This window comes from Nelumbo lutea, chromosome 2 (genome assembly GCF_056320005.1).
Source record: "Nelumbo lutea isolate HS-2025 chromosome 2, American lotus-T2T, whole genome shotgun sequence".
NCBI classification, from domain to species: Eukaryota; Viridiplantae; Streptophyta; class Magnoliopsida; order Proteales; family Nelumbonaceae; genus Nelumbo; species Nelumbo lutea.
In genome coordinates, this window is record NC_142685.1 from 3,654,325 (window position 1) to 3,725,273 (window position 70,949).

At 36.8% G+C, this 70,949-nt stretch overlaps 5 protein-coding genes and 2 long non-coding RNA genes across 19 annotated transcripts; 4 read left to right on the forward strand and 3 right to left on the reverse strand.

The window, feature by feature from the left end:
* Nucleotides 1-3,595: 3,595 nt before the first annotated feature.
* Nucleotides 3,596-10,515, forward strand: LOC148868133 (short-chain dehydrogenase TIC 32 B, chloroplastic-like). The gene is made up of 8 exons (XM_088969396.1): nucleotides 3,596-4,287; nucleotides 4,985-5,216; nucleotides 5,307-5,386; nucleotides 5,551-5,704; nucleotides 5,790-5,868; nucleotides 9,434-9,518; nucleotides 9,614-9,660; nucleotides 10,075-10,515. The coding sequence occupies exons 1-8, from the start codon at nucleotides 4,170-4,172 to the stop codon at nucleotides 10,252-10,254; spliced, it is 975 nt and encodes a 324-aa protein (XP_088825522.1). The 5' UTR covers nucleotides 3,596-4,169; the 3' UTR covers nucleotides 10,255-10,515.
* Nucleotides 10,516-11,942: 1,427 nt separating this feature from the next.
* Nucleotides 11,943-13,863, forward strand: LOC148868134 (uncharacterized). 2 transcript variants are annotated; one of them, XR_016107156.1, is made up of 4 exons: nucleotides 11,943-12,253; nucleotides 12,397-12,483; nucleotides 12,648-12,838; nucleotides 13,513-13,863. It is a non-coding gene; the product is annotated as an uncharacterized LOC148868134 (long non-coding RNA). The 2 variants fall into 2 exon arrangements; XR_016107157.1 differs by lacking the exon at nucleotides 13,513-13,863 and having other exon boundaries at nucleotides 12,145-12,253; nucleotides 12,644-12,773.
* Nucleotides 13,864-17,937: 4,074 nt separating this feature from the next.
* On the reverse strand, nucleotides 17,938-35,091 carry LOC148868135 (Major facilitator superfamily protein). Of its 2 annotated transcripts, XM_088970409.1 has the most exons (10): nucleotides 34,534-35,091; nucleotides 34,278-34,441; nucleotides 31,465-31,528; nucleotides 31,255-31,368; nucleotides 31,065-31,109; nucleotides 27,174-27,424; nucleotides 26,982-27,072; nucleotides 21,015-21,127; nucleotides 20,764-20,887; nucleotides 17,938-18,291 (listed from the first exon to the last, which is right to left on the reverse strand). In XM_088970409.1, the coding sequence occupies exons 1-10, from the start codon at nucleotides 34,699-34,701 to the stop codon at nucleotides 18,106-18,108; spliced, it is 1,320 nt and encodes a 439-aa protein (XP_088826535.1). In that variant the 5' UTR covers nucleotides 34,702-35,091; the 3' UTR covers nucleotides 17,938-18,105. The 2 variants fall into 2 exon arrangements, with proteins under 2 accessions (XP_088826535.1, XP_088826536.1); XM_088970410.1 differs by lacking the exon at nucleotides 31,255-31,368 and having other exon boundaries at nucleotides 34,534-35,013.
* A 5,503-nt stretch (nucleotides 35,092-40,594) lies between these two features.
* Nucleotides 40,595-43,739, forward strand: LOC148868136 (Pentatricopeptide repeat (PPR) superfamily protein). The gene is made up of 2 exons (XM_088970634.1): nucleotides 40,595-43,542; nucleotides 43,663-43,739. The coding sequence occupies exon 1, from the start codon at nucleotides 40,702-40,704 to the stop codon at nucleotides 43,444-43,446; it is 2,745 nt and encodes a 914-aa protein (XP_088826760.1). The 5' UTR covers nucleotides 40,595-40,701; the 3' UTR covers nucleotides 43,447-43,542; nucleotides 43,663-43,739.
* Nucleotides 43,740-43,926: 187 nt separating this feature from the next.
* LOC148868137 (uncharacterized) lies at nucleotides 43,927-50,764 on the forward strand. Of its 2 annotated transcripts, none has more exons than XR_016107400.1 (5): nucleotides 43,927-44,029; nucleotides 44,511-44,557; nucleotides 46,116-46,287; nucleotides 46,409-46,521; nucleotides 50,353-50,764. It is a non-coding gene; the product is annotated as an uncharacterized LOC148868137 (long non-coding RNA). The 2 variants fall into 2 exon arrangements; XR_016107399.1 differs by lacking the exon at nucleotides 43,927-44,029 and adding an exon at nucleotides 44,078-44,201.
* Nucleotides 50,765-50,829: 65 nt separating this feature from the next.
* Nucleotides 50,830-56,562, reverse strand: LOC148868138 (uncharacterized). 10 transcript variants are annotated; one of them, XR_016107396.1, is made up of 6 exons: nucleotides 56,343-56,476; nucleotides 56,177-56,226; nucleotides 52,475-52,771; nucleotides 52,287-52,366; nucleotides 51,789-51,871; nucleotides 50,830-51,698 (listed from the first exon to the last, which is right to left on the reverse strand). XR_016107396.1 is itself a non-coding variant. In XM_088970637.1 (6 exons), the coding sequence occupies exons 4-6, from the start codon at nucleotides 52,323-52,325 to the stop codon at nucleotides 51,357-51,359; spliced, it is 510 nt and encodes a 169-aa protein (XP_088826763.1). In that variant the 5' UTR covers nucleotides 52,326-52,366; nucleotides 52,475-52,771; nucleotides 56,177-56,226; nucleotides 56,343-56,476; the 3' UTR covers nucleotides 50,830-51,356. The 10 variants fall into 10 exon arrangements, 6 of the variants coding, with proteins under 6 accessions (XP_088826763.1, XP_088826762.1, XP_088826764.1 ...); XR_016107398.1 differs by having other exon boundaries at nucleotides 52,475-52,616; nucleotides 56,347-56,466; XM_088970637.1 differs by having other exon boundaries at nucleotides 51,789-51,917.
* Nucleotides 56,563-63,712: 7,150 nt separating this feature from the next.
* LOC148868139 (actin-depolymerizing factor 2) lies at nucleotides 63,713-65,536 on the reverse strand. Its single transcript, XM_088970641.1, has 3 exons — nucleotides 65,396-65,536; nucleotides 64,317-64,582; nucleotides 63,713-64,189 (listed from the first exon to the last, which is right to left on the reverse strand). The coding sequence occupies exons 1-3, from the start codon at nucleotides 65,396-65,398 to the stop codon at nucleotides 64,039-64,041; spliced, it is 420 nt and encodes a 139-aa protein (XP_088826767.1). The 5' UTR covers nucleotides 65,399-65,536; the 3' UTR covers nucleotides 63,713-64,038.
* Between the last annotated feature and the right edge of the window lie 5,413 nt (nucleotides 65,537-70,949).

The following is a 70,949-nucleotide window of genomic DNA, read 5'->3' on the forward strand; positions in this document are numbered from 1 at the left end:
TCTAATAAATGACCTTTTAATATATAACACTTTTTGTAAAACATAACTTATGTTAATGTATATGTGGGATGGCTAATTTGTTGGTTGTAACCTCAATTATCCAAGTTTCAAATCTCGCCATTGATAGGTAACTTAGCTAATTGATTGATAGGCCATTTAGTCGATAGATTGCTAAAACTTGTTAAATCATCAAAACTCGTCTGATTACGGTTCTACTGGGTTTTGACCTATTCTACCAATTTTTTTAAAATTTCAAATCCATGGTTCTAATAAACAGGAATGGTCTTCGATTCCCAAATCTAATGGTTCGATCATCAAATCCGGTCCAGGTCTTAAAACATTGGTTTTGAGCGGTAAGAGTTCTTCGGATACCATGTCCTTCTACCACCATAGATTCCTTTGGATGAAGGGGATGGGGGATGGGCTACCCCTGTTGTGTAGCCCAAAAAAAGACACGATTTTAATATCTATAGTGAAAAGAGGATTTCCTTTTTTATGAGGGAGAAAGACCACATGAATTTATTTTAATCATTCTGACTTAGCCTAATTCCCCTTAGATGTTTTAATACCATAAACCCGAAACTGTTGTTATAGCATATAAGGACAACTTTTGAGGTTTAATATCAATAATATATTTACAAAATTTTCATAAATAAGTTAACTTTTTTAAAATAATATCAATAAAGGGTAAAACATTGTTCATGTTCTTCTTCTTGCCATTTGTTCACTAGAACCATTGTCCCCTGCCACCCACCATCGCTGTCTGCTGCTGCCTCCACCTAACTCTGCCTCCGCCTCCGGAAATGTTGCCAGAGGTGGCCGGAGGCAGAGGTAGTGGCGGCGGCGCTAGTGGTTTATCTGTCCAATACTGCCACCTCCGAACAACGTTGCCAGAGGCGGAAGTGGAAGTAGGCATAGGCGGCGGTGGGTGGCAGTAGACGATGGATCTGGTGAACAAATGGCAAAAAAAAAGATGAACAATGTTTTTGCCCTTTATTGGTATTATTTTTAAAAAGTTAACCTATTTTTGAATATTTTTTTTTTCAAGTTAGTCTTTTATGCTACAAAAGCAAGTTTTCCAAGGTATGCCCCCATGTTAAGTTATTCGATGCTTAAATCAATAAGAAAGGAATCACCATGACAAGTAAAAAAAATGGTTGACGAGGAAAATGTGGGAAGCTAAAGAGTATTGTGTATTGCATACCTGGAGGCCATACAAGAGAGATGTCATAATGCCAAGAAATTATAGTCCTACCGGGAGATGAGTACCAAGTTGGATAGACGGTCGGGTTAGTTTGGGTCATCAAGAGCTATTTGGCTCATTTCGGGACATGTGGCAGTACAGGCTTGGGCCGCACATATGAGGCTCATTAAAAATGATTCAAAGAAAACTAACATGATCCTTAATTATATGCTTGGTTTGAAGGAAAAGGTAAGGAAAATAAAGAAAATTTAGGAAACTTATACAAGATTTATAAAGGTTTTCCTACATTTTCCTTCTTTTCCCTATTTTTTTCTTCAAACCAAACACAGCTTAAAATGACAAGCACCAATACATGTTGGTTTGATAGAAAAAAAAAAAAGAAATAAATAATTAAGGGAAATTTTCAAACCGAACACAGCTTTAAACTATATTAATATTAATTCTTCCCCATGGGCGTCATATCATCAATTACCCAAGGGTGTAATGGAATCATGGGCCCAATTAATAGAAGCCCTCAAACGACTTCTCCACCCTAAAAAAAAAAAAAGAAAAATAATATTTTATTAGTTTAAGAAAATAAATATTTTATGAACTTCAAATGCCATTTATTCAAGTTTAAATAACATGGTTTGAAACCATAATATTGAAAGGTTAAAAGACTTGTTTTTTTTTTTTTTTTTGTTTTTTTGGTAATAAGACAGACTCACATGGTTGCATCCAATCCAATCATTCTCAACCTCAGCGATATTGTTCTTCCATCTTCAGTTTATCTAGATGTTTAGGTTATGTTTGGTTTGAAGGAAAAGGTAGGTAAAGGAAGGGATAGGTAGAAAAATCCTGAATTAAAGGTTTACCTTCCTTTAACTTATATTTTTATGGGACTCACAATTTTCACCTTCTTATTTCTCCAAAATAGAAAATGATGTATGCCTTTGGTGTAGCTTCTATTTATTAAATAAATTGACAACTAGGTGCCACATAGCAATTGAGTGATTGGGGAAGTGTTCAATTAAAGGGAGAATGATGGTTCAGCACAAGGTTAAAATTCATAAGCACAAAGTACAGTTGGGGTAGGTGCTAGCTTGGAATTGATGCCAATTAATGAATCGGCATTAGTGTATAGGGTGGGGATAATTGACCTTTTGAAATGTTATAGATATGCAATGAAAATTATAATTCTGTAATGGGCCTTGATGCAACACGATCTTACTACTCCTTGCTGGAGGATGATGTGGCTTCTAGTCGGGTGGCAAGCTAGGTGAATTTATAAGAAAGGATCAGAGAACCTAGGGTGGCTAACTCGGTAAAGTCACTCCGGTGCTTAAGTCAGTAAACTGATGCGAGCTGAAAAGCTTTGAGAGCTTAGACAGATAGAGAGATAGAGAGTAGAAAAATCACGCGTACCTTGCACCATTGGGGTTAGTGCTTTTATATACTGAAGTAGTCGTGGAGCTCGCGAAAGAGCTCCGGGATATCCGGGGTGTGGAGATAGAGTCTGTTCCGCTTCCGAAGGAGTAGTATACAGGTAAGGCTTGTCGTTTCACTTTCGACTCCGGCGGAGTCAGGATGAATCATCATCGTAATCTCGATAGATCCGGGATTCGTTGGAGAGACCTCTAGAGTTGGTTACACAGGAGTCAATTACGTGGCGATTCGAGTTGTTGGTCCCGAGCTGGCACTTCAAAATTTTAGTTCCGAACTGGATTGAATATCGAGGTGCCTCGATGATGAGGTGAGTCTTATGCCGAGGTGGCCCTACAACGAGGTGATCGAATACCCAAGCTGAGTTGTCACCTCTTAGTCAGGTCGTGTCCACGTGTCCCCTTTTCGCTAGTCGGGCCAATTCACCCTTCATCAACTTGTCCATATTTTTTCATAAATTAAAACCTTTTGTAAATACCAATGTGTAAGGATGAATATGATGAAAAAATATTGATTTGATGATGAACATAAAAAAACATCAACAAACAAAGCACACACATTATTATTATTATTATTATTATTATTATTATTATTATTATTATAAGGTTTTCAAATTATAGCAAGTAAAAGTAAGAAACTTTTTGAATAATTTTTAAAAAAAAATGAAGTCATTAAAAATACAAATGATGAATGAAAGGTATTAGTAAGTTTTAAAGTATCAATATGTATCGATCGATACGTATCATTCCGAGACCCCTCCAATATGCCCGTACAGTGGGTGTATAGATCGGGGGTCTGACCGATTCAGGGTGGAGGAAATCTAAACCAACTCCCCTGAACCGATTTTAGAAAAATAAATAAATAAAAACTAAAATAAACAGTATTGATTCGTTCGATACGCCCGTATCTATATTCAGTGTTACGAGCCAAGTAGCCAACTAACAGGCCCTTAGACCATGACCGACCCACTGCACCAACCAAACTCTTTGCAAAAAACGAAGAAAAAAAAATGTACAGCATTCAAATGATCAAGAACCGTGCTCCTTTTTCTTTCCAACCAAAGTGGGCACTTTCCATTTAATATGGACTAAGTGGCTACCAATAGAACTTCTTTCTCATCCGTCTTCAATGGTGAATCCGTACTGCTGCGCTTCATTTTCCTCGCCTGCCTACGCTGACGAAACAGCTGAAAATTGAACAGGTTCAAGTCAGAGTCGTTAAATATCTGAGGCAGCAGCACCGGCGTGCATTTAATTCTCGCCCAAACCAAACTATTAACTACGCTTCTGCAACAATAATCTCATTTATTGCTTTTTAATCTCTCCTATATCATGCATTTGTTTTACTTCATCCGTCAGTCTCCTGTGATCATCATATTTTTCTCCTCCTTTCTCTTCCGTTCTCCATTGAAAGTGGAGGACTGGAGGAGGAAAAGAAAAGTACAAGTATTCCCTCTTTTTTCAGGAGATAATTTTTCTGAGCTTTTATTTTTTTTCTTTTTATATATTTCCAATAGCTTTGTGTTTTCGAGGGGTTTGGAGAGATGGGTTTCTTTTCAGTGGTGACAGGGATACCTGGTCCAAGTGGGTACGGATCGGCTTCAACTGCTGAGCAGGTTACAGCGGGGATTGATGCAAGAAATCTCAGTGCTATAGTCACTGGTTAGAGTTTCTTTTCATCCCCACCCCCTGTTTTCCTCTGTGTAGTTTTTTTTTTTTTTTTTTTTAATTTGTTAGGGTAGAGGGGTATCGGCTTTCAGTAATTAATTAGTTTGTTACTGCTGGTTTTGTGTTCCTGTTTCAGTTCTAAAATGATTGCTTAGCCTCTGACATGAGTTTTTAGGTTTGCGCGCACGATTCGTTTCTTGTTCAGTTTCTACTGTGATTCTTTCCTTTTATGCGTTTCTGTGGTTTTTGGTTGCTGATTATGCACATAGATGTGTACGACTTCTTTCACATCCATCGCGTTTTTTTTACTGTTTTCAGTTTTCCTGCTTATCGAGGACTTCACAGTAGAGAAACCTCATTTGGACTTCTGTTAACCCTTGAGAATCCATGTTTTGATTCCTAATTTGTAATGGATAAGCGATCTCACCATCTCATTATTGGAGTCTAAGCACGGGATTTGCTACTTTAACTTTAATGTGTCATTATTCAGGGCTCTGGTAACAACTTTGTTGGGTATCCCATTTTGATTCCCCTGAAATTTGTTGTCATTACGTTGATTCGGTATCCCTTGAGGATTATAATTGTAGTTTGAGCATAAATTAAAGCCTTCGTGCCTTTATTTTCGTTTTCTAATTTAAGGGCTGCTTCTTATTTGTCTTTCCTCGTTTCAATTCGTCACAAATACAAAAAGGTGGAGCGAGTGGAATCGGTCTGGAGACAGCAAGAGTGTTGGCACTTCGTGGGGCTCATGTTATCATTGGTGCAAGAAATGTGGAAGCTGCAAAAGAAGCTAAAGAGCTAATTCTCAAAGATAATGCATCTGCTCGTGTGGAGGTCTTGCAACTCGATCTTTGCTCGATGAAATCAGTTAGAGCATTTGTAGATAGCTTCAACGCTCTCAATATTCCCCTCAATATCTTGATGTAATATCTCCCCAAATCATCTTCTTCCTCTGTATTAGAAATAGATGAGCTTTTCTAATTTTTAATGCATACTTTCCTTGATCATTTCAGAAACAACGCTGGCGTTATGTTCTCTCCTTACCAACCTTCGGAGGATGGGATAGAGATGCAGTTTGCAACAAATCATCTTGGTAAGTGAAGTGCGTATAGAATTAATTAGGATTGGATACTTGACATATATATAGCTCTCTCACTTCTCTCTCTGTTGCTCATTTGTACAGCCATCCCTCTTATCCGTGTTCTGCTTTAAGATTCATTTCTGGTGAGATTGATTGGTTTTCACTCTTCTTGCCAGGTCATTTCCTCTTAACCAATCTTCTCCTTGATAAAATGAAGACAACTGCAAGAGTTTCTGGGGTCGAAGGAAGGATTGTGAATTTGTCATCAATAGCACACGTCTACACTTACGAGGGGGGAATACGATTTGAGGGCATCAACGATGAATCTGGGTATGCTACTTCAGATGATTAGATGCATTCCTCTTTCTTATTCTTTTTGGTTTTTCCAAATCCTTTGACCTTTTGCTCAAATCAGATATTCTGATAAAAAGGCATATGGACAATCTAAACTGGCGAACATCTTACATGCCAAAGAGCTCTCTCGTCGCTTACAGGTAAATTACCAGCACTTCCTCTTTTTTGAATGTGGCGTTGCAAAATTTACAAAAAGATTATAATATTTTAAATAAGTATCATGGTTTTTTTAACCTATAAGAACTAAAGACGAGATCAAATCAGCCTCCCACAACGTTCCACAGCATATCCCCACATTCCCATTATATTGGGAATATCTGTTGATGATGATATCATCATTTCTGATATTATCATCGGGAGATGTGTATTATGTGCTGTAGGACATTATGAGGGGCTGATTTAAACTGACTAAAGACATGCAAACCATAGGAAGGGAATACCAAATAAAGAAAATAAATATTCCAACTTAATGTTGCGAGGGGATACAAGGGATACAATCTTAGAAAGTAAATCTATAAATCAAATTACTTATATTTTCCACATTTTCAATTATTCCTTGAAGCTTTAGTGTAATTTCTCTTGTTCACAGCCAAAACCCATCACATATCATGTGTTATTTTGGGGAAATAGGAGGGTGGAAGTTGTGGGTCTCACAAATATATTTTCTTTATGTATTATTTATCATTTTAACTTTTTCATTTGAAATATTTAAAAAATGACTATTTTAATAAAAAGGTCATTAAATTACTTATCTAAGAATCAAAAGAAGGCATGCAAGTGACAGAAAATAAGCGATATGTACTCACTTACCTAGGTAAAAAAAACCTAATGGGGCTTTAATTAAGCTGTGTTTTGGATTGATAAAAAATAAGTGAAAACCTTCCCTTAACCCACTTTGTTACTCTTACTTTTTTTGTCAAGCCAGACATATCCTTAGTTTCAAAAAGTTTCACAAATTGCTTTGGAAGAGTTTGAGGCACATTATTAATGTATGCTATAACTACACATGGCATGTCCCAGCCCTACAAGATGGGATCTTAAATTGAATGTCTTTGTCTGGGAATGGGCTAATAGGGACTATCTGGAAATTTGTGCATATGTGCTGCCACTTAGAAGTGCTTCCGGTTGCTGTGAGACCAAAAAGAATTAAAGCACTGTAAAGAAATGCTAATTGAGAAATGAAATAGCAATACTGCATGACCAAGGTTCTCTTAACATTGTGGTATTTGAACCGTTGTTGATCCAGATGGTCAGATTGTTTGGCCTGGGAATCGTCTAGGAAATTGATTTTATTTTACCCCAAATTTAGTTTTTGGCCAAAAATCGTTGAATCGGTCAATAAATTATTGACTTGGGTGGTTGAGCCATTGACTCGTTCAACGGTTTTTTATCATTTTATCATTTTAATTATTTTTTATTTTTTAAAATTATTTTGTCAGAACGAACTGTCTATTTGGACTAAACGATTGAACTATTGACCCAAAAACCAGTGGTCAGAACGATTCCGATTCTAAGTAATTTTTTAGAACATTGCTTAACATCAATATGAAATCTAATTGCAAGCGTTTCATCATACTAAGAGTCAAGGAAACCACATAATGGATTCTTGGGATATGCTTGTTGCTTCGCCTAAATGTAATGTTATGAAAACCTTTGGAAACTTTGATTAAATCAAATGGAAGTAAGAAAAAAAATGGACAAGTAGACTACACTCTGCCTCAGAATTTTGAATTCCACTGTAGATCTATGAAAATTCAAAATTTCAAACACCTTCACCTAAACATCAATATTTGTCTGTGTATGACATCAATTTCGAGCTAGCACCTACCCCAACTATATAGTGGAGCTAGGACTTGTGAAGGTGGACTGAACAGTAAAACCCCCAAAAAAAAGAAACTAAGGGTTCATTTGATTCACAATTGGAATTGGAATTGGAATGGTCCATTCCCATAATCTGTTTGGTTCAGACAGAATGGGAATGGAAATGAGAATGAACAGGAATGAGATTTCATTCCCAAAGGAGGGGCACAGAATGGCCATTCCCTCAAATGAGAGAATGTCATTCCATCAAGAATAAGAATGAAATTCTGATTCCATCCAATCAAACAGTTAGAAGTAAAAGGCTCTTCGATTCCAATTCCAAACCCCTATTCCCACGAACCAAACGGGCCTAAAACAAGACACTTATTCGAAAATTAATGCCACGTAACATGAAACAATGCCAACAGGCATTTCCTCCAACCACGACAATTGTAGAGACCTGTCATATTAACTGATTTTTTATTTCAACCATCGGTATTTGGTATCTAGTTGAGATCATATATGGCAGTTGGTTTTAGGAAATATTGAGTCAAACTATACCACAAATTAATCTATCAAAAAAAAAGTATACCATAGATTACAATCAATTCAACATTAAATGTCCCCAATGCAACAATGCATGCTCCTCTAGACAGAGTTCAGATCTGCTAAACAAAACAACTTTGGGCACATCAACATTTTATGCCATAGGTTTAGAAATATTTTATTGAAGGTTTTACACTTTTACATTGCACATATTTCATATTTGTATTTACACTCTTATCGCAAAATGAGAATTAAGTATTGAAAGGAAGGTTTTTAAAATCGGATTAGACGGGAAATCTTTTTGGGGTCTGGTTTTAGGGTTAAACGGTCTGATCATTCAGTCTGAATTGATAACTTGTTCTGGTAAAAATTTTAAAAAATACAAAAAACAGTCAAAAACTATTTTTGGGTTAAATGATTCAATGGTTCGACTGTCCGAGTAACAGTTTGTTGAGGCAAAAAACAATTTTAGGTAAAACCGAACCGATCAAATAACCAGTTCCCGGGTTTTTTTTATCTGACCGTCCGGTCCAATCTGTTTTCGAAAACATTATTGAAAGCAAGTGGTACAAAACTGCAATGTGTTAGCACTGTTCTTATTTGTTACTAGGATAACAAGTAACAACAATAGTAGTTTTCTTAACGACTAAATATACGGTTGTCGTTCAGTCGGCCAATGTAGGAAAACAGATGAATAAGGCTTTGGAAGTAGAAACTTTTTTGATTGATTTTTTTTTTTATTATTATTATTATGGAGCTACACATCCGGGGTAGCCCATCAGCCTCCCTTAACCCCCAAACTGGTAACGGGATTTGATATCAGGTCTCTATTTGGACAAGTGATAGATCCTACCATGATCACTGTCAATTAAGTAGACCTCTTGGCTTGCTTGGTCTGACCCGTTCTTTGTCAGGTCTGAGTGTATTTTGAGACATGTGGGTTTGGGCTCGGGGTCCATTTGACCAAATAGAGCCATAACACAACGAACCAGTTCGCCATTGGTGTTTTGAATTTGAAATAAGTTGGTAGCAGTTGATGCGAATTCTATCTTCAATTTCTACATCATCTATTTACACAGATCAATGTCATATATAAATCTGTCTTATTGATTTGCCTGGTGTAGTTAAAATTTGAATGGGCTACTCAACAACATAACATAGATGATTTCTGAATCAATTAGTGAGACAACCCAATGAGCCTTACCCTATACTTTGCGTCAGCATTTCTTATACCATAGCCTTTTACTTTCATACTATTATTACACATTTAACATTTTTTTTATTATACAGCTTCTATCCTATGTTTATACCTCATCTGTATATTCGTTTATTGAACATGTTTTGTCATTTGGAAAACAGGAAGAGGGTATAAACATTACAGTGAATTCTCTTCACCCTGGGATAATAATGACAAGCTTGATGAGGCACTCTGCTCTTCTGATGAGTATGTTTTCTTTAACTTCTGAAATAGGAATACCAATCAATTAAACTACGGAGAAATGAAATAATATCATCAATTCTAATTTTCTATTCTTGCAGAGGTTTTAAGATTATTTACATTTTACTTCTGGAAGAACATACAGCAGGTAACCAACCATTTCTTTTTTCTCTGTCAAGAGTTTGTATGTATGCCTAGATTCCAACAAGTTTAGGGAATTGACGAAATAGCTTATCACTATACTAATTCCTTAAGATGTCATTTTTATGTCAAATAATATCCTACTTCCTAGTTCCTACATACACTAGAGTCTACAGAAATTGACTCTAAGTTTGTCCATTTATAGTTTTATTCTTCTCCGAATTCCAATAACAGAAGTTTTGGTAGCCAACAGGATACAGAGAACAACATGAATTAATGGGGATGTCTCTAAATTTACAAGGGGTGGGATTTGTATATCAACATTATTCTATCTATAACATGAATGGATGTATTAAGTAGGGAACATGAAAAACACCTTTCAACAATGAGGGATGGGTACTAATTCTTACTGATCGCGCAGGGAGCAGCCACTACATGCTATGTTGCGCTCCACCCAAGTGTAAAAGGAGTAACAGGAAAGTACTTTCTGGACTGCAACGAGGTCAAACCAAGCACGTTGGCTGCAGACTGTGAGCTGGCAAAGAAACTGTGGGATTTCAGTGAAAAGTTGATTAGCTCTTCTCAAAAGAGTGGAAATTAGTGCTACTGTCGAGACATACCGATGAGACTAATATATATCGTTTTTATCCAGAAATATAATATGGAAGTAGTATATAGAGTAGGGTTTGGTATTTAATTTGTTGCTGGTCCCTCGATCCTGGTCTATAACAGTATTCTGCCTCTGCGTGGTTCTTCGTTCACTCTTATTGTAATCCATGGATTTCAAAAAGAGTTGGCTGGGTGTGAGATTTAATTAGTTTGATTAATAATTAATCTATCGGAGATATAAAATCATTTGAAAGAGAGCCTTCTTATTCGCCTTATTGCATGGCTCCTCAGTTACATATGTTCCTCTAATCTGTAACCAGGCTGCGCATGCTTTTAGCCCAGACATGCTCTTTCCCGTAATTCTTCTCAAACCTGGTCTCGTGCTCCAGAGTTTCTCTCCTCACTCTGAGCAAAAGATGTAACTGAGATTTCTTAGTTGAATGAATTTGCCTGCGGGCTTTCAAAAGAAAACCAGGTACAGCTTACAACCTCTGATGATGAAGAAGGGCGACAAATAGGGGTGTCAATGGACGGGCTTGGGATGGACTCTGTCTGAATTTAAAACAATTTGAATTGGTTGGATGGTCCAATAATATATATTGAATTGGAGCAGTCCAGACTTAATACTCTAAAGTATTTCTGGGATTGGATTGAATCTGGTCCATCTTTAATAGATTTATATTAGATTGGATCGATCGAATTGAACCAACATCTGGTCCATTGACATTATGAATACTGGTGTCAATGGACTAAATTTGAATTAGACGCAATCTGATTTAAAACTAGTATGAGCAGGTTGGACGAATTAGACCAGTCAAGGCAAAATATTCAACGGATTGGCTTGAACCTGGTCCATTACACGTAATGGACTCATATTGAACTGGATTAGGTTGGACGGATATCTGTCCATTGACAGCCCTAGCATTCTAGCAACAACAAACAAGAGTAGTCGATTAGGTTGTTGAGAAGGATTTCGACATGCATGGCTGTTATGTCAAGAAACACTTGAAATTCGTTCATTAGGCTCAGTGTGGACGAATGTATATAAGGGTGGCGAGTGGAGTGTTTCATGAGTTATATATATATATATATATATATATATATATATATATATATATATATATATATATATAGAGAGAGAGAGAGAGAGAGAGAGAGAGAGAGAGAGAGAGAGAGAGAGAGAGAGAGAGGTGGCGAATGGAGATTTTGATGAGTTATTTAAGTTTGATTTGGTTTGGTATATAATTCGAGTGAGTTTCCAGTCAAAATCGAATTCGATAAACAGACTCGTTTGTTAATCGAATCAGCTCAAGCCCAATAAAACTTGATTCATAAGACTCGCGAGACTAATATCATATATAAATTATTCAGCCTCTAACCAGCAACCTAGACTAATATGAATATTAAAAAATAACAAAAACAGTGCACTTGGCAATATTTATTGGAAATACAAAATCAGGTTTTGTGGACGATACTATTAGCGGTGTTTTGTTTCCTATTCTCAGTTTTCTAAATGGTGTCATACTCATTGATATAGATAGAAATAATAGTTTGGTTGGTGCACCTCAGTCCCCACGAGGACGCATGTGATCTGTTGAATTAAGCTCATAAGCCTGGACTCCACCGGAACCAGTCTCGTCTTCCCACAAGCCCATGGCTCGAACCACACACGCCGAACTAGCAACAACAACGGCGGCGAAGATAGGTGGAACGAAGAAATCTATCTTAGACCTTTTGAAGAAGTGAGCCGGCAAGCACAACACCTCTCCCGGTACATCTAGCGGAACCCTAACGGTGCCCTGTTCCGACTTGCACGCACGAGAAAACCGAGACGATGGAGATATGGCCGACACGAAGGCGATCTCCGGAGAGAAAGAAGCCAGCACGACGGTTACCGCCAATGTAACTGTCCAAGCGGTGGTATAGAGTAGCAGCGGCCGCCGCGTCGTCATCTGCCGGAGGATAGATTGAACGACGAAAGGAAGAGACATGTATGTACTGTACTATTCCAAGGGGTGTCTCTTTTATTTAGGATCTTCTCTATCGCTTGTTATCTATATATAATATAGATGATCGAAAAGAGAAAATAAGGGGAGGAGCAGATGAGAATCTAATCTCAATTTCTTCTTGATAGAACGATAGTTGCAATTGAATGATGATGGAAGAGGAGAGAGAGAGAGAGAGAGAGAGAGAGGGAGAAGAAAACACGACGTTTGATCTGGTATGATATGTATGATTTACTCAACGTTTATTTTGTGTGATGGGTTCAGGGGTGATGATGGCTTTTATGTGTTATATCATCAAATCAGAAGAAAACATTTATCTTGTTTCTGTTTTTGCTTTGTCTTTCTTCTCGCGTTCGCCATTGTGGTTCGGATCAGGTAGGCACGACGCCGTAAGCACGTAAAACCGGCTGCCCGTTTTACGGTTTTTCCGGTCCACTTCTGAAAGATTTGAACATCGATCTTCTTCAATTATAAATTTACAACACGCCCAGGTGGAGGTGGATGCGACACGCGTCCTGGCGATTTCGGTTTGAATGATAGTTAACACGGATATGCTACAGTGTTACCCAGGTAAGCAAAATTCATCGTTACATATAATCATGAGTAGTGGAAGAAAAAGAAGATAAAAGATATATGCATCTAGTGATTTAAATTTAAGGTTTTATCAGAATTTATAAAATTAATATGTAAAAGTTAAAGAGGGGTAGCTGCTTCTGCTTGTAAAAAACCGATGCACATGTTCGTTTGAGAATTGAGATAAGCAGTTGGACGCTGATGATCAAATTAATGTGATTAGGTATGAATAAGTGACATGAATCGTTGACGAAGTAGATAAATATCAATTTCCCTGGGCTCAAAGTATGCGATATTATCGGCATTAATAGATGGGATTTGGGATTCTTCCAAATACCCATTTTATCTCGTGTATTGGTGAGGCTAAGAGCAGCAGTGAAAGTTGGGGTTTGGGATTCTTCGACTACTCTGCAAGGAATGGAAACTCTGTTTAGGAGAGCAACCTGAGTAATAAGTGATCTTGCTGTCACTCATATCAAGGAAGACGTTATGAATGACGAGCTTCACATGTTTATGAGAAGTATATACAAATCTGGTCTCATTGTTCGATTAGATGTCACACTTATCTTCCCTTCTTCCACCTTAGCTTCCTATTTGGCATTTCTTCGATTTTTTTCTTCTATAATTTGGGAAAAAAATGAATCGTTCTTGAAGTTCATCTGTCGTTGCAGAGACAAACGCATAATCATGGTACTTGAGGTTCCCGGAGTGTTGGATGTTGGGATAAGTGTAAATCTGCTAGGAAGTTGGAGGTGAACCAGGCGAAGACTGTCATATCATCGGAGGCAAATCACAATGGAACTTCTGTAGTAAAATGGAGAAAGAAAAAGTTCATCAAACATGATAAAGAAGCAAGAGGGAGTGCTATGGCCAGACTTGAAGGAATGGAAAGGCGGTATAGCATGGAATAACCATAGAGCTTTGGTATTTGTAGAAATTCATTGACAAATATTTACAGAGAAGTAGATACTTGCTAAAGATCAATTGCTTCGGTTATCAGAAGAGGAGGAGAAACCTGTGCTTGGGCTTGGTAAAAAATATTGGAGGCAATTATTAATAGCAACGCTATAGTGATTGTGAGAGATAATAATAAAATTTGTGGTTTTAATATAACCTAATTTGTGAAATCGGATAGGAAGGAGAAGAAGGTGGGAGAGCCATGGAGGTGGTAAGTATTAGTTTTAGACCATACACGTGGATGAGTGCCGTCAGTCTGTAACTCCGAAGGACCCAATGCAGAAAAACGCTCTGACATTAATAGAGGTAATTTTGTAATTTTCATAATTTTCTATCGGAAGTTTTATTATTGTCAGAAACTTCAGGTGAGGTGTTGCACTGCACCCCCTACTTTGTTAGGTAACGGTTTCTTTTTCCGACAAAAAAGAAGATCCCTTCAACGTATTTATGTCTTGTTTCCTTCTAAAATCTCGGTATTGCACGAATGGGATGTCTCGAAGATATCAATAATTAAGTTGCACCCATCAGAAGTTCTTTCATTTTTTTTCCAAGGAAAATTTCCCATTACTATCCTGTACTTTAGGTTTATTGTAACTTTGGTCCTTAAATTTTAAAATGCCATGATTCAGCACCCAAATTTTTAAAACATGTTAATCTAGTACTTGTAATTAACCATCTCATTAAACAATCATTAAGTGTCTTTGAGTGTCATCTAATTTTCTTTATCAACCATTCAAACGTTGATGAAAAATGAAGAGCTCCAAATCCTTGTCTCTTCCATTCAAGAAAGTTGGAATCACATCTCAGTGGGTTATGTGATGGATCCAACTTTTTTGAATAGAAGAGGCAAGGATTTGAGATTGTTCAATTTTTACCAAAGTTTTTTATCATTTCTGATAACTTTAGCAGTAATTGATCTTAAACAATGATCTACCAACAACCAATCCTCTAAAGTCTAAAACCATAATTAAGTTGATGAAAAAATAGAAGGAAAAAAAGTAATATCCAGAACAATTGGTTACTCATGCTTGTCTGAACATATATACCAATTGGTGGTAGTTCAGTTAGTAGGATCTCTAACTGGTAGCAGATACCTGGGATCAAATCCCGCCACCAATATGGTTGTGGGGTTAAAGGGATGGAGAATGGGCTAAAAACCAAATTTGCTCCTCACAGAGAACACTTCACACCAATCTCACAGCACTTACAAGTACACATCTAGATGTTATTCATAGAAAGATATTCCCAATGCACAGCTGCAACATGTTGTAAGATTGGTGTCAGTTGTGCTCTATGAGGAGCAAATCCGGGATTGTCCTGTGACTAAATGCAATCTCAGTTTCAACCATCTGTCTCAAGCCTAAAGTACCACTCAGTGTACTTAGAAGAAATATCAACTCCTAGTAATCCTCCACAATAACCAAATATCAAGGCAATATCCCCGTCCCCGCCTGCTCCATTGGCCATTGCCAGTCCTATGTCCCTCCCATAATGGAGGTGCTGAAATTGGTATTTATCAAAATTTATGGGTGAATTCTGATTGGTCAAAGTTTCAGTACCATGTCTTTCCATTATCATAAAATTTTCCTTTAATAAAATTCAACTAGAAATGTTGCTCATTGTTAATATGGGTCACATCATTTGAAGAGATTAAATCAAATTTTATTTATTCATTTTTATTTCAATAAGTTTTTGGTAGATATATTTTAATAAAACTCAACTAGAAATGTTGCTCATTGTTAATATGGGTCACATCATTTGAAGTGAGTAATTTTTTATAATGAAGATAATTGTTCCCTTTTTAAAGAATAAAAATAACCACTTCCTAAAATCATTTTAAGTTAGATTTTATATTTAATTTAAGAGATTAAATCAGGTTGTATTTATAAAATATTATTTCAAATTTTCAATAATTTTTTTGGTAGATATATTTTAATTAAATTCAACTAGAAATGTTGCCCATTGTTAATATGGGTCACACCATTTCACACCATTTGAAGTGAGTAGTTTTTGAGAGTGAAAGTAGTGGCGGAGACAGGAATTTCCTTTTGGGGGACCAAGTTAAACAAGAAATGGGGCAAGAAGGTTTGGGTCTATTATAGATAAGATAAACATTTTTTTTTTATTTTAGGAGTTGGAGAACATTAGAGAGTGATCCTTAACATTTCAGTTCAAGTTTTGGGGGGCCAAGGACCCACTTTACTAGTTTTTGACCCCCTCCACTTACTTAAACAAGGACCCCCACTAGAGGTGTAAATTGGGTCTGCACGGCACGGCCCGCAGGTGGCCCATGGGCCATCCCGGGCCATGCCACCCTTCCCTGGGATAACTTGGGGGGTCGGCCTGGCATGGCCCAAGCCCGTGCGGGCCCGTGTCGTTCTACGGGCCTGGCTGGTCCATGGGCCAAGCCTTGTGCCAGGATAGGCCATGGATTGGGAGAAAGCTATTTATTTAAAAATTTTGAAAAAAACTTAAAATTTTAATTTTATATTAATTTTGATGTATACAATTGCTTATATATACAATAATTAAATAAATTAATATAATAAATTTGAAAACAATTGCTTATTTTATTAATATATTATATACTATATTATATTTTATATATATATATATATATATATATATATATATATATATATAATATATGGATCGTGTCAACACGCGGGCTGCGGGCGGCACGACCAAGCAGGTCATGCCGCCCGTGGACCTAAAACCCCAGGCCCAGCACAGCCCACACAATCATGTCAGGCCTGGCACGGCCTACGTGCCATTGTGCCAAGCCATGCTAAGCCGGTCCAAAGTTGGGTCGGGTCATGTCGGGCTGCGGGCAACATGGCCCGATTTACACCACTAACCCCACCAATATACTTGGCTCCGCCCCTGATTGAAAGTAAATGGTCCTTTTTTTTAATAGAAGTAACTATTTCCTAGAACTATTTTTCTTGAGAAATGAACAAGACTAAAAGGCTTATATTTGAGAGTGAAAGAAACCACTCTGTAGATGTATGGATAGCATAGGCTGAGAGCTGATGCCAAAAATGCCTATATATTATATAGGAGTGATTACATTTAGTTTTCTAATAAAAAGGAAAGTGAAACTAAACTAGGTGTGGAGTTTAGATAGCCCATGGTTTTTTTTTGAAAATTTCAAAAAAAAAACCACAAAATTTAAGGGATAAGGAAAGCAATATGAGAGAGAATAAACTGAAGTATAGGACTGCATTTTAAGCATATACTATAAACGATAAAGACTCGTTAGGTGTGCAAATGGATCGGATCATGATTCAATCCTATTTGGTTGAATTCGAATCACCCTTGTTTGGATTTTTTAGATCGGATTCGGGTCATCCTTATCTGATCTGATACATATTATATTTATAAATATAAATATATACATGTTATTTATTTATTTATAAGTATATTTTTATAAATTTATTATACTATTTATTTTTTTATAAAAAAAACATGTATATATATAATGAAAATAATTAAAAAAATACTCATATTTTTTGTTTTTACTTTATTTAAATTAGTATACTTTATTTTTTTAATAATTAATTAATTTTTAAAGAAAACAATTTGAATCAAATCAGATCCAAAGATCTGACTTACCGATAGGATTCGAATTCAAACCGAACCCTGTCAAATCCGATTGAATCTTGGATCGAATTGAATCCGACATAAACAATATCAGATAATATATCCGTTTGCATCCCTACTCCTCCTCTATGGGAACATTTTAGCCTATGTATGGACAGAAGAATATGACTTTTTTTGTAGGCCCCATGAGTATATGGTCTTGCTTGGGAGGTCTAAGCTGAAGATTCGGCTAAGCTGGTTCAGCTGCTTTGAATTGTTTTGGATAAAGCTATTCAAAGAGGCTAAAACAAACAGCCCTTCAAATGACTGATGGACAGTCAATTTAGACTTCAGATTTTTCACCAAGCATGGCTTATAGGCTGTCCGTGAATAACCCAACTTGAAAAGCCAGAAGCCGCTGCGCTTTAGCCTTCGTAATGGGATTGCAATAGCAGTTAAGACGCCTTCCACAATTGCAATTTCCTTCAAAATACTCTCTTGGCTGTGTTTGTATGCACGTAAACAAAGGAACTATTTCTCTAAAAAATGATATCAAATAGGAAAAACGAATATTTGCCTATTATGATTAATCTTGGGTTGGAAAGCATTGGGTAATGACCCCTTTTTTATGATTCTGATTATACAGTGGGTTGGATAACAACATGGTGCATCAATGCAAGCGGGATAAAAATATTCAGTAACAATTGTCATGTGAAGTCACTGTATTACCCAGAGCCAGAAGAAAATGTCCTTTCCACCCAGAGTGTCAGAAATAAAAACCCGCACACTGAAAGACAGAGGGCGATAAGCATCAGCACCAACATTGCCTTTAATGTGATGTGCGGGCTCAGAAAGAATACAACTGCTATTGATGCACTTTGCCACACCTTAAGCTGTGCGAATGCCCCTTCCTGTCACCAAAAGAAACCAGACATTTATTTTACAATCACAAAGATCAAGAGGTGCAGCATAGAAAGAATAACCAGGATGAACATAGATACAGTCATTAAATCAATGCAATAAAAATTGTGATCATATTATAAATAGTAGGGAAGGTTGAACTGAATAAAATAGTAAATTGTATCATAAATCATAACATTGCTATTTGCTTCTGCTTTTTAGAAATCTATCAAAACATGTACAATAAAATCTTAAATATATGAAGAAAAGTGATTTTGCTCAATTTTTAATCCATATTACCATGTATTTAATAATAGAGTTTACCGCTTCTACATGAAAAGTATAAGATAATATAATTAAGCTCGACTTAAAATCAACTAAACACACATGGATAACATTTTTAATGTACATGTCATGGAAAATAAGCTGTCAGATTTCTTAATAGGTCTTTAATAACCTAAACAAATCATATTCTAATAAGGGTTTTGATACAAATGCCCCTTCAAAAAAATTAAAAGAAACAAAGAATAGCAAAGTAGAGAACCATGTCTAGACTTATCCCAACTATATGGGGCCAACAATCATAAGAATCTTCTAAGGGAAAAAAAAAAAAAAAAAAACATGACCCTTGAGATCATATTAAGCCTGCAACCCGTTTCCAAGATCATGACACATGTAAGAGTCTTCAATGGATCCTTGTGACCTTGTATTTTCTGATGCCAAGGTATAAACTCTTATATGCAGTAAGTTGGACTAAATTGAAAATCTTCAACTAAACTACTTTTAAATCAAAAGTTGTAAGCAGAAACTCCTGTGAAAGCAAGAAGATGTTCCAAGAGGACAGAGACAATTATGAAGATCATATTGGATTGGACCAACTATTCTGGACTTCGTTCTAAAAATTCCTTGTAGACCAAGAGTTGACGCATTGGATAGAGATCATTGGGGATAAAACCCCCCTTGCAAGAGAGTTTCACTAAGGCCTTTATGCAAAGGATTTAAGGTATTTCAAGTTTCATCATTCTGCATAGTTAAAAAGACGTGTAAACACGAAATTTACTACACTATGACGGGCAAAAGATATCTCAAAGCTTTTTATGTTATAAAATACAAATAAAATCCTAGCCACAAGGTTAATAATGGTATCAGGATATATCTGTTTCACATCTCCAGAGGACAATTGTTTAAAAGAGATGTTAAATCAGTTTTTGACTCCTGATCATGAAAGAACATCTCATTTCAACAATTAGTAGTTAAATAGGAGTCCGGATCTGCTGACCACAACACATTGCTGGCCACATTCATCCAGCCGTACAATAGGGACATCAGCTATATATAGTACAAGAGATGTTCCCAATGCCAGCTGGATGAACGTGGCCAGATATGTGTTGTTGTCAGCAAATCTGAAGCTCCAAAATGGAGAAAATGGAAGAACTATGCAATGATGCGTTCTCTTTGGTTCATCATCAATGGACCATTGCCACTCTTCAAAAGCTCCAGAATGGTTCAACAAGGAGAGTCATCCACCCTTTTGTTTGTATATCGCGGAAACTCTTGGCATGGTCAGTCTATAGGCAGTGAAAGAAGGGGCATTTTTACCAATTTGGTGAATAAGCTACTTTCTATGCCAAAGTTGGCCAATATTTTTTTGAGAAAGGTAACCCATTTGCAGTTTTATAGCATGTATTATGTTCTTGTGATTACACGTGGTATAGGCACTAAATATCATCCTTTTGGTAAGTGAGACCTGCAGCAAAGAGGCCTAATGTTTCAAAGCTTTCAAGGCTCTATGTGGGTCACTTTCTAAATATTTGGTCTACTTTGAGAATTTGAGGGTCATATAGATCGTGTCTTTTGGAACCATGGATGGAATGATCTGAAAAAAAATCAAGGCTGACAAGTGTGAGATTATGGGCTATATACATCAGGGGAAAAAACTGTGCAAAAATGGGCTCAAGTCTGAGAACGGCCACTTCATGCTAAAAATGCAGGATGTTAAGGCAATGGCCTTTTTTCTTTTATTGATAGATATCTGAAAAGACATTAGTATCTCGGAACAGTGTGTACTTGAAAATGGGTAAAGCTGGTCTCCTGAACTGCATCAAGATAGACCTAAACTGGGCAAGATTTTTTTGGAAAGGTACAGAAGACAAGAAACATCGCATGATGCATGCAAGCCCAAGAAGGGTCCTCTAAAATTGATGAGTTGGGTGCATCATGGCAAATGCTAAAGATTCAGCCAAGAGCCTAATAATCTAAAAATGAGAGTTACATTTGGGAATATAGATGGAGAAACCAGTAACCATATTCTCCCTGCGGATTCATCATAAAGAGTGTTGGTTTGCAGCTTTTGCCCTCTTGTAGGTTCAGTAAATCACCCAAAGACCATGTTGTGGGTTGGCATGTTTGGTCACGACAAAAGAACCAAAACAATTACTTTCTAGAATTTCAGTAGAAATAAATGTGAGAAAACTAAATATTACCATGTCATGCCTGAAAAGAATTCCAAGCAAAGCATTGAGCTGTGTATTGAATATCCCATTTCCAATACCCAACATAGCAGCCATGAGAAGTGGGTATAAAGATCCAATCAATCCGCTAGTTAATCTGCTAAAATAGAATAAACCACAAAAGTTTCCAAATATTATAGCAGCTTCAGCTTGGACATTATGTCAAAAAATGAGTTAAAAGGGAGTAATGCATAATCACTAGATTTGATCTACCAGAAGTGCACCTGTATTTCAGAAAAAGCCATAGCAGCACAATAACCTGAATAAGAGCTCCACCAGGAACTATCATAGTAATTGATGAGAGACCTGAGGTAAACTTCCCAGCAGCCAATGAACACTGAAACAAGCAATCCATTAACAACTTTAGACTAGCAAAGCAAAACGATATGTCAAAGTTACACTTGCTTCTTCAAGTTTTCTGTTCCTTAGTAATCCTGATGGATTAAAGCATTCACTTCCTATGGATCATCAAGGCCAAATATTCAGGAATTATTTCCAGGATTATAACACCAAAGCATATCAAAAAGACTTATCCCAACCATGTGGTCAGCTACAATGACAACAACAGTCCAGCAATACAACATTGTTATAAAAGTTTGGTTCTTGTAGAGAAGATGGGCCGAATGGCCCATAGGTTGTTTATTCTTCTTGTTATTTTGGGCCCATCCTGTCAATATTAAGTTTTTTTAAGTTCTTTGTAAATTCTTGCCCAACTAAGGGCCTCCTTGTAATTACTCAAATATATCTAATAAAACAGTGTTAGAGGGCTGAGATAGAGAGTGTTCGAAATCCTCTTCTCAGAACCCTCATTGCAGAACACTCAACTCTCCTCTCCTCTCTTCAGTTTCAACATGGTATCAGAGCGTATCTGAACTTGAACATCCTAGGGCTGGAGGCTTAGTCACGTACCACCTGATTCTTGGAGGTCATTGGACGAGCTCAAGACTAGAATCTCTTGGAGAAGGGGTTCGGTGACCAGGAAGAATCAGAGAAGAAGAAGAAAAAACGGGGAAGGGGAACAGCTCGGTTCTTTTTTTGAAGCTCGACTGTGTTTGGACTGTTGAAGCTCGAACTGTAAGTTGTGCTCAGTTTTCTGGTTCTGTTTTGTATTACCTTCGACTGTGTTTGGACTGTTGAAGTGTCCGAAAATCCTAGCTGTTTTGTACTACCTTCAACTGCATTAAATCTGGTTTAACCCAGAAACTTCTGGGCTGTTTTTTCTCTTCTTCTTGGACTGTTAAAACCTGCCGAAACATCCTTGTAACAAGGCTGTGTATTGTTACTCTTGTTCGGCTGTTTTAGGGGGCTGTACGAACTGTTTTTGTGGTCTTTTCTCTTCCTTGACAATGGGGTTGTCTCTATTGCCCACACTGTGTTTGTGAAAAGGCCTATTCAGCAATACCGATTGGTACTTACTCTTCTTGGCTGAGTGTACAACCTTGAAAAGGTACTTCGGCTGAGTGCACAGTGCCTAGGAGTTTCTGATTACTTCTTGAAGCCTGAACTCAGTGAATTGTCTTCTTGTGGTCGGCTGAACTCAGTGTGTTGCCTCCTTGTGGTAGGATGAACTTAGTGTGTTGCCTCCTTGTGGTCGGCTGAACTCAGTTATTGCTTGTCCTTATTCAGTATACTTGTAGAAGTCACCTGAAATCATATTTGGAGTGTTTACATGATGTACTCCTCAGAGTTTGAAAACAAAAGTTGTGCTGAATATGGACTGGGTCAGGGGACTCCAAGTGATTCCTTATTGACTGTGACCACAGTTAAACTAGATGGAACTAATTATCTGGCATGGTCACAATCAGTAAAGATTCATGTATGTAGTAGAGGAAAGTGGGGGTTCATTTCCGGGAGTAAGAAGGCTTCCCCAGAAGATTATCCATCCTACGAAAAGTGGATGCAAGAAAATTACACTGTCATTTGGTGGCTTGTGAACTCAATGCAGCCACAAATCAGTCAACACTACCTATGGATGAATTCAGCAAAAGAAATTTGGGACAGTGTTGCAGAAACCTATTCCCAAAAACTCAATGTGGCCCGGGCATATAAATTGAGAAGTGATGTAAAGAATTTAAGGCAAGGAGAGAAACCTCTTGCTGTATATTTCTCAACCCTGAAATCCCTATGGCAAGAGATTGACCTAATAGAAGCTGTAACTTGGGACACCACTGATGATCAGAGACCTACAAAAAATTGGTTGAAAGGAACAGGGTTTTTGAGTTCTTAACTGGACTGAACCCAGAATATGATATCACAAAACAAAATATTCTTTCCAAGGAGTGTGTCTCTTTGTCACAAGCTTATGCATTGGTGAGTAGTGAAGAGAGCAGAAGGGCTGTCCAGGTTCAAGGGGCTGATATTAATGATCACTTTGCCAATATGGGGATTAAACCTAAAAGGAATGTTGGAACTTCTAGTGGCACAGGAAAGAAAGAAGTTGTATGTGAGTACTGCAAGAAGCCGAAGCACATCAAATACAAGTGCTGGAAGTTACATCCTAATCTTGTTCCCATTCGGTTTCAGAAAAAATATGATAGTAAAAGATTAGGAAGTGCAAATGTAGCTACCAGGCCAGATAGTGAAGAGATGTCTGCTTCTGCACAGTTGGCAGCCATGAGAGCAGAATATGAAAAGTTTGGGAAGATGATCAGTCAGCTGAGTGATGTGACCTCTGCTTCCGACCCTTCAGGAAATTCTACTACTTCAGCATTTGCTCATTCAGGTATAAGGGCTTCTGCTAATCATGCTACCTCTTCAGGTAATCTCAAGATCCCTTGGGTTATTGATTCAGGTGCTTCTGACCATATGACCAATCTGTCTACCTTGTTTGTTTCATATGACTTACTTCCTGGACGTGATAAAATCACTTTAACTGATGGTTCACTTGCCCCTATCTCTGGTAAGGGAACCATCAAGGCTACAGATTCCTTGTACCTACCTTCTGCCCTTCATGTACCTAAACTAAATACAAATTTATTGTCTGTGAGCAGTTTAACCAAGTCACTAAACTGTTATGTAACATTTTTTCCTTCCTACTGTGTTTTTCAGGATCTGGAGTCTCAGAAGGTGATTGGGAGTGGCCATGAGGCGAACGGAATATACATGCTTGATACTTCGGGACAATGCACTGATCATCTTGGGAATGTTGCTCTTGGATCTGTCTCTTCAGAGTCTGTTAGTCGGATTATGTTGTGTCATTGTCGTTTTGGTCATCTGTCTTTTTCGGCCTTGAGTCATCTATTCCCTGAACTGTTTAAGGGAATTAGTCTGTCTAGTCTTCATTGTGAGTCTTGTGAATTGTCAAAGCATTGTAGAAGCAAGTATCCTTTGAGAAATAAAAGATCTTCTGTTCCTTTTAATATTGTGCATTCCGATGTGTGGGGGCCTTACCACTTACCCTCCATGGGTGGCTACAAATATTTTATCCTATTTATTGATAACTTTTCACGATTCACTTGGATATTCCTGATGAAATCCCGTGATGAAGTTCCAAGACTTGTAAAACAATTCCATGAATTTGTTCTAACCCAATTTGATACCAGGATTAAAATCTTCAGATCGAACAATGCAAAAGAATACCTTGAGAAAAACCTATCCTACTATCTTTCTAACATGGAGGTTATTCATCAAAGCTCATGTGCTAGGACCCCAGAACAGAATGGGGTTGCTGAGAGGAAAAACAGTCATATTGTTGAGGTTGCAAGAAGTATCTTATTTGCCTCACATGTTCCTACCAGGTTTTGGGGTGATGTTATACTTACTGCTACCTATCTTATAAACCGCATGCCATCCAGGGTTTTGGGGTTTAAGTCTCCCTTCACTCTTCTTCATCCGGACAAAGACCTTTTTCCTGTTCCTATTCGTGTCTTTGGCTGCACCTGTTATATACATGTTCCAAGTGTCCAAAGGCATAAGTTTGAACCCAAAGCCCAAAAGTGTATCTTCCTTGGTTATTCCCCCAAACAGAAGGGTTATTGCTGTTTTGATCCAAAGTCTGTCAATCGGTATGTCTCAATGGATGTCACCTTTGATGAGTTTTCCCCTTTTTATGGTTCCTCTCCAGAAGGACATTGTCCACAGGGGGAGGATTTGACACAGGTGTTTGCTCTTCCTCTTCCTGTCCCTGTTGAGTCCCTTGATGTGTCTGCCTCTCCCTCAAATGAATCAAGGTTGGATCAGTCATTCCATTCTCCTTGTCCCGGTACCCTACCTCCTCGTCCTATCCTCAATCCCAAGGTGTATCAAAGACAAAGATCCAGAAATGTGCAGGTTGTTTCTCCTACAACACATGAGCCTCCTATACTTCCAGTCACAAAAGAGACAACAGGTACTGGTTCAGCACCTTTGGATGGGCCACTAAACCCATCTGTGCAGCAGAAACAGAGCAGAATGTGTAGGGAAGCTCCCAACTTGACCTGGATAAGGAATTTTTTTCAAGGTGATGATTACTTCATTGAAACAGCCAAAAATGTATATGAGAGGATGTACAAAATAAGCAAAAAAGATATCAAGTGGGCATAAGAGTTACTACCATACATGAACACCCTCCAACGCCCATTTTAGCTAGACCATCAATGATAGAGTTCAGCTCCATAGGGATCCATCTAAGATAAACTGGAAATGAGGATAGAATGTTTCTAATATCATTTAGGGGGGACCATGCCCACCTTCCTTGGTTCCATTCCACCAAGGCCTCGTCCATCGCTAACATCCAAGAGTTAAGGAGAAATTAGATTCTTCACTTGAAAGCTTCAAGCAAGGATTTCTTTAATTGAAGACCCAATTGTTCCTGTCTTCCCAAATACCCCATAAAACTGCATGTGTGCCTGTCTTCCAGTATAATCAACCCTTTGCCCCTAAAACCCTGAGTTTTCTAACATAAAAGCATGTCTATAATGTTTCTGGAAGTCACCAACTCAAGCCCCATAATAAAACCCAGGAAAAAATGTCACAATTTCCTCATGTCTAAGCAGTGGACAAGAACTTGGTTTGCAGATTCAGTACCTCAGAAGCACGTGACATTGGCATAGGATAAAAAAATACGGCACCTTTAGCCACTTCTCCTACAAGATGTTATGTGTTGATCTTGGCAAGCATTGTTTCTCAAATAAAAACGCATACATTACAAGGAAAACGAGACAACCAGAGTCTTTTTTCCAGGAATGCTTGGTTAGTGGTGTTAGTAACAAATGACCCCAAAAAGGACTTACTAATTTGGTGAAGGAACCAGATGGATTTAGAGCTCAAATATGGATATCCAGGATGGAGGAAGAGATGTAAACCTCTTAGAGAAAACCAAAGAGTGGTACTATTTCCTCAAACACAGTATTCCTATTGAGGTTTACATAAGCATAAATTCCATGGAAAATCATTCACACCAGGTGGAAGGATGTTTGTGTTATGGATGCCTTCCTCGGGAAGACGTACCATCGCCGCCAACAGCAACAGGCACCTGACCCACCGCCAGCAGTAGCAATGATTCAGTGATACTCATCCTACCCAGTTCGGCAACAACAGCCTTATCTAGATTAGATTAGCTCATTTGCTTGTTCTTATCTTATTGTTCTTATCTCTTATCTTATCTTGTTAGTAGCTTATCAGATTAGGATTAACTTATCTTATCCTTAGCAAGATAGCACTGGAAGTCTCCCTATTCAGCAAGGAGACTCCCTTGATTAGGACTATTGTAATCTCCTATTTAAGGAGACCCCATTATTGAATGAGATATCGAATATTCAGTTTAAGGAGTGAGTTAGGAGAGTTGGTGATCTCTTGAACAAATCACCAGAGGCGCCAAGATAGGTTCATCAAGAGCAGGAAGAAACAAGGGAAAACAGGAGGTTTTCCCCGTGGACCGACCCGTGACGAGATCCTATTCCCGGGCCCTCAACAGTTTGACACCAAAGCATTTACAATTCTAAGCACATTTTGCACTAGGAAAAAATAGGAACTAAGCAGATAGATGAAAAAGACCTGGTACTTGGTTTCTTTTAAAGCAAGTAAAGGTTGGTAAGGCAATAAAGCCAGAGGTTCATTTTCCCCCTCAGGACTAAAAAATAGAAAAAAGAACATCTGAACCTCCCAAACCAATTCTTGTGATATGAATATAATTCACCAAGAATATTGGTTATGAGAGATGCCAATGTTAAATGACTTACCAACGATGAGTATATGTATATGCTCATACTTACTAGTGCATCAAAAGCCCCATAAACCGCCATTGCACCACCCACCCCCGACACACCAAGCGCCGGTGTAACAATATACTTAGTAAATTCAGCCCTGGTACATAAGAGGCATTTTTAAGCATAAATAAGAAATGGAAAATCAAAACTTGCCAGTTATCAACTTGGTGTACAATACTATATAGATAGGGTACTTACCACACGAATGCTTGCTGCAAGCCAGAATATGCAATGAGAGGAATGATCAATAGCATTCGTATATCAAATAAGGGAGCAGTGACCAACTTCAAGAGAGATACCACAAAAGAGTATAAATTGGTATAAGATTTTGGTGGTCCCTCCTCTGCTTTATTATCTGTTTTACGCAAGAAGCACATAAGCATGGTACCCAAGGTCATGCTTCCAAGAAAGACAATAAATAATAAGGTTGTGCCACTGGTAGCCCCTTCCTGCAGTGGTAATGTCAAATCACTTAGTAAACAAAAAAAATAAAAAAATAAAAAAAAATAATTATTGCATAGGAAGTGCATCCAGTTTCACTTTTGATATCATTGCCATTAATACCTGAATATATGTGCATATTAAAAATGTCAAGGAAAAGAATGGACAAGCCACACAGCTACATGTTCTCATTGTCTCCCATGTTGAAAATGGCATGAAACAGCTGTTGTGTAATCACCACAAAATCTTGCTCACTGGGTATTATAATCTGAATAAAACTCACTTTATGAACTCATGTAGCACCAAATGTATGGAGGTTTGCAGAGCTGAAAGGCAACTGTTCAATCGCCAAAATATCCCTCTCACTAGGTGTATTAATCTGGACAAAACCCAATTTCTGAACTTATGTAGCACCAGATATATGGTGGTTTGTAGAGATGAAAAGGCAACTACTCCACTCCTCTTCAACCACCCAAACTGATGAATAACATATTTCATGTCACAAAAAATATTAGATTGTATCCTTTTCCATAAATTATGTAAGGAGACAATGCCCACGTGACTCAGATTGAAGCCTATTATCCTACCTACCCTACCTAAGAGATTTCCTAGTCAAAAATCAACTTAACAAACATTTTTTATCAGTAAATACAACTCTAAAATTAAATAATAATTCAAAGAAGGACTGAATGGACCAGTCCATTCCATGGACAATCATGAAAATTATATAACATTGCAAGAAGAAACACCACAAGCTATGTTGCACAGGTTCTTTAGACAATGGATGCTAAAGCTAACCTGATGCAAATCCTCACACACTTATCTCCTGCCCATCTAACCACGTTATTAGTTTACCTTAAAATAATGCTGCCTCAGGAAATTTTAATTGGTCAAACAGCCAGAGGCACATTTTGGACATACCAAGGTACAAACTAAAGTTATAACTTTTGTGCTTATCTTCTCTGTTTACATGCATGGTGTATATGATTCCATGATAAAAAAGGGCAGCCCAGTGCACGAGGATCCCGCCAATGCAGGGTCTTGGGAGGGACATGATGTGTATGTTAATATCAATTATATTACTTTTATCAAGTATTACTTCTGGAAATGTAACACCAACTCTAGTGAATAAAGTCAAAGAAATGATGAAATTGTAATGAATTAAAATATTATATTTTGACATGAAACTACAGAATATTTAGAAAGACAATCTATTTTACCTTCTGAAAAGTACTTTGTTTCTATCAACTTTTGATTTTTATGTTCTATTTATTTCCTTGATTATTAGTACCACCACAGTGCTTTATATGCATTTACTCTGTATAAGGTAAAAGAAAGCTCATGATTGCTGTTGAGATAGTAATGGCTTAAGTTTAGCCTTGGTAGAAATTAATCTGTACATCAAATTAGGCAAATAAAATTACATAAATTAATGGTTTAAGGGATGCAATTTGGAGAGAAAAATAATTTCTGAAGTGAAAACTCGAAAGTGGTGATATCAGAGGTTAAACAATGTTGCCAATGGGTATAAAGTGATGGTGATGGGAGTTACAATTAGGAAAGAACAAGAAAACCAAAAATGAGTTGGCTGGTCTGAGGAACATGACTGCAGAATAGTATTCATAAAGAATAGGGAGAGAATAAAAAGAACAGGGTTAGTAAAGCATAAGCTTATTGGAGTCAGCACCAGAAAGGGTCTCTGGATTCGTTGGAATCTCTCCAAATAGCAGTTAAGAAAAACATTTCCACCATATCATGCTTGGGTTCTCAGGCCAGGCCCCTCTAAAATTTGACAAAGTTTCAACCCAGGCCTGTCCATGTTGCACACCTAAAATGAATATAAAATAATAACCCTAAACACCTCCACGGTAAGAGAATTTAAATGATGCCTAAGCATGCAAGTCAGATACCCAATTTGATGAATTTACACTGCATAAGACCTGTTCAGGCCAAGCCCACTGAAATTTTAACAACTTCCCAACCCAAACCCACCGAAGTTACATCCCTATTCCAGACATTGTATCTATGTCGCATTTGTTTGTACCAACCCATTTAGGGTTGTGATATCATCCTACAACCACATTAGGAAACTCCATTATGATTCTAGGCAATCAAGCCCAAGCACATACCATGACAAGGACCTGTTCTATTTAATTTATGATATCCCAAATGCCCCACATTATGGTCTGACCACAGGTACCCTTTTTAAAATTAATCATACATGTTTAAGTTGTTGCTTGCCATTTCTCTGAAACATGGTGAGATTTCCCCCATTTCCCCAAGTTTAGATAAACCACCTTGAATATAAAAGTTCTGAATTATATCTTAACTGTGCTGTTTATGTATTCAGTCCCCTTATTCGGTTATTCCACAGTATTAGGAATTAAGAGATTCCTACTGTCATTTTAATAAGATGGATGATCATTATGCATTTGTTCCAGAACAGCCTTGGCATTTGCCCAATATAACAACATATATATCAACAAAGTTCTCAATTGGCTGTGTAAACAATTCAAGGGTCATTGCTTGGTGCAATGATTATGCCAGGCTGATGAGTGTGAGAACATGGTTTCAAGTCTGAGAGAGGCCACTTTGTGCAAAATATGGCAAAGGTTAGGTCTGTATCCAGTCCACCCTTCTCGGAAATATCTGTCATTTCACCAAAATAAGCAAAACCACATTCTTACAAAAAGTTAAGAAATATAGAAGTTTAGTTGCTGGTTCTAGACCTTGGACTGACCACACAATATTGATATTTTAGAAATAGAATCACAATTATGACTTTAGTTAAATAACTAGTTGGTACCCATGCGATGCACAGGCTTTGTTAAGCAAAACTGAAGTAGAAAGAGCTTTATGATATTTCCAAATGTGACATTATTATTTTTAATTAATTTTTACTATTTTTATTACTTTTATTACTTTTAATAATTTACTTTTTATTAATTAATTTTAATTTCCTTATTAACATTAGTTATTTTTAAATGGAACTCAAACGTATTTTAATTTTAAATTTATAGTAATTTATTAATTTCTTAAGTGTTTTATTAATTATTGGATAAAAATTTGTTAATTTTGGTATTTTTTATTAACTTGAGTAGTTTTTATTAATTTTAGTTCATTGTTGGATAAAATGGATTTAAAATTGTAATTTTATGACAACTAACAAATTGCTTTTTATTAATTTAAATAAAATAAATGGACTTTATTATATTTATCTAATTTTTATTATTTTTAAATGGAATTTGAATGGTTGTAGCATGACGAGATCCTATTCTCGGGCCCATAACAATGTATATATTAGATTACAAATAATTTATTTTTTACAACGATTATATATCAACAAACTATAACTATTTAGAGAGTTATTTAGCTTTGTATAAGCTGTCAAAATAATATCAACTAAGCCAGTTCTTTTGTTGAAAATAATACTTAATTCTCCAAGATTGAAATTGAACATTTTTTATATTGAGAAACAAAAAAAAAAAAAAAGGCATGAATACCCAAAAGTTAATTCCATTGAGAATCCTATAGAAATGGGAAGCATCATCTTTTTAGCAAAATATAGATAACGAGCAGGGAGTAAAGTGGCAAGAATTGAACCTTAACAGCCACAAGCCAGGAAAAAAAAAAGTAGTCAAAACACACCTTTCCATCTCCCAAGAGAGCAAGTGTAATCAAATTGCCAATGAACTGCAAAATTGAAAAAAAAAATGTAAAATTACAGGTTAAGAATCATCATCTCATTAGTGAATTGGAATCAAATAATAAATATTCTTTTATTATCAGTCAATAAGAAATATTCTATCAAGGGCAAATAATAGACAAATAGGTGAACCTGGTGACTTGCAAAAATTCCCCAAAACTCTCCATTGAAGCTACCTATAACTGTTCCTTCATGCAAATAACAATCTTTTGCATGGTTGCGTGCAGTGGAAGTGAGATATGTTCCCTAACGGATAAGAGTAAAGGCAGAGCTGGATTTATTTATTGTATCAGCTTCTTGGAAAATAAAGAGATGCAAGATAATTTAAGCATGCATGTTTACCTGCCCAACCCAGATGATTGAAGCAGCAAAGCCAAGGTATATAGAAGCAGGAACCATTGTATACCTAGAGAAAGTAGTTAAAATCACAATATATTGCTTCACAGGTATACATGATATAGAAGTTCTACATCATTTATGCAAAATCCTAATTTATGTTAATAGTAAGCCACTGTCTTGAAAAATATTAGCAATTAAAGGAGAAACTTCTTAAGATCAAACCATCAACTGGCATGAAGTTATCCAAACTTGGTTAGGGTTTGAGTAGATTGGTTTGAAGGAATAACTCTATGTTGGGAAAATAGCTGTGTGGAGATTCCCTTTGGAAACTGATGAGCCATCTCATTCTCATGCAGTAATCAAAATCATTCATGGATTAGAGGCCAGTTGTTGGGATGCTGGTTTGGCTGCAAGAGCCTCATTGGCCTCTCAATCAACCAAATGCTTGCTCAGGAAACAGAACTAGATTCTGGGAAGATCTGTGGTATAGACTGCAACATTAGGGAAGTGACTCACCAACGACAACCTAATTGAAAGAGTGCCATTAGACCATGAAAACAGAAAAGCTCATATGTCACAGTTTTACCGGTTTACTTTCTGATTAGATTATTCATCCCATAAGAACCAATGACAACCTAATTGAAAGAGTGCTATTAAACCATGAAAAATGGAAAATCCCATATTGTCACAGTTTTACTGATTTAATTGCTGATTAGATTATTCATTCCATAAGAACCATCAAGTAACCAAGACTCAGTTCAACCACCTAGTCCAATCTGACTACATTGATTAAAAATTTAGCTCTAAAGGTGGCAAGGTGATAGTAAGCCTAAGAGATTAGGCAAATGGCTAGAAACCACAAAAGCACCGGTCTATGACTAATAAGACCTATAATTTATCAGATATGATCCGTTTTGACAGAGCCATATTTTCAATTTCTTATTATTTTGAGCTGAAAATACAAAAACAAAGCCAACAATAAGGAATTTTTCATGTCAAGACATATTATACCATTAATTTCACAAGGCAAAAATTTTGGTATCATATACAACAATTTCATCAATTCCATTCAGCAAAGCAACAAGGCATATTCAAAATCATGAATTTTCATGTGGAAATAATCCAAAGAAATAAGCAAAGCAAGAAGTCGATAGAAGGATTATGGGTTTAAGAAAAGTCAAATTGCATTGTTTGCTTACATGTTGGTCCAAGTAAACATGTATTACAACACTATATATATCCAAATAAATAAGAAATTGAATCCAAGAAAGGCAATATTGCACCAAGAATCCAAGCAAAAGAAGTAATGAATGGCCTGGACATCACCTAAGCTTCTCTTTGATAACTATGATTAGAAGGATTATGGGTTCAGGAAAGTCAAATTGCTTTGTATGCTTACATGTCTCTGAAACCACCAATCATCAGCTCTTGCATTATTGAAAGCATTTAGCCCTTTGAGTTTGATGGTGTTTTCATGATTCCAATCATCAATGCATGCACTGGATGGAATGTGAAGGGTCCTAGTAAGCATTGCAAAGCATTGTACAGTACTTTTCATATTTGCAATATTTTGGTCAACATGGAGAGAAAGGAATGCTTCCCTTAATTGAAAACTGACATGTGTGACTAGGTATCATGTTTGACAGGGATTATCAGTCTGATTTTCTCATTGTTAACAGTGCAAAATGACTTCAGGGATGTGACTTGTTCTTCTTCGTTTGATTTTGATTCATTGTATACAAATAGATGATCAATAGATTCTTCTTGGAAAGTGAAGGGTCCTAGTAAGCATTGCAAAGCATTTGTACAGTGCTTTTCATATTTGCAGTATTTTGGTCAACATGGAGAGAAAGGAATGCTTCCCTTAATTGAAAACTGACATGTGTGACTAGGTATCATGTTTGACAGGGATTATCAGTCTGATTTTCTCATTGTTAACAGTGCAAAATGACTTCAGGGATGTGACTTGTTCTTCTTCGTTTGATTTTGATTCATTGTATACAAATAGATGATCAATAGATTCTTCTTGAAAAGTGAAGGGTCCTAGTAAGCATTGCAAAGCATTGTACAGTGCTTTTCATATTTGCAGTATTTTGGTCAACATGGAGAGAAAGGAATGCTTCCCTTAATTGAAAACTGACATGTGTGACTAGGTATCATGTTTGACAGGGATTATCAGTCTGATTTTCTCATTGTTAACAGTGCAAAATGACTTCAGGGATGTGACTTGTTCTTCTTCGTTTGATTTTGATTCATTGTATATAAATAGATGATCAATAGATTCTTCTTGTAAAGCTTTCCAGGTAATCCTTTTATTGGAGTATTCTAGCATTGGAAGGACATTGTGTACAACCAGTTTAAATGGTAGAGAGGCCCTTGTAGAGATATCTGGCATTCAACTTGATTTCAATGTATGCATAGCATTTGGTATTCACTTAATTCACAGTATAATTCAGAAAGCATGCTCCTTATTTGTGAATGTGCTAGACCATCAGATCAGGATCCAAGCCAATCCATGTAAATAGGGTATGGGTGTTGCTGTTGCATCGTTCAAAATTGAAGAATGACAAACAAAAACGTTCATATGGTGGAATGTTTCTCTGAAACAGTTTCCTAGTAAAAGTCAATATGCTGGAAGGATAGATATAGCATGAGACAAGTTTATTGGTATAATTTTCTGTGTATTGCTTACCCGAAGTAAGGCCCCATAAACTGACAGAGTAGATAAACTAAAAGGGGCAAAACTTGTAAACCAAAAACACCTCTCAATTATGTATGACGATTCAACTACAGCTTTGAAAGAGAAACTAGCATACCAAGATGGCTTCAAATTTGCAGCCACGAACAACCAATAGCCAGTGGTGCCAAGCACCAGAGCGTTCTTTGGGCCCAATATCCGAACCACGGGAGACGAGACTAGGGAGAATATGGTGAAGGAAAGGTACAATATCCCGAGAGAAGTAGTACCTATATTCTCCTCCTAAACAGGTATTGCAACTCACAGAATCAACCAAACCATTGCAGAACGGCATAAAGGGGAAACCTAGGCAAATTGTGTAAACAGGGACTCACCGTATTCACCGTGCTCTCCAAATTCTGAGCAGCTCCATAAGCCAGAAATACCAGAAGAAACGCAGAGCTCAAGATATGAACATCTCTGGCATGGCTTTTGGGGGCTTCGTATGACGAATCCCCTTCAACCAGAGGCGCATCTTCCGGTTGAGAAACTACAGAATCCATGGCGTCGAACTCTCCCCCCCAATCAATCCCAATTAGGAAACCAAGAACCCCAAAACTCTAGATAACTAACACATCCCATCTGTTAGAAAACAAAACTAAAAGAAGAGACCGCCGGCCAGATTGCCTCGAAAAACATAAGCAAAAAAGCTACAGATACAATCAACGTAATTTCTTGCCTCCCGTCGTTTGTTTGATGTGTTCGCTCGACAGAATCCGACCCTCGTCGAAGAGGTCTATTAATCAGTTAACAGGATAATATCAAATGAACGGCAGGCGTTTGACTCCATTAACGAAGAGCGCTACGAGCTATATTTTAAAGGTTAAAATATTTATACCTCCTCTTTTACCGCAATGCTAGCATGTTAGCGAAAAAAAACGGAATTAAGACGTAAATCTTTTCTTTTCTTTTCTTTTCTTTTTTTAATTAAGATAGAAGTACACATCAAAGACTTCGAAGCCAATTAAGACAGGAGTAGATATTTTATCAAGAAATACCCTATAGTATCCAATGCAGGATTATTAATTCCATGCCTCTATTACAAGTTTACAACTAACCAACATTTTCGTCCATGTTCATTTGTTAGGTGAAGTGGTGCAAGCAACGATTTAAAGAATTTACACATGGTTTTCAAAACCACCGGACCAGACGGTCAGACCGGAAAAAGGGAATCGGTCAGGTGATCGGTTCTGATTTTCCCCAAAATTAGATTTTTGCCAAAAAAAACATTAATTTGGTCAGTAAACCGCTGATTCAGGTGGTTGAATCATTCAATATTTTTGGTTATTTTTTATTTTTTTTATTTTTTTGTCTGAACGGGCCCTTCATTTGGTTTGAACGGTCAGACCGTTCAATCCGGGAACCGGACCCTGACTAGTTCGTTGTCCGAACCAGTTTTAAAATCCTTGAATTTACATAGCATTAGGCCTAAAAGCCCAAGTCCATTCAATTTTTAATTATGTGTGCTAGGGAAAATGGGAGCTTCTAATGGTCCTCTTGCTCGGGGTGATATCATGATTGAATTCAAGTCGAGTCAAGCCGAGTTAGTCATATTGAATATCTTTATATTTGAGTTCCGCTCGCTAAAATAGTATTAGGTTCAAGTTTGATTTGAATTAGAGATTTAAGCTTGAATTCGGTTTGGCTCAAAAGTTCGTAAATTCAAGTTCAGTTCAGCTCAAATTTAACTATAAGTTGAGTTTTCAATAAAAAATAAAAATTATATATATATATATATATATATATATATATATATATTATTTTTTATTGTACACAAGGTTTTTAAAATCAACCTGGGCAACGAATCGGTCAGGGGCCTACTTCATGGGTCGAATGGTTCAATCGTTCGAACCGAATGGAGGGCTTGTTCTAACAAAAAAATTAAAAAATAATAATAATAATGGTCAAAACCATTGAATGGTTCAACTGCTCGGGTCAATGATTTGTTGACCAAATCAACGCTTTTTTTTTTTGCAAAAATCCGGTTTTAAGGAAAACTGGAATAGGTCACCCAGTTCCTAGTTTTTTTAGTCCGACCGTCCAATTCAGTCCAATTTTGAAAACCACGGTTTTACATATAAAAATAAAAATTATAAGAATTATTTATTATTATATATAAAAGTAAAAATATTTATATATAAAAAATATTATCCTACATATAATAAAAATTATGTATGTATGTATTAAGCTCGGCTATGCTTAATAGCATGATGAACGAACCTGTATATCAGACTTAACTCGACTGAAAGACCGATTTAAATTAAACGGAAACGAACTTTTCACAAGCTAAACTTGAATAGCTGGTGAAATGAGAAGGACGGGATCAATTGCCTAAAAAGAGTGTTGCCCACAGGCGCATGGACTGTGGGGCGCACTTTTGTGGGTAGCGGTCCATCATGGTACGGGATGACAATTGACAAGGATGATTTAGTTGGTAGAGAAAAACACACACACTCATCTTATGAGGAATGGAACTACTTTCTTCAAAGGAGTCAAGCTAGCACAATCTCCCAACATGAGGAGACTCGATAATAGTTTTACTCAAGCCTTATTGAATGTTGGAGTCTAACCCAGTTTTCTCATGGATACAAGTAACCACCAAGGACAAAAGGACTCAAAAACAACTAAAAGCCTCAACACAGAAACAATAAATTATGATCAGTAGACGGGTTGGGTTCAGCATGGGTTTGCCTCAACCCCAATCTAAGACTCCTATGTCTCAACTTGACCAGTAGCACTTCAGTTATATTTTATTTAACATATTTTTAAAATCTAAAATATAGTTATAAATTTGTTTTATAGATTATAAGGTGTAACTCCATTAAAAAATAGGAAACCAAAATACAACATATAAAAATTAGTAAACTTTAAGACCATGGAATTAGAAGTCCAAAGGTTAGAAGAATAGTATGTATATATAGAGGGGTATCATAACCCCGTGGGTGGGTCATGGTATGTATATATTAGAGGATATGATAACCCCGTGGGTGGGTCAGCCAAAAACCAAAAACCAGAACCCAGCCAAAGTAGAAGAATCAAAACCTCAACCTGACTCTAAAGTTGAATTTGCATGACCCTAACCCTATCCATTAACATCCATTAAAGCAACAAATGACCAGTACTAGAAGATAGCTAGGTATTCTTCAAATCAAGCTTCGCCTAAATTTTTTGGCAATGGGATCCGCTTTAAGTAAAAACATCCAATTACATATTTAGAACATCTTCCCATGAATTTAACATATATAGGAATGGCAATGGGGCGGGTTCAGGGCGGTAATCATATTCCTCGTTTCCGAGTCCAATTCTGAAATTAACCCCCATCCCGGTCTTCGATCCCTGCTGGAGATAATATTTGTCCTCTATTCTCAATCCCCAATGGGGATGGGTTCCCTGCAAGACCCGAATCCCTATAATATTTTTAGATAATGGTATTTTTTAAATAAACTTGCTTAAAATAAATAAAAAAATAAATTATAAATAATATTATAAATATGTTTTAATATATAAAAATAGTATAATAATATATATTTAATATAAATAAATTTTAATATATATATAATCGAGGTCGAGGCGGAGTGGGGACCTCAATCCCCATCTCCGATCCCAACCCCAATTGGAGATTCCTATTAATCATCGTCCCCGTCCCCGTCCCGTCTTATCAAAACAATTCATATCTCCGACCCGATGGGGTCAAAAAGTCAAGTCCCTATTAGGGATGGGGAAAATTGCCATCCCTAAATATACATATATGTATCCAAAGAGATATTCTCAATTTGTGATTGGGTGCTATATGTGCAAAGTTTTTGTTTATAGTAAATATGGGCTCGGTGCTTTAAGACATATCCCTGACATATACAATCATAAAAATGAACAGTACGTCTGTACAACGGGCTAACCCTTTTCCAAACCAAATAACCCCTAAAGAGGGCTGCAAATTAGATCGAATATGGATCCACCCTATCTTATATGATGATATCCATTTAGATTCACTTTAAATATATATGTTCATAAGTATTTAAATTTTATGTTGTGTGCAATGTTTAAAAAAATGACCCGGAAACAGAATCGTTTTAAATGAATGGTCCATTTTGACAATAAAAATAAATAGAATGGCTAAAACTATTGAACGGGTCAATATACCAATGGTTCGATTGCTCAAGTCAATAAGTCATTGACCGATTCAACAATTTTTTGCTAGAGACTGGGTTTGGGGTAAAACGAAACCGATTGCCTAGACAATTTTCGGGTCGAACAATCCAACTGTCTGAATGAATGGCAGTTCGAAAACCATGGTTGTGTGTACCAATAAAGTTGGTTTAAATATTGTATTTTGTTAAATTATCACATGCTTAAGTTTCATACAAGTTATTTTCAATTAATTTTATTAAAGTAAAACATTTTGTAAAGTGAATTTTAGTTATTCAAAAAAAAAAAAATAGTTCACTATACTAAAGACTTTTACGAAAACAGGGTTTAATTAATTGACAAAAAATGGGTGATGTTTTCAATAAAATGTTCAAATCGGTTGGCACAAAAAGTAAAAGATTTTTTTTTTCGGACAAAATGGTCCCTTTCTTTTTGTGCACTGAAAAGTTGGCGCCAGCCACGCGCCATCAATCCATCACCGGAGATTTCCGGATCATACTCATTACCAACACCGGGAACTAGAGCTTAAAAAACACCCTCCATGATTTCATCTTTTTTAATTTTTATTTTCTTTCTTATGCATGGACGCCTCATGGTTTCTACCACAAAAATTCAATGCTTGCATCCTTGTAGACCTGTTCATGGGCCGGGTGCCCTGATGGGCCGGTCCGGCCCATTTTCCAAACGGGTTTGAACATGTTTATAGGCCCGCGGGCTTAAATTCGGGCCAAAAAGCCCGTCCTGCAATAAATTCGAGTCAGATTCAGGTTTTGTCAAAATAGTCCGGCCCGGGCCGACCTAAAATTAGATTTAAAATGGGTTATGTGATTATGTCCATTTGAATAAATTTTTTGATTTAAGAATTTAAAACTGTTTTAAAACGTAAAAAAAAAGAGAAAAAAACTATCTTATAGACTCATTGTTCATTTAAATAGGAAAAAAAACCATATGAATTTTTAATTATAATTTGAATAGAAAAAATTGTAATTTTTTTTATTAGGTCGGGCTCGGGCCTAGCATATTTCCATTAATGATGAGTAAAAACCCAATCCGAGCCCAACCCATGAACAGGTCTACATCCTTGTGCCTTTCCAGGATTTTAATCTTCTCCATTGCCTTATTTCTCTAGATTTATTCATCATTTCTCATATTTCCCTTCCCAAGCTTGGATTAGAAACTAGAGGGTCTTTTAAAGGAACTAGAGAGAAAACCAGATTAAATAAGGCCTTAAACCAGATTAATTTATTTCTTTGCCGTCAAATCACAAAACCAGATTCACGCTCATCACTGGGCACTGGATCCCAAGATTCGGTTGAACACCAGAAACAATAGATCTCTTGATGGGTTTTTTCTTTGGTGCATTCCAAAGTTATTGGGTATTGACGTCTTCGATTTTGAACCTTAGGCTGTGATTAGCTGTAATGCAAATAAATTTGGATTGATACAAAACTATAATAGTACAAATGATTTAAGTGTAAATTTTGATTTATTTTTGTTTCAAATTTTAGTTTATTTTATTTAATTGCAATATAAATGAAATAAATTAAGACACGAAACAAAATAAAGTAAAGCACAAAACAAAATTAAATAAGAATTTATATATTTTTTTCATTTGCACTCCCATATATTTATACTAATGCAAATAAAAGTGCACTTCAAATGCATTTTACAAAGAATTAATTAGCATGATCTCAACTCACCTCAATGCTCTTCGAAGGTCGACTCCTGCTGTTCTTAGCGGGTTCACTCGCTCGCTCCTAAGTCCTGCTCTTTATGTTTGTTTCTCTCGCTCTCACTCACTGTTGTTCTCGCCATCGCAGTTCTACTGTTCTAGTTTTCAGCAACGCCGTGTACATATCATATCAGCCCGAGTAAAGAGGCAGGGAGGGTAATCCTAGCTGACCTCACTGGGTGGGCTCATCACAATTCAGTTCAGATCTTGTGCTCTCGGAGTTCAGATATGCTCATAGGCGCTTCACACGCACATCCTTATGTATTGAGAACAACTCTCGTATTTATTGATTATTATTTACGGGAGATGTTCTCACGGTGGATGTGCCTGTGAGGCGCGAATTTGTGAGGAGCAGATCCCGTCTCGGTCCCAATCCCATACGATATCGGATTTGCTCCTCGAACGCGCCTGATACCAACCTCCACCACATCTTGCCGTGTATTGAGGACATCTTGCCATTAATGACAAAATAGAGAACGGGAGGTGTTCTCAATGCACGGCTGAAAGGGCTTGAGATAGGTCTGAGGCGCCGTCTCCATCCCTGATTCCACCTCCACTTCCAGGTTGATCAATTTCGGTGTGGGGAACGAGAACCATTTGCATGGAACAAAACAATATCATTTGAATGCCAATGAAGCTTCTTCGTTCTTCTCGTCATACACAAAACCATATCATTCGGTGGAAAATCAGAAGCATCTGCAACATACCCGACTGGAAATCTGCCGGAGACGACGAGAGGGAAGAAGAAAGGTTTGTAAGCCTGCTCAAAGATATCGTCATGCGAGGAAAAGAGAGCTGGAAAGCCTCCCTGAACAACGCTTTCATCTCACAGAGATTAAAGCCTCGACATGTAGAGAAGGTACTGATGCAGACACTTGATGATACGAGGTTAGCCTTGAGATTTTTCAATTTTCTCGGCTTACATACAAATTTCGTTCACTCAACGTTCTCTTTCTGCATTCTGATTCATGCTCTAGCTCAATCTAATCTCTTCTGGCCCGCTTCTTCTGTCCTGCAAACCCTCCTTCTCCGCGGCTTGAGTCCCCGGGAAGTTTTTGATTACTTGATGAATGCTTATGAACAATGTCGATTTTCGTCGACTATGGGTTTTGATCTTTTGATCCAAACGTATGTCCAAAATAAGAGGATATTAGATGCTGTTGAAATAATTAAGCTCATGAAGCAGCGGAGCTTGCTACCTGAGGTTAGAACTTTCAGTGCTATATTGAATGGGTTGAATAGAATCAGGCATTTTAAGTTGGTCTTGAATATTTTTGATCAGATGGTAATCTCTGGCCTTCGTCCCGATGAGTATATTTGCAGCGCTGTGGTTCGTAGCTTATGTGAGTTGAAGGATCTTGTTAGGGCTAAGGAAATGATTCGTCAGATGGAGACGAATGGTGTTTCTTTGAGCATAGTAACCTACAATATATTGATCCATGGTCTCTGCAAGAACCAGAGAGTCTGGGAGGCAATAGAGTTTAAGAATTTTCTAGGGCTTAAGGGATTGAAAGCTGATGCGATTACATACTGTATATTGGTACATGGCCTCTGCAAAGTGGGAAGATTAAATATTGCCGTGGATTTGATGAATGAAATGCTTGAATTAGGGTTTGTTCCAAGCGAGGATGCTTGCTCTTACCTGGTTGATGCATTGAGGAGAAAGGGGGAGATTGCAGAGGCCTTCGGTTTAGTTGATAAGTTGGGAAAGCTAGGAATAATACCCAATTTATTTGCTTACAATGCCCTTATGAATTCTCTATGCAAAGAAGGAAAGTTGAAGGAAGCACAATTACTTTTTACTCATATGAGTAAGAAGGGTCTGTCTCCTAATGACATTACTTATTCCATATTAATTGATTCCTTATGCAAGAGAGGAAAACTGGATGAGGCACTTCTTCTTCTTGACAAAATGTTTAAGGCAGGGATATGGGCAACTGTGTATCCTTACAATTCCTTGGTAGGTGGGCATGCTAAACTGGGGAAATTAAATAAGGCCGAGGCACTTTTTAATGAGATGATTAAGAAGGGATTATCACCAACTGTGAGAACCTATCAATCGCTCATAAGTGGATATTGCAAGGTGGGAAATTTGCATAAGGCATTTAGTCTCTATCATGAGATGTCTGAGAGAGGTATCTCACCAAACACTTATACCTTTACTGCGCTCATTGATGGCCTCTGCCATGCAAAGATGATGGTTGAAGCAAGCATACTGTTCAATGAGATGTTGGAGCATGGTGTGATCCCAAATGAAGTAACATATAATGTAATGATTGATGGATATTGTAGGGTAGGTGACACAGTAAAAGGCTTTGAACTACTTGATGAAATGGTAGAAAAGGGTTTGAAACCAGACACATACACTTACAGGCCACTAATCAGTGGCCTTTGTTTGACAGGTAGAGTGTCTGAAGCCAAAGAGTTTTTGGATGACCTTCAGAGAGAGCATAAAAAGTTGAATGAGATGTGCTTCAGTGCACTTCTACATGGTTATTGCAAGGAAGGAAGATTACATGATGCTTTTGCTTCTTGTAAGGAGATGGTGGAAAGGGGAATTGACATGGATATTGTTTGCTATGCGGTGCTTATCTATGGTGTTCTGAAACAGCATGATACGGCAAGGTTGTCTGAGATCTTGAACAAAATCTATGACCAAGGACTGTGGCCTGACATTATAATATATACAAGCATTATTGATGCATATTGCAAACTAGGAAACCTAAAGGGGGCCTTTGCATTTTGGAATAAGATGATTGCTGAAGGGTGCATCCCCAATGTTGTAACATACACCACCTTGATAAATGGGTTATGCAAAGCAGGATACATGAACAAAGCCGAGCTGCTGTGTAAGGAAATGCTAGTTACAAACTTCCTTCCAAATCAGACTACTTATGGTTGTTTTCTTGACCACCTTACAAAGGAAGGAAATATGGAGAAATCTATGCAGCTTCATGAAACATTGCTTAAATCATTATTAGCTAATACTGTCACTTATAATATACTTATTCGAGGTTTATGCAAATTGGGTAGAACTGATGAGGCTAGGAAGCTCCTTGACAAGATGATAAAGAATGGTATTTCCCCAGATTGTATCAGTTATTCAACAATTATTTATGAATGTTGCAGAAGGGGTGATTTGTATGAAGCTTTTGAACTGTGGAACTCTATGCTGAATAGGGGGGTGAAGCCCGATACATTAGCCTATAATTTTTTGATATATGGATGCAGTGTTAACGGGGAATTAACCAGGGCTTTTGAATTGCATAATGACATGATGAGAAGGGGTGTGAAGCCAAATTGGAGTACATACAATTCTCTTATCCATGGAACCTGCCTAACAAGATCCGTCCCCTTTTCTGGAAGTTAAGCACAGTTGAAACTGTGGTGCAAAACCAATTTGGATCACACACATTGATCTTATCCATGAAACCTGCTTTGACAAAATCTTTCTCATTTTCTGGAGGTTAGACATGTTAAAAATATCATATACTTTTGCAACGCAAATAGGAGAACAATGGGAGTCAGATTTTTTGTAAACCTTCAGTTGGGAGAAGGGTAACCTTCATGTTTATTTTATTGGCAGGCAAAAATGACTTCAGAATAGATGTACCATAATTTCAAAGCAGATATACCATCACCTGAAGTTCTCAGGTTTTGACATCTTATGGTCATTCCAGAAGGAGCCAACTAGATGAAGTTTTCTACATTGTTGCAATTTTGTTTAATACAAGGTCAACAAGGAAAATCACCCTGTGACTGAAAGATGGTCAACATCAAGCTGATAAGGAACCACTAATTGATTGTGGTCTTAAAAGCTTGGAATGATCTCTTGGCATGGAAGGTTTGCAGCGGGATGCAACTGGTTATAACATTGTTTTTAGTCGGTTATTGGTTGTAAATGTCTTTATTTTTCATAGCGCTGTACCATGTGATGGACTTCACTTTCTCTTGTAAGTTAAACCAGCTCCTTCACTGGATTTGTCCATAGTCTGTAAGATATTTTTAGGTTGTCCAATAAAACACACAGAAACACACAAGGAATTCAATATTGGTGGCCTATTGGCTTTATGGGTTGAAAGTCATTCTAGTATTACATTTCAGAATCCAGGAGGCTCTGCAGCGGTAGGATGCTTAATTTTCTATTACTTATGTTAAGTTGCTACTTGCTTTGTTAATTGGGAAAAGTGCTTTCAGAGTTCAAATCTGTTTTGATTTGACGCATGGTGTGGGTATACAATGCCATGCTCAAGTGCTATTTTTTAGTCAACTCATTTTAAACAGCTTTTGTAGGCAGTAGTGTACAAATGAGTTTCTCCCATGAAAATGGATATAGGGAGCCAATGTTTAAGCATAAAATTTCCTTTTCTTTTGATTTTAATGTGGAAAGCTGTGCTCAATAAGATTTTACTGACCAATCATCTCATTTTCCAGGGTTGGGACTTGGAGACAAGTGCCTTTATGTGGATTGTGTAGTGGTGGTGAGTGACCCTGTTTCTGCTGCATTGTTGATTCTCATATGAGATGTGGACCCCCTTTTTATTACTCTTAAGCAGTTGCTATGTTAGTACAAAGGGAAGTGCCTACCACTGTTGATCCTATCCTGGCCAGTAAAGTGTTATGGTCCTGGAGGATATAATCAATTCTCTTCATGCGTAGTTGCTACAAAAAAGGTTCTTTTCTTTAACCAATACCAGAAGTCTCTCTCTCTCTCTCTGAAAAGGTAAAAGTAATGTATTGGATTTTAAAATACACACCCTGCCTTTGCCATTCCATTCTGCTATGTGCAATATCCATCATCAAATTATTGGCACTTCATTTTTTAGTACATCCACCCAACCCTCTTTGGCCTGTCCCTAGCTCTTCTAGCCCCTTCAAATTGTAACAGATCACTTCTTCTAACTGGTGCTGTAGATGGTCTTCTATGCATGTGACCAAATCATCTCAATCTACTTTCTCTCATTTTATCACCTATTGGAGATACTCCTAGGTTCCTTTGTATGACTACATTTCTGACCCTAGCCTTTCTAGTTTTACCACCCATCCACCCATGCATATGCATTTCTGCCACATTCATTTTTTTGGACACAGGAATACTATTAGATGCAATACCAAAAATTATTAAGGATCGGTAGAAAGAAAGGCTCCTGTATGCAAAGCCCAAACGAAGAATGCAAAAGAGCTTGATAAAAACTAGTTAAAGCAAACCTGAAATCCCAATTTCTTCCAAATCCTCCACCAGCAAGATTATCAAGTAATAAATTTGCTGACCTTTGAATACACTTGAACAAGACACTCATCTTGAAAGCCAAGGCTCTAACTTCCTTGTTATATTGTCTCAAGGACAACTTTCCTGAGAATCATCCAGTAGCTAGCCAATCACAATCTAGGAATTACCTCCTAGTGCATCAGGTCAAAACCCAAATGACATGTCAACGTAAGCCTGTAGAGTAAAGCCATGATCTCTGCTCTCAATAAGACACCAACACCAATAGGGCCAGAGAGAGCCAAGAAACTCCCTGTCATCTGTAAAAGAAAAAGAAATCAGGAAAGACCAAAGTTCCCAAAAGAGATTTGTCAACAGAGTTTGTTGGCTCATTGAACCAGTGGAAACCGATTTCTAGTTGTATGTTGCTTCTGATCAGGGAACTGACAACAATCTGTAACAAGAAAAACCTTTCTAGCTATATTCCCATCTTCTGACATTAATTTGATAACAAAGATTTACATTTTACTTTCCTGTATGATCAATCTAAATTAAGTTTGAAGGGCTAAAACTCAAATTAGCTACATCAGAACATTATAATCACTAAAATGCTGATAAACTATGCCATAGTTTTAAAGGTTGCATGGGTAGGTATCATGTAGGCTATTAAGCACTTATTGCATGTCACCTCAGTCAAACACTCAGCAGTTTTTTTTTTTAATTATTTTAACATGAATGTTTATAGTATTAATATAGGCACTGTTACACCAAATCAATTATGTTATTTCATATACTAATTGTTTGCTTTTACCATTTTCTTTTTCTTTTGTTAGGGTTCAATCAACACACAACTACACAAGTCACTGCAGGCAAGCACCCAACTTGAACTCTTGAAAGCTTGAACTTACACCTTCACATAAATGAGAATCTATCATCAAGGAAAGCAAAAGGACTGAGACAAAGAAGAAGCAGTTGTTACTTTTCTTATTCTTATTCTGGGGATAAGTGAGGCTCTGCCCCTTCTTATGCACAGATTTTTTTATGCATTAATTGTAAGCATTGCTTTATTTAAGTCTTTTCTTAGTGATTTTATAAACAAATCTTTTCTGGAAATCTCTTCATGCAGTTGCTCATTCGAACTGAACTGGTGAGTTTTTGAGGTCCCTGGAAAATTGGGCTACTGATTGGCTGTGCTTGTTAGAACTTTTGTCTGCCTCCACTGAGATTGATTACTTTCAGGTATTATATCCACAATTATTTGATCTTGTAGACTTCGCCATCTGCTTTTTTTTTTTTTTTTTTTTTATAGGTAAAAGTTCATTAACGATTCATTAGCAGCAAAAGATAAATGTCTGTTACAAGCATCCCAAGGGGAGGTGTGAGATGCAGCCTCACTCTTTAGAACAAAAGCAGCACAAAAATCACAAGTGGGCCCAATACAACTGATCCCTAGTTACTCCTTGCTTAGCTAGATGGTTAGCAAGTGCATTAGCCTCCCTTCCCACCCATTGTATGGTCAAATTCATATGTTGCGTTACCATTTGAATTTCTTCAATTCATTTCTATAACACCATATCACTGAGTCTGGATCTGTAAGCCAACCCACCACCACCTTGGAGTTCCCTTCTATCACCAAATTCTCCAAGTCTATCTCTCTTGCAATCGGTACATTTATGCACCTTGCTTCAACTTTTCCTGTGTTTGGTAAGAAGACAAAAATGACCTGACAATCGATGGGAATCTGCATTCTTGTCAGAGTTTCCCTCGATTATGCAAACAAAATTTGTTTTGAAAAAACAAAAGCAAAATTTTCTTTCTCATTCTATCGAGAGAAACAGGCATACCATTTGCTCTATAGAACTATGAGAAAGAGGCACGATTGTTGACTGCAGCTACCTGTGACATGCAAGATCTCAACCCGGCGGCCACTTAAATTGAGTTTTCCGACTAATAAAGTGAGAGATCTCACAACTTACAAGTTATGGAAGGTGATTGTTGATTAGAGCTCTTTCTCTATGGAACTCTCTATATTGCGTAGAGGATTCAACTCAACTTGTATAATCTCTTTTGAGATAAAACTTGAAATCAAAGTGAAAAAGAACCCAAAAAATCCAAGTTTTTGGGAGCCGGTGTTGGAAAAATGCGAAAAGAAATTAGCCACTTGGAAACAATGTTATCTGTCAAAAGGGGGAAGGCTAACACTCATCAAGACTTCACTTGTAAATCTGCCCACCTATTTCTTATCAGTGTTCCAAATTCCTAGCAAAATCAGAACACAGATTGAGAAACTTCAAAGAGGCTTCCTGTGGGATGGTGGAGGGGAGAAAAGAAGTCATCTAGTGAGTTGGGCTCAGACTTGTAAATTAAAAGAGGCAGGAGGGCTGGAAATTGGTCACCTGAAAGAGAACACTTCTCTACTTGGAAAATGGCTGCGGAGATTCCCTAAAGAAACAAGCTCTCTTTGGGCAGCTGTCATCACCAGTAAGTACGGGTTGGACACCAATGGTTGGGACTGCAACCTTCATTCAAACCGTGTAACTTCCTCAAGCCCTTGGAAACGTATCATCCCAACCTCTAACAAATTCTTTCCTTTCATAAGGTTTAAAGTGGGCAATGGTACTATAATAAAATTATGGACTGATCTGTGGTGGGGCGATACTACTTTAGCAATTTCCTACCCTAAACAAAGAAGCAACCATCTCCCAATGCCTCCCCCCTTCCCCCACTGAGAGCAACATAAACTTGCGCCTTAGAAGACCCTTGAGGTTAAGAGAGTCAGAGATCAATGAGCTAACTGAACTTCTCTCCCTCAGAGAAGTCTACATCTCCCCTAATTCCCTAGATTCCTGTGTCTGGAAACCTCACCCTATAGGCGAGTTCTCCTCCATTTCTTTCTTCAAGGTTTTGGTTGCAAAGGAGCAGAATTATCACTTCCCTTTCAAGAATGTCTGGTGCAACTACATCCCCTCTACAGTGTGTTTCTTTGTATGGGAGGCCTGTCTGCACAGGATAAACACTTGTGAGCTATTGCAAAAGAATTTTGGCAGACTTTTCATCTCCCCCCATGTCTGCATCCTTTGCCTGAGAGAAGGGGAATCAACTGACCATCTCTTCATTCACTGTCAGGAAACCAGGGACATCTGGAGCCATTATCTACAGCTAGCTGGGTACAGCTGGGTTGCTCCAAATCACCTCCAGGACTTACTCCATCAATGGCAAGGTAAAGGACTGAGTAAAAGAGGTCAGGTTTATTGGCAAATAATTCTGCATGCTGTACTTTGGGGAGTTTGGGAAGAAAGGAACAACCGCTTGTTTGAGAACAAGGCTAAGACAAAAAGTAATCTGATCTCTCACATTACCTATAAATGTAATCAGCGGGCTTCCAGCTCAGACAAGTTTAAAGGAGTCTCTATAAATGACCTAAACAGGGATGCTGATTTTATCCTTTTCTCCTCCCCCCCCCCCCTCTTCCCCATCCATAGAGGCCCCTTACCTAGGAGGGAAGGAACTTGGACCCTAAGTTTCAATGGAAGTGCTTTAGGTAACCCCACAACTGCTGGCATTGGAGGAGTTTTAAGGGATGAAAATGGGAACACTTGCTGGGTGTACAGTGGGCCGATAGGAATAGTTGACTCTACAAAGTGATGGTTGCACTTACAGGAGTCAGACTAATCAACAGATTAGGCATCCAGCGCCTATCCATAGAGACTCAGCAAACACTATAAAGTGGTTAGGAAGACGGGAGGCTGGGCCGTGGAGACTCGGTCATTTTCTGACAGAGGCAAGGGACCTACTGGCAACTACAAACGTACGCCTGTGCTGGATTCCAAGGGATCTTAATGCTCTTGCAGATGGGTTAGCAAAATTAGGTGCTCTTTTAGAAGTGCTGTACTGTGATAAGATCCCTCCTGTGTAATTTTCAGGGGTCTGATCCCTGTTTGTTTGTTTTCTTTGTACACCATCTTTGTGCACCCCTCTCTTTTCTTAATGAATTCAGTATACTTTTCTCAAAAAAAAAAAAAAAAGTGAAAAAACCCTCTCTGCATTTCAGAGAAAGAGGGAATAAGCAGAAGTCCCAAAGGTTGATTTCTTCAAAGTTCCTTGATTTCAAAGTGGTGATAGTCCCAAAGGAGAAAACCAAAATGCATCATCCTTCAAGATGAGGCGTTTGTAGTGGGACAGATTGCAAGCTCCCTCTCTCCCTCCCCAATTTTCTCTTTATAGGGCTTCTAGTCCCCATGCAAATTGGAATATGCCAATTTCTGACTTGGGCCATGTTTGGGAGTGCTTATTCGAAACAAGTGCTTATTTGGGCTATTAAGCACTTATTGGTATTTGGGGAATATTTTTAAAATACGTGTTTATTTTAAAAATAAGGGCTTATTTTTTTAGCCCAAATTTTCATTTTTTTTAAGTGCTTATACAATAAGCACTTAATCAATTTTTTTTTCCAAAATTATCCCTAATTGAATTTTAAAATACCACTTATAAAATTATGCCTGGTTGAATTTTATAAAAGTATTAAAAGTACTTTCGTTAAAGTAGTCTTAAAAGTACTTTCATAAAAGTACTTTTATAAAAGTGTCTTCACAAAAGTATTTTTATAAAAGTACTTTTGTAAAAGTGTGTTCGTAAAAGTGCTTTCATAAGAGTATTTTCACAAAAGTGTTTTTATAAAAGTATTTTAGTAAAAGTGCTTTCATAAGGTCAGTTTGAAAATTCGAAAGAAAATGAAGGACAAAATAGTCAAAACTCAAAAATGCTTATTTAAGTGCTTATTGGAGAAAAAAGGCTACCAAACGAGCCAAATGCAAATAAACTTGTTTTTAACCATCAAAAAACATTTATTTTTAACTTAAGCACTCTCAAACATGGCCTTAGAATTTCAGTTGATTGTTATGATTGAATTATTGATCATCGATGCTATTCGGTTTTCGTTCATTTCAGATGCTATTTTGTTTTTCTTTTTTTTTTTTGTATCAAATTACTATTTTGATGGTTCTATAAAGATAAGTGTTCTTTTCTTTGTTTCATACGACTAAAAATGTTATTGGATATTTTGGTCACAAGGTGTATCAGATTTGGTTGGTTGGCTTCTGCAACTTCACCAAGATGGTTGAACGTACAAGGAGCTGGATTAAATTTTAAAATATCCTATATAATGGTCAGGATTTGAAATATCAGTTAGAAATTCTTCTACAACAGTCGGAAAAAACTTCGGTTTAATGCACTGTATGCACATGATATTTTTGTAACGATTGGAAATGTCAAACGTTAGCATATATGTCCTGTAACTTTGCAATTGTGAAAACAAATGAGATGAATGCAAAGTGGGCATGAAAATCTGAACCCACTTTGCATTGACCTGAACTGGAGAAGTTATATTTGTGGAGTGCAAATATGTATTTGCAAGGCTCCGTTTGGGAAGAATGCAAATACAAAAATGATATGGTTCATGAAAATGCAAATTTAGTTTATTTTTGTAATGATAATTTGACACTCTTGCTAAATGATTTTTAGTTGTAATAGGTATAAGAACGAATCCCGAGAATGAAATATACCTTTTTAACATTGATTAACTTTGAGTGAAAAGTTTGTCTCCATTTTTTGGATGCAAAACTCAGTTCGGCTTCAGTCCAGGCAAAGTTGAAGCACGCATCGTTCGCGCAGCATGAATACACGCCACGCGTCCTTAAAATGTGTGCGTCATAAAAACGTGCGAGGTGAACTCTCACCACTCTCATGCCCATAACGAATCGAACCCACGCTGCACTGTGATTCTCGAACTTGCATACATGGACAGGGCCGCCACGTCCCTCTCCTCCGCAGTCCCCATCCTCTCCCTCTCACTCCCATCCAAGGTCAGGGTTATACCTTTCAACCGGCTAGTGACCAGAGCAACCGGCAACCTTCGTCTGGATACTGGCCATGATTTTCCTTCTTTTTCTTCCTTTTAATCCTTGGTTTGGCTGTTACATCCCCTGAAAACTAATGTATTCTTTTTTTATTTTTTAATTGTTCCAGAACCGATGAAACGGACAAGGTATCAACCATTACGGGCGGTGATGGCATTCTTAACCATTGCCGGTGACGAAGAACAATAGGTAAGTCTGATAATTCCCTTCTCTCTTCTCGTTGTCTTCAGCCTCAACAATGACCTGGTCTTGTTTTTCCATATTTGGTGGAGGTGGGTCTTCATGGGTCACTGGGAAGTCAAGAGAATGGGAAAGAAACTTCGGAGGAGGTTCGCTGTCATGGAGGGCTGAGCTGTTGTTGCTGTTGGGTTGTTGGTCGTAGTTGAGGTAAATAGGAGAGCTAAGAGGGTTAGTTGAATTGCAACTTGTTCCTATTCCAGCTGATGAAGAACATTGTCTATGCACCTGCGATGAACTTTCTGATTTCAACCTCTTCTCAACCTGTTCAGATGTAAATTGTAATTAAAATGTAACAAAAATAAATATAATTTGATGATGGATTTTGATATTATATGACTATTTAATATTTACTTGCTTAAGAGGAGAGAAGAAGGTGGTATGGAGTGAAGGTGGTCGCATCTTTCTTCTCGATTTACGGTTCTTCTGTTTCGTGTCTGCAAATATGTACATTCTCGATTTCTCATAAACTTGTTTCTTAAGCTACAAATAAAATAGAATATAACTCTATCATTGAAACGCCAAACAAATAAAAGAACCCTGCCATTGAGACTCCATGAAGCAAAAACAAAACATATTCAACATTTTCTTAGTTCCATTATGCTTTGTCATTGAAATGACAAAACATAAGCTTGTTTCTTAGTTCCACCGTGCTTTGTTTTCTTTTATTTATTTTTAATCTCAAAATAGAATATTTTTGGACTGATTTAATGAATAAGCCATTAAGATTTAAAGATAAAGCAAGAAAACATAATATTTGTTTAAAAAATAAAATAGAGCACGATGGAACTGACCATGAAATATTGAACGGCAAGACATAGCCTGAAGAGAGAAGGGAATTACTGGACTTACCTGCTGTTCTTCGTCATCGGTAATGGTTAAGAATGCCATCACCGCTCGTAATAGCTGGTACCTTGGCCGTTCCACCGGCTCTGGAACAATTAAAAAATAAAAAAAAGAATACATTAATTTTCAGGGGATGTAATGGCCAAACCAAGGATTAAAAAGAAAAGAAGAAGAAGCATGGCCAGTATCCGGACGAAGGTTGTCACTGGTCGCCGGTTGAAAGGTACGTATTCATGCTGCACGAACGATGCACGTATCAACTCTGCGTGGGCTGAAGCCGAAGTCTGCAAACCTTGCCCTCATTTTGAAGCAAACATGACTTGAAATTTGTCTTTGCTGTCATTTTCAAGACATAGTACATTGGTCCCTCAAACCCCACATTGGTAGGAGTTTCGTGCACCGGGCTGCCTTAAAATTGTACTCTCATGGCAAAATTGAACCAGAATGCAAATATGCACTGAACCGGTATTTGCACTCTTCCCAAAAGGAGCCTTAAGATGTATTTGGAAACGATGCAAATAAGTGTGAATGCAAATATGTAGAGTGTAAAATGGTTTATATAAATTGTAAAATTGGGTTAGTTTTGCACTGACATTAACCTTCCTACCAAACAGACTTTTAGTTGTAATGGATGCAAATATGAATTTCAATAAATCATATGTTTTTTTTTTATCAAAAATCCATTTGAATGCAAATTTATTTCTTTTTTATTTATGTATTTTTACATCTAATCATCGATGTAAATATGCATTAGTCTATCATTTGTCAATGCATAAATATAATATTGTCAAACACAAGCAAAAGTGAACCTGAATGCAAATTTACTCTGAACTGTGATTTACATTCCATTTGCATCATTTCCAAACGCAGCCTTAGTTTCACCTTGACACCTATAACATGACATCTACTGGTTTGAGCTTTCTAGTTTATAAAGTTTTAGCATAACAGTCCTGAATAGGTGAGGGCAGGTGGTGATGAACTCACCAATCTGAAATGAAGAGCCATTAGTACAACCTGTCTACTTTCAAAAACAAACCAATTGCTGAAATGGTGACCTTGGGTGGGAATGGGTTGATATGAAACTTGGGGTTGAGAAGACCCTTGAGAGATCATTAAACAAGGGAGCTGGTTCCTCTATATGTCAACTTGTCTTGGTAGGGGAATGATGAAAGGGTTGGGTTCCTAATGTCAAGACCAACTTCACCTGTGCCTCCTTTTTAAAGACCTTTTACACCCCTAGTCAGAGCTACCCTTTTCTCAATAGAGTGGTGTAGTATGGCCCAATTCCCCCTTAAAGTCAAGAATTTTTGTTGGAAAGCTGTCAACCAAATCATAAACACCTAAGAAAGGCTCCAAAGAAAGTGTAAAAACTAGGTCTCTCACCTAATGTCTGTGTCCTATGCTTGAAGAGCGGGTAACGAAAGCACCGATTGCTTTCTGTTGCATGCTTTAGACTGAGGCAACTTTTCTTCTCATTGTTCGGGAGAACTTGGGTGGCATCAACTGAAGTGGTAGACTTATTCAAAACTGACTTCATAAGTGGTTGTACCCATAGGCAAATGATTTGTGGCAATGTGTGTGTGGTGCAGTTTTATGGGGACTTTGGAATGAAAGAAATGTGAGCAAAATAAGCTAGCTGGCACTCCCACAAAAAGACTCGAGCAACCAGCCCAACCCTGAATTCCCATTCCACCTTGCCAATGACTGCTTCCACTGGCTTGGATTTAGATTAAAAAATTCTGCATTCCATTCTTTCCACACTGCCCAACAGATTGCAAAAGGGAGACAGTTCTAGAGGAATTCTCTTTGAGCTGAAAAGGAGCCAGTCTTCTAAGAAGATAACAGGTCCGCGACATAGAAGGGTGAGACCTACTGGATCTAAAACAGTCCAAAGAAATGGACCACACTTGAGAGGTGTGAGGGCAATGTGTCGTCAAAACTGAATCACATAGGTTAGCAATAGATGGTTGACAGATTCTGGTGCTGAACCACATAGGCTGCATGTGTCATCAAAGCTCAAACCTCATTGCAGCAATACATCCGGTCTAGGCTCTTTCTTTTGCTGCCAGCCAAACCCTGGTGAGGTGTATCGGGAAGCTCTTGTAATACTTTTCTCTATTATTAATAAAATTTCTTTATTTACTTTTTAAAAAAAGTTTGATTTTTTTTTGGAAATTTCTCGATTAATACCCTGTACTTTGAGTCTAGTGCTATTTTGGTTCCCAAACTTTAAAATGCGATAATTCAGTATCCAAACTTTTAAAACATGACAATCTAGTACTTGCCGTTAACTATCTGTTAATCAGCTGTTAAGTGACATTTGAAAAAGACACAAATGCCCTTTAAGTGTTATTTATTTTTATTTATCAACCATCTAAACGTTGACAAAAAATTAACAGTCCCAAATCCTTGCTTTTTCAATTCAAGAAAGTTGGGGTCACGTTTGAGTGGGCATTCTTGTGACCCCAACTTTCTTGAATAGAAGAGGCAAGGATTTGAGACTGTTAATTTTTTTGTCAATGTTTGGATGGTTGATAAAGAAAAGTAAATGATACTCAAAGGGCATTTGTATATTTTTTTCAAATGCCACTTAACGGCCGGTTAACAGCTAGTTAACAGTAGGTACTAGATTGTCATGTTTTGAAAGTTCGGGTACTAAATTGTCGCATTTTAAAGTTCCCAAACCAAAGTGGCACTAGGCCCAAAGTACAGGATACTAATCGGGAATTTTCCTTTTTCTTTTTTTTTTTTTGGAGTGGGGGCTATCTTTGTACACCCACAAGTCAATCCTAGAATTGGGATTGACTTAGGTTATGTTTGGTGAATAAGTGGTTGTTAAAATAATTACTTGTTGCACAAGTGCTTATTGTAAGTGTTTATTTTAACAACCACTTAAGGTTGTTTGGTGCAAGGTTCAAAATATTGTTATGTATCAGCTTGTATCGTCCAATACTATCGTATTGGGGCCTTCTCGATACACCCCTATAGGGGGTGTATTGGGTCAACCTATGGTTCAGAGGGTAGTAGGAACTTAAACCGACCCATTTGAACTGGTTTTGAAAAAAAATAAAACACAAAAAAAACACCAATACAGGCTAATATGCCCTATTGGCATTATCGGCTTGTATTGATATTTAGAACCTTGGTTTGGTGAGTCACTGGCCAAATCACTTATTGTGTTTTTTAAGCACTTATTGGGGTAAGAATGTTTGGTGAGCTACTTTCCCTACAAGTGCTTATGTTGGCATAAATGACAATTTTAGCCGTCACTTCACTCATACATATAAACAATGCTTTCACATATTAATATATTATACTATATATTTCAATGAAAAATTGCCACATCACCACATCATGACACATGAGAGCTCACGTGGGCCCACTAATAATAATAATAATAACATACCAAAGAAATGCAAAGAGAAATTTACCAAAAAATAGGATAATAATTATAATTCATATTACTAATAAAGAAATAACTGAAATTTGAGGTTAATAAAAAAAATGTAAAATACATCACAAAAATCAACAAGAATGTAATTACAATATTCATATTAAAAATCAACAAACACAAAAATGTGTGTAATATTCAACAACAATATGCAAGAACATATTTTATTCACATTAAAATTCAAAAAAAAAATGAAGCAAAATTCAGAATATGCAATAACATAACAAAATTATTTCGAATAATTACATATTATTTGTGTAATATTCAACAAAAAATGAGAAAAAATCATAGATATTCATATAAACAATTGTAGAACCAAACACATATACAACATGCATCATTTTTCATTTCATATCACTGAAAAAAAATGTATTTTACTAAAATACATAAGAAAAGATAAAAAAAAAGTCGAAATGCCCAAAGTAGTAGAATTAGGGAGCCTTACCTATTGCCTCTGGTGAGTTTTAAGTAGGATTTCCATCCAATATTTCAGATCTGAAACAAGCCAAGCAAGAAACATCTCAGATCACAGAAAAAACTCAAAAAAAAAAAAAACGAACAAGAGTCGAATAGGAACAAAGATAAACACATTTCGAAGCAAAACGACCCACCAACCGGCCAATTAAACGCTGCTAACGTCATCATCGGTTGCCTCTTACGTTCTAGCCGCCACTGCCCTGTTCGAACTGGGTGAATGGAGAAGACAAGGGTTTTCTCCATTCACAGGGTTACTTTGGGGATTATGAAATGTTTTAAGGGACTGGAACGTCCCAGATTTTTAAAGAAGCATTTGTTGAACAAGTGCTTAAAAAAGCCACTTTTCACATGCATATTTGTTAAGTACATTTTTTTGAAAATAAGCACTTATACCCAACTTTTTTACCAAACAGGTATAAGTGTTTTTTCCAGTATGTGTGGTCCCACCATTTCTTTTTAGTACTTATAAAAATAAATACTTCTTAGAAGTGAAATCAAACAGGGCCTTATAAGTCTCCCATAATCTGCCCAACAAGTCTTGAAGTAAATCCACCTCCTAATCATTTAGATTCCTTAAAAAGCTGGGGACCCAAATTAGTTGGCCATTGATAAACTCCATGATCTCTATAACCACCCCATCTCTATTAAAGGCAATAGAGGAGTGACGGGAAGGCCACAGTTAGTGTCTGATCTTAGCACCAAACATCTCTCAAAACAAGATTCTGTTACCCTCTCCAACTTTGAATTTGATGTGCCTTCGAAAATGAGGAAACTCAGCCATTATAACCTTTCACACACTAGTGCCATAGGATTGATGAGCCATACTTGCACTCAATGGTGACCCAGCCCAATGGCGAACTCCCATAATTGCACTCAATAACTTGTTGCCATGATTGATTGCCTTCCTCGCCAAACCTCCATAGCCACTTGCAAAGCAAAGCATTATTTACCCCCTTAGACTACTAATACTGACTCCACCATATTCTTTAGGGGCATAAGGAGAACCCCAAGCTGCCAATTTAAGCTGCTTCTCCTAATTAGGGCTCTCCCACAAGAAATTCCTTCTCAACTTCTCCAAAGTGTTAGCAACTAAGGCTGGTAAGCAGAAAAGAGAAAGTTGAGTTGGCGAGCTCAATAGGAAACTCTGAATTAGGGCAATTCTCCCACCTTTTGACAAGAACTGGCTTTTTCACCTTGAAAACGTTCTCATGCACTTCTCTACAACTAGGTTCCATATGGCAATAGATCTATAATTGGCTCCAAGCAGGATCCCCAAATACTTAGGTGGCAAGGAACCCATCTTCAACCTAGAGTGCTGATATGCTCGGCAATGTGTAGAACCTCACTGGGATAACTTGGCTCTTCTGAAGGTTGACATTCAGCCTAGAAGTAGCTTTAAAGCAGATCCAAAGACACCTAAGAATACCAAATTGATCTGATTTGCCCTTGATAAAATAAGGATATTATCAGCAAACTGTAGTAGAGAAATTGCTGGCCCACCGCTACCAACAAAGAACCCTTCAAAGTGAACCCCCTCAACCGCTTTGTTGGTCATCCTCCCTAATGGGTCCACTACTAATGAGAAAAGAAAAGGAAATAGGGGATCACCCTGTTGCAAACTCTCCTCACCTTTGAAATAACCCTCAGGGGCACCATTTATAAATACACGGGATCAACTATTCAACCAGCTATCCATCATTCCATACAACATTGAACCCTCCTTAAATATAATAAAAAAATGGCCAACCAACATGATCATAATGTCCTATGAAAAGAAAGAATGAAAAAAAAGAAGAAAAAAGAAAAAAAAATTGAAGTCTTTGAGGGTTTAAGATAATATACCTCTTAATTGAATCCTAACAAATCAGAAAAGAAACTAATATTTTAAATCAAACTAAATAATTTAAATTTAATAATATGTTGTATTATTATAATATATGAAAGTTAAGAATATAAAAGTACCCAAGAACTCCATGTAAAAAATATCTGGGTGATTAAGTGAGGTGACACTCCATGAGTGTTTTATTGCTTAGGTGTCACTCTACATGTTAAGCTACTTTGGTATTATTTGATTGTTATAGTTAGTAGTATATCCTAGGGGTAGTCTATTTTATATAATAATGAGTTTTTGTATCATTTGGTATGGCAATAGTAGACATGTCTTAGTTGGGTTATTTGGTTTTTCATTTAATTGATGGCAGCATGTTTGCATTTTATTGGACAGTCACAAGAAACTGTTGTAACTATGTGAAGTTAGGCTATGTTTGGTTTGAAGGAAAAGGTCTTTCCCTACTTTTTCCTTCAAACCAAACACAGCCTTAAGGATACCAAATCACCCAAGTATGCGCTCATTGGGTGATTTGGTTTATTCTTTGACTTATAACATGTTTGGGCGCCAGAAAGTGTTGTAATTATGTAACTCATTTCTCTACATGTTAAGCTACTTTGTAGTTTTATATTTAATCGAAATCAAATCACCTAGGTGCACTGATAAGGTAATTTGGTTTTCAATTTATTGTTAGCATATTTGTGATTTAAAAGGGTCACATTAAAGTGTCATGACCATGTGAATTCGTGGAAATCAAATCACCCAGGTATGACTCACTAGTTTTTCTTTTGGTTAATAGCATGTTAGGCTCTGTTTAGTTCGTAGGAATAGGGGTCTGGAATCAGAATCGGAATGGGCTATTTGATTCCAATTGTTTGATTGGGCGGATTGGAATCCCATTTCCATTCCTTCTAGAATGACATCACCCCATTTGAAGGAATGGCCATTCCCTACCCCTCCCTTGAGAATGAAATCCCAATCTTGCCAACTCCTATTTCCATTCCCACTCCTGTTTGAATCAAACAGATAATTGAAATGGACCATTCCAAATTCCAATTCTGATTTCAACTACAAACCAAATGAATCCTTAGTGTTTTATTAAAATTCCACAAGAAAATAGTGTGACCATGTAAACACATTACAATACATATTAAGCGATCTGGTATTTTAAAATATGTTAAGGGATCTGGTATTTTTAAATTGTCATAGTAAATAGTAAATCCTAGGGACAATCTCTAAATTGTCATACAAAGAAGTTGAGAGTTAGATACATTTCATGTATTAAAATCATATTTGAGTACCTATTATCGGAATAGGTTGCCATCTATATTGTAAAAATAAACTGTATTGATGCTTTGAATGCTTCGATACATGAAAAATGGTATCGACCTTGTTGATACTCTGAGCCATGTCTACAAGAAGAATGTATGAGACAAAATGCAGAATATAATTACGCTTATATTCTCAAAACACCAACATAATCAAGGAAAGATTTTAGATTTCAGCATCGTTTCTTTTTCCTTCTTTTGCATGTGCGTAGCGTAATTAAGCTTATATTCTCAAACGTGAATACCATCAAATGCTTATGTTTCTTAGACCCTTGCTTACGTGCCCCTGAAATGTGTCACTTCAGATCCCGGTGATTGAACTTGCCAAAATGCTTTTCAGTTCTAGTTCAAAACTGAAAAGTAATAATATTATTTTTTTGGATAAATTACTGAAATCTTCTCTAAAGTTTTTAGTTGTTGCTGAAACCTCCTATGAAGTTAGGTAATTGAAATGATCTTTCCTGAACTTTTTGATATAATTGTAAGTAGATTCCTTCGGTTAGCATCCTCTATAAACAGGCATGAAAATAACCAAAATACTCATAAAGTCTTTTGATCAAAATGTTTATTTTCTAAATTTTCTCTTCATATGAATTGTTACCCTTAACCCTTTTGGCCTTCCCATATCTTTTTCTGAAATTGATTCATTTTTCAATCATATCAATTGCTCAAAGGTGAAGAAACTGCAAGTTTAAATTCTCTCTCTTTTTTTTAACGTTTGTATTATTATTATTTTTTATATAAAAATCAGACTTGATAGTAATTGCATGAATATTTTGAACATTTTGTATCTTTTGTTAGAGAATTCTAAAAAGGGAGGATGTACTTGCAACTGTATTAAAACAGCTTTACAGAAGGGAGGCTATAGTTTCTGGTAAAATGGTAAAACCTTGGGCTGATAACATAGAAATGCGGATTTGAGTATGAGATTAGTCAATTTTTTTTTTTTTTTGTGCCAAAGAAAATTTCCAAATACTGTATCCAGTCGACCCATCCTAAGACCCCAGATAGCTAGGATTAACATCAAGTAAATGACCTTTTACACTGCTTGATGGAGGTGAAACCTTATATCCCTACACAAGGCCCACGGAAATGAAAGAAATTTGTCCAATAACAATGAACAGTGCATTGAGTTTCAACTACCAAAAATAAAACAAAATTATCAGAACCTATTTCGTTATCATCTCGCAATTCACACGTGGCTGATACCAAATTTCAATAATTCGAACATGATTCAAAAAAATCCTACAACTCTAATATTAAGAAAAAGATAGCCATACAAAGTGGTTTCTGAAAAGTCCTAAGCTGAACAAGGCTAGTAGACCCATAAAAAGATGACTTCACTTGCCAAACTGGTTTCAGCAGGGGAATCCGCCATGTCACCATAACACATCGTCCACTGGAATGAGATGCGCACCGCAAACAAATAAGAACCACAAACTCTTTTGGGGATGACAAATTCTCAGGACCTATGGCAGGAGCTCGCCCAAACAAAAAAAGTTGCCAAGTGACCACCCACAACCACTAAAGATATTGAGCAGTTCCCTGCTGCTCCCAACAATTTCTCAAGAAACCTAATTAACCATAAAGCAGTCATTTAACTTAAAAGCTTGATTGCCTGAATAAGATGCCCCAACAAGGGGGCAAAGATGAAGAGTGCTACTCCTGACACCTCTTGTATTATAAAAAATAAAGGAATAAGATGTCACAATAACAGTCTAGATCAAGGTTTTAGTTATTTCATCATTTCTCAATAGTTACTAAGTGTGTTTTGAAATCTCAAATTTTATATAGACTATTAAATTACAGTTTTTACTTTTAAATAACTTATTTATCGTTATTAATATATTTTTTAGGATTTATTTGCATTTTTGAGCATATTTATGCATATCTTGAAATTATCTTTTCGATACACCTTACATTTCCAATACTTTAAACCTTAATACAAATACATACAAAATAATACAAAAATACAAGGCTTTGCACTCCTTCCAAACTAGGTCTTAAGGGTCCATTTGATTCACAGCCAGAATCGAAATCAAAATTAGAACAATCTATTCCCATAGTCTGCTTGGTCTAGACATGAATGAGAATGGGAATGGAAATTAGAATCAGTTAGAATAAGATTTAATTCCCAAGGGAGGGGAGGGAATGGTCAATCCAAACAATTGGATCATTTTGATTCTGATTCCAGACCCTTATTTTTATGAATCGGCCCCAAGTGTAAACAACTGAAACTTGTGCTCAGTTCAGAAAGAATATAAATACAAATATGTCCAGTACAAATTAACACAAAAAACAATATTTTACATTCAATATATTTGTATTTGTACTCCTTCCAAAAACAAGGTTTTACATTCAACATTTTTGTATTTGTACTCCTTCCAAAAACAAGGTTTAAAATTCAACATATTTGTATTTGTACTCCTTCCAAAAACAAGGTTATACATTCAACATATTTGTATTTGTACTCATGTGCCTCAATCTTATTATATGACAAAACCTTATATTTTGTATTATTTTACATTCCTAAACCAATCTTGTATTTGCACTGAACATGTTTGTATTCGTATTCTTCCCAAACTGAGCCTTAATCATCGACTGAGAAGGAAGCATACCCATCCAAATTGAACAAACAAAAATAAGCTATCAAGACAACCCTTGAAAGTTGAAACTAAAATGGTTTCGACTAGAAAACTATAAAATGGTACCCTTGGTTACCAAGTTTGAAGATAACAAGAAACTAATGACCAGGCTTAGTCAATAATCAAAATTTATTAAAAGTAACTCAAATAAATTTCCCACTTGATGCCAAAGAACTAACTCTGCCAACCACAATAAAGTGACGAAGCCAACATGTTGTAACAGCGCAGGAAATGGTCCGAAGAATCATTCTACAGTTTTACCAATTTACTTGATAAAATGAGCACTCTTGCCATAAAGCAACTAAGAACCACCCAAATCTAAATTTTCATCTCTAAGTAGACTTTCTCCAAATACACCTCATCACAGCTCTAGCTACTAACCTTTTATCACCCTTTTTCACAGCTCTACTACTGATGCAGAAATCTAGGCCTAAAAAGTCTACTGTGCAAACCTGCTTTCAAAAATCTTTTAAGTACATTGTCCACAGCTAAACCTTGAATTTCATACATGTCCATATGATCTATACCCCCAAGGCTACATTTAGAAACCATGCAATAAGTGTTAATAAAAATATGTAGAATGTAAAAAGGTCCATACACTCACAAATTTATCTTCTTACCAAACAGACTTTTAGCTGTAATGGATGCAAACATGAATTCCAATAAACCATATACCTTTTTTTTTATCAAAAGTCCACTTGAATGCAAATTTACTTCTTTTTCATTGATGTACTTTTACATCTTATTATCAATGTAAATGTGCATTGGAAAATGTGTTTTATTTCATTTGTCAATGCATAAATGTAATGTTGTCAAACACAAGCAAAAGTGAACCAGAGTACAAATTTACCCTGAACCGAGATCTATACTCCATTTGCTTCGTTTCCAAACACAGCCTGAAAAACCTATTTTGCAAGTTCAATATTGGCACAATATGTATTACTCTTATACTAACAACCTGACAGTTAATGAGCTCAAAAACAAATAACCTTCAATCTGTTTCCATGTTAAAACTTGCCAAAGTACATCGTTGGGCATAATCTAGTGGGAAGTTATTTATCTTCACTAAAAGAAAAAACATGGTAATAACAGATCCAACCATCAAATTTTGGAGACACAAGGTCATAAATATTTTGAATGATTTATCATTATGCATGAAGAAATCCCCCAACTGGTCATTTGGCCACAGAAGAAAGCATTCACACCTCGAAAGTAAGTCTTAGAGATAGTAGGGACTTTTTGACGCAAAGACTTGTATGGGGTATAAAAATGAAAAAGTACGCCAAGAATGGGAAAAATAGATTTTCGGTGTCCAAATGACTCCCAGTCTAGCTTGAGACGAAATTCAACCCAACCATCAATAAATGCTTTTGAAGAATAAAAAAAATGAGCTTGAAAACTAGGATAAAAAGGCAACCGTATTGTGTTCAAGTTGTATCATACATTGACAAGCACAACAGAAGATGCATTTTAAGAGTTATAATTAATCATGTACCATGCATCATCTAGCAATTAATAGGAGCAATCATATCTTGAAACTTGCAAGTCAAAACAAAGAGAACTCTTCTGGAATCTAGATTGAGTACAACAGGAGAAACAGCTAATGTGGACATCAATTGCAAAAATTATAGTTATCTATTGACTGAAGCCAACCAAAACAACATTCAGAAAGGCATAAAAGTTTGCCTTCTCTGCAATCCAAATAAAGATAATATGGGTCAAACATCCATTTCAAAGTTGTAAAAACAAACTACAGGTGTTGTCTATCCCCAATAAACTGTTACATAACATTAGCTTGTAGATATCAGACTACAAGGAGACACGCGTCACATAGGTTCCAAAATAACAACCACAAGATATACCCAAAATCACTGGTGTTGATCTAGAAGAAGACATAAACTGTACGGTAGAACTTGGATAACAAACCAATATCATATCTAGCCAAATTCACCGTCTCACAAACTATAAACATTTAAAGTAAAGCAGATTTTATGGAGGAAGTCTCCATTGCAAGGCCCACAATGCATACTCAACTAGCACGGCTTCGAATGACATCAAGTCCCATCTCAGTAGGATCAGTCGCTTGCAACTCTATCTGAATGCCATCCAACTCCCTCTTGAATCTGTCCTTAGAACTTGCATAAATCATCTTACTTCTCACCCTTGAAGTATCAGGTGACCTTCACCAAGAGAAACCCAAAAAGATGAGCATAGACGAATAAAAGAACAATCAGCAATGTTAAAACTAGAACTTTGAAGGAGGGACCGGAGGAAAAGGAAATGAATGTTGGCAACATTAAGCATTACCATGCAATAAAGAAAATCCTGCTTTTTTGGCAATTCTCCTCCGTTACAAAGTCAAAATCATAAACGGCATATCGGCATTCATCAGCAGGAAGGCTTGCAGTGAAATCCTCATAGCTTTCAGTAGGCTCGCCAACCTTTTCAACAACAACCTGCTTTTGTTTTTCCTCTATCTTGAAAACTATGAAGCGGTAGGTTCTTTTTGCCTTCAATTCCAAAAACTTCAATTTGCAGTCATCATGCACAGCCATCCCCGATGCTGCGTTGGCCTATGCATTGGACGGAAGTTAGATCAAGCAGCCCTTGTTATATTCAAAATTCCAATGATGCATAAGAAAAAATCTATTTGCCATAGGAATAATTTAGACAGACAACAAAACCATTGAAATTTTCAGATAAGGACCAAATATCATGAAACGATAAAGATCACGAACCTGACTATACGAACATTTTACTTGTTCTGGAACTTATATAAAGCAGATCGACGTAAAAAAGCAAACTAAAAACTGCAAACCAAGTTAATCCCAAAAAAAGATCTCTAAATCTGAGTCATTTCACAAAATTATAATCGCGGGCATGGTCCTAAAGCTACAGCCGTTATCAGCGAATAGAATTTACGATCAAATAAAAAGAGATCCATTCTGATCGAAAAAATCAACACAATTCATGTCGCCCGCCACGAGATCCATGACATATACGCTCCTGAAAAGCTTCCGTCGCTATCTCGAATTAGATGAAACTCAATTTATCAAATCCAGCACATAAAATAGGTCTATCGATTCAATGGAATGGATATTCAGAAATTGACAATCAAATCAAAGAGAATAATCGATTCTGTTGGCTGAATGAATTATAAATTGAATGAACAAATCCCGTTAAAATCAATCATGTCTGTTTGATTTAAGATAAATGAGTTCCACCAAACAAACCAATCACGGAACAAGCTGCTAAGTTATTAAGACTTTAAAGAAGATTGAAGCATGAAAAAATTAGTGGAGAAGAAAACATAACCCTAGGGCTGGAAGAAAAAAAAAAAAAAACAAAGCAGATAAATAGGTTAAAAATAAAAAGGAAAACCTCACCATTTTTGAGGGGGATGATCGGAGATTGACGAGGGTGTTGAAACGAGAGGGCTGGAGAGAATCTAGGGCAGCGTGAGCGGAGAAGATATAGAGAAGGACCCTCCTCCGATAACAAGGGCCTTCGCAATGAAAATGGAGCCCTCCTCTTTCGGTGGCTTCTCCTCTAATATAATGATGGATTGATGGTCATAGATTACCACAGAGAATAAAGTATCATGTTCCAATAGAAATTTGACACGTCATGGTGAGCTGGAAAAAATATCATGTGTTTTACTCCATCAAGGATGAAGCTGCTTCACCTCACGTTGACAGTCGCTTGTAGGAGCCGTCTTCGTGGATCTCTTTGAGTGCTCTTTGAGTCGGTGGCGAATTACTTAAATATCCGTTGTTTCTACTGATTTTACGGGAATTGCCATTTGATTCTTCAGAGTTCAGACTTAAAACCAGTAAACCGCTGCTTCATTTGACTGCCAAAAATAAACGACCGTTTTCTTTTAACAATGTTAAAATTCCTGTTTTTGCCTACAACACTTGTATTTCGGCCGGGTCCATTCGTACCGACTGTTGGAACCCTATTAAAAATGACAAATATTCCACATATGTGATGTGATGTGGTATACCGTATACACTACATCAACAAGATAAAGCCTCGTTTTGTAGGAATAGCAGTTTGGAATCGGACTGTTTGGTTGGGTGAAATTGGAATCTCATTCCCATTTCTGTTAGAGCTTGTCTCTTTTTGGGGAATGAAATTTTATTCTTATTCATTCTAATTTTTATTTTTATTCATGTTGATGTTGTCTAATCCAAAGTGTTTTGAACTACAAGTGCATTTATATAGTCTTGCCAATTAAACAATCGATGTGGAAGGACAAGATGTGTCTTGAAATAATCTATAATCACAAGGAGGGTTAGAGGTTCAAGGAATTATTCCCTTAGTAAGTATTCCAACCCTAAAGTCAAAAAGAGATAGGAGATCAATCAAGATGAGCTGAGGAGAATAGGCTAGTCAAGACCGAGGTGAATGGGAAGGATGTTGAGGTAGGTTAAGAGTCCAAAGTCCTTTACCTTGAAGGGGAGATGCCTTTATATAGATGAACATCCATGTCGTAGTCGAATAAGGTCCGCAAAGTTGTCAGTATGAAATCGACCGTTGAAGTTTCCAAGAGGTTCCCCTTTCCTCGACAAGGCATGTTTCCTTGTCCACGTATAACTCTATCTCCTTAATGCGCATTCCTATGGCACAGGCGCATTGAGTGGTGTTGACGTGGTATGAGGAAGTCAGCCATGGAGACTGAAACGTGGTGACTTCAACCAACTCAGGCACCACCCGACACCTATTTGAACCAAACAGACTATGGGAATTGACCATTCCGATTCCCATTCTAATTGTGAACCACATAGACCTTGAATTTATGTGCTTAGCGCAATAGCATTAGTCTTGCACCTCATAAGACATGGGTAAGATCGGATGAATCGAGTTATATGTAAAAAACGAACCCCAATCATATCAACCAGACAAAGCCAACCCAATAACCAAAGCACAAGTGAGCACATGGATGTCAATAGGTTAGGTTTCGTATAGGTTTGAAAACCTAATCACCTAATTAAGATGGTGTTTGGTATGACTTCCGTTTATTTGATAAACGGTGCCATGTCAACACCAAATCAACATTTACCCCATCATGCCAATTTGTATGCATAGGTATTGATAAAAGCTGCTCTTGGTTTATGTGCACACAAACAATTGGGGGAAGCTTCATATTAACGCTTCCCCAAACGGTTAAGCGTTCATTCACTGTTCCATTGATGTGGTGCCTAATTGTCAATAAACTCTTTATCAAATACTTTTTCTCAGTTTTGAAGACAAATCAAGTACAAACATTTATTTAATAAATAAAATCTATACCAAACACGTACTAAATGAAATAGAATTACCGAACCCAAACCAACTTGATCCATAGGGTTACAATGCCCAGACCCGACTTGTGAACACTACACATGGTTTAAAGTTTTATTTAAGTTGTGCTTGTCTTTTGACAAAACTATTGATATACTAGCTCTTCCACAAGTTTCTAAAAAACATGATTTAAAGCCCTTTTTTTCACAAGATAAAGATTTATATAACATTATCTAAAGTATCTAAATTAGCGATATTACAATCCATCACAATATGGGGAAGTCAGAAAGGAATGCAACGAATCAACGATGCTAATAAGTCATATATTAAAAAAAAGGGCAAATTTCTTAAACTACCTTTATGGTTTAACTAATTGACTAAGTATACCCCTATTGTTTGACTATTGTCTGATACTACCCCTACTACTTCTACCCTTACCGTTAGCATTCGTTAATATTCCATCACATGTGACATATACTTTTTTTAGACCCAATTTTACCCTTCATCCCTCTCCCTCTTCCTTCTTCTTCTTCTCCTCCACCATCTTCTTCAAGAGAGCCACCGACACCTCTTGCCAATCTACTGATGAAAACCCAAAAGCTCCACTATATGGGGAAGAGAAAATCCATCTTGATGGCAAGAAGAGTTATCCCTCTTTTCATTGGTTCTCTTCGAGCCTCAATCTCACTAGAAACGGCTTCCTCTAGAGACAACTCTGCTCTGTAGGGTTCAAGCATTCGCTTTTCACTTTGGTCTTTACATATCATGAGGAGGTAGTGTGTTTTGATATCTAGATTTGGGCAGTTTTGAGGGAATTAATGATTTAAGGACTGAGAGAGAGAGAGAGAGAGAGAGAGAGAGAGATTGGTGTTGTGTTGGCTTTGAAAGTTGAAACTAGTACAGGTATAGGGTAGCCCTCCGCTCAAAGCTCCTCCGTAGCTACCCATCTCATCTCAAATCAAGGAACCAATATCTGGACTTGGGCAATGAAGATAGACCGAGGAAGATGAAGAAGAACCATAGGAGATTCCAATTTGACCAAAGGGATAAATGGGCATTTCAGCCCTTCCGTTAACATTTTAACGGTAATGGTAATTTTTCAAAACAATAGGGGTATACTTAGTCAATTAGCTAAACCATAAGGGTAGTTAAAGAAATCTGCCCTTAAAAATGATGATAAATAGTGGAGGTATGCTTTTAACCCAAATCTGATGCATATCAGTTGTCTCAATTATAAGAGACAAGGTTATATAAATCCTGTTTTGCCATTTTGTTATATTCAATATTAATTTTATTATCAAATTATGGGCATTTAAATCATTTTTTTATTATTTCCACCTAAATTATTTTCAGTCTATCCCTATATCTTCTAGCCCATGCAACTTATAACAAATTCTTCTAATGAGTGTTTAGATGTTCTTTTATGCACGTAACCATAACCACCTCAGTTTGTTTTCTAACCCCATCCTTTCTAGTTTTCCACTTATCCATCTAAGTGCATGCATTTCTGCGACAATTATTTTTTGGACATACTATTTTTTAATTGCCCAAATACTCTGCTCCATGCAACAAAATTGACCTTACAACTATTTTATAAATTCTCCTCAATTTCCCCTTTGTTATGAATCATTGAATCATGGTAATAAAAGAGGCCACATTGAACTATTTCTTGGTTTTTATTACCCCAAAAAAAACAATCTATTGGTTTCCAATCTTAAGTACACCTTAATTTGCATTATTATTATTATCAAATTTACATTGCATACACTCTATTTTAGTCATTATTTTAAAACTACTTGATTCAAATATATTTGTCTATAACTTAAATTTTCATTTAATCCGTTGTTATTTTAATCAATTAATGCTATGCTGTCAACAAACACCAAAGCACCACAAGACCTTCCTCTTCTTGAATTGTATAGATTTATTTACCTTTTTCATTCTAACCAAACACAGCCTAAGTGAAAACCCATTCTAACTACAATCAAAGTTGACTTTTTTTATATAGATATGAAGACTCGTGAAAAGATGCACAATAGACATAATGTAACTTTTATATTCCTTGCATCTGGACATGCCTCTCATAATCTCACTCACACATGTATGATCTTCATGGGACAAAAGAGTAAGAAAACTTTGGTTGTCCACATTTGATAGCTTTTGATATCCATGGGCTCTCCCCATGTGACATGTTAGTCCATACAGCCCATGAGTCATGCCTCTATCACCGTTATTGTTGCATGGAGTGCATATGGACCAATTTATTGGGAAGAGCCCTGTGGATAATACAAGCCAAAATCTATTTGGTTGCTTTGCAATCAAAATCAGTGTTTTTAAAATCGGATTGGAAAAACCGGGAACCAGTTTTTGACCGGTTCTGTTTCATTCCAAAACTGATTTTTGGTCAAAACTGTTGATTTGGTCAGCAAATTGCTGGTCTGAGCTGTCAAATCATTAACCCAAATAACAATTTTTGGCCTTTTTAAATTTTTAATTTTTTGTCAGAGTGTGCCATCCACTAGGGCCGGACGGTTGTGTTGTTTGACCTGGGAACTGGACCCCATAACGGTGCCCTGTCCGGTCTAGTTTTAAAAACCTTGATAAAAACTGAACATAAATTTTACATCTGATTCAGTTTTGCATCCATTATGATTTGTACATATTATTAATGCAAAATTTATACTTTTTGTCTCATTTGCACTCACTGATAATGCAAATTTTGCATCCAAAATTAATGCAAAATTTGCACTACCTTCCTCACCTTTCAATTCTCTTTTTTTATTTACAAAGTATGGATCGTATCATCCTTTCTATTTCACCAAAATTTACATTCTACCTATTTGCACTCTCATGCATTTACACTAGTGCAAATTTCCATTTGAATGATCCAATAGGTATTTTCTAATAAAAATTGTATTTACTGCCAACACCTATAATTACTTCCTTCCCTCGGAACAACACTCCTAAAATTTTATTTATATTTGAATACCCACTTTGTCACTCTTCCAATTCCATTCATCTATCTTCTTTTCATTTCATTTCTTTCTTTTTTTTTTTAGGTCAAAATGTATAACTAGTCTGAAAGGAAGGGCAGGTTAAGGGGACATTTGATAACGGTTGCTGAAATAAATGATTTACTACATTATCTTTCAATTAATAAATAATCAGATAATAAATATTTAAGCTTGGGAAAAATACATAATATATTGCAAAACCTTTTATTTTGTACTATTTTATATTCATAAACTTTACATTTGCACAATTGAACTGTACATATTTGAATTTATACTGTACACAAACATTTGTTAAAAGCTATAAACTTTTCAATTCAGCAACTTCAGCTTTCAATGTATCAGATGGCCCTTAAGACTTAAAGTGTCAACTGCCTCGTTAGTGGAGACTAGAGATGGAATCTTGCCTTCACCAGGGTCTTGGGGATTATGGATTTGGAGTTGGACAGGCTAGAGGCTACCTGTTGTGTGGATTCCTAATCGATCTGCCCTTAACACTTAGGTTGCATTTGACATTTCTTATTTTAAAGATTTATCTTCTTTTTACAGTTTTTTTTTTTTTTGATAAATCGAAAGATACAAGAGGGGTTACACAGCTCTGGGTTAGCACGTCCCCAATAATCCATACAACTAATTAAAGATA

Excerpts from the sequence above, each read along its gene's own strand:
- LOC148868133 (XM_088969396.1), top strand. The coding sequence starts at position 4,170 with ATGGGTTTCTTTTCAGTGGTGACAGGGATACCTGGTCCAAGTGGGTAC. Across the intron at positions 4,288-4,984 it reads TCTCAGTGCTATAGTCACTG|GTGGAGCGAGTGGAATCGGT; the intron begins GTTAGAGTTTCT and ends AAATACAAAAAG. Across the intron at positions 9,661-10,074 it reads TCTGGAAGAACATACAGCAG|GGAGCAGCCACTACATGCTA; the intron begins GTAACCAACCAT and ends CTGATCGCGCAG.
- LOC148868135 (XM_088970409.1), bottom strand. The coding sequence starts at position 34,701 with ATGGATTCTGTAGTTTCTCAACCGGAAGATGCGCCTCTGGTTGAAGGG. Across the intron at positions 31,110-31,254 it reads GAATTTTTGCAAGTCACCAG|TTCATTGGCAATTTGATTAC; the intron begins GTTCACCTATTT and ends TCAATTTTGCAG. Across the intron at positions 27,073-27,173 it reads TTGCAGCAAGCATTCGTGTG|GGCTGAATTTACTAAGTATA; the intron begins GTAAGTACCCTA and ends CTTATGTACCAG.
- LOC148868136 (XM_088970634.1), top strand. The coding sequence starts at position 40,702 with ATGCCAATGAAGCTTCTTCGTTCTTCTCGTCATACACAAAACCATATC.
- LOC148868138 (XM_088970636.1), bottom strand. The coding sequence starts at position 52,400 with ATGTATTCTTTTTTTTATTTTTTAATTGTTCCAGAGCCGGTGGAACGG. Across the intron at positions 51,918-52,286 it reads CCGATGACGAAGAACAGCAG|CTTAAGAAACAAGTTTATGA; the intron begins GTAAGTCCAGTA and ends TTTTATTTGTAG. Across the intron at positions 51,699-51,788 it reads TCTTCTCTCCTCTTAAGCAA|GTTGAGAAGAGGTTGAAATC; the intron begins GTAAATATTAAA and ends ACATCTGAACAG.
- LOC148868139 (XM_088970641.1), bottom strand. Across the intron at positions 64,190-64,316 it reads AGGATTTTCTTTATTGCATG|GTCACCTGATACTTCAAGGG; the intron begins GTAATGCTTAAT and ends CTCTTGGTGAAG.